At 45.4% G+C, this 72,089-nt stretch overlaps 2 protein-coding genes across 2 annotated transcripts; one reads left to right on the top strand and one right to left on the bottom strand.

Annotated features, from left to right (window-relative positions):
- Positions 1-37,038: 37,038 nt before the first annotated feature.
- On the top strand, positions 37,039-43,258 carry LOC123147838 (probable E3 ubiquitin ligase SUD1). Its single transcript, XM_044567154.1, has 9 exons — positions 37,039-37,346; positions 37,526-38,038; positions 38,863-39,459; positions 39,558-39,763; positions 39,849-40,142; positions 41,287-41,444; positions 41,551-41,714; positions 41,793-41,975; positions 42,519-43,258. Exons 1-9 carry the CDS (start codon positions 37,137-37,139, stop codon positions 42,903-42,905), a joined length of 2,712 nt encoding a protein of 903 aa, XP_044423089.1. The 5' UTR covers positions 37,039-37,136; the 3' UTR covers positions 42,906-43,258.
- A 252-nt stretch (positions 43,259-43,510) lies between these two features.
- On the bottom strand, positions 43,511-47,771 carry LOC123147839 (transcription factor BIM2). The gene is made up of 9 exons (XM_044567155.1): positions 47,385-47,771; positions 47,025-47,186; positions 46,837-46,939; positions 46,657-46,726; positions 46,456-46,554; positions 45,454-45,610; positions 45,235-45,361; positions 44,385-44,511; positions 43,511-43,829 (listed from the first exon to the last, which is right to left on the bottom strand). Exons 2-9 carry the CDS (start codon positions 47,113-47,115, stop codon positions 43,806-43,808), a joined length of 798 nt encoding a protein of 265 aa, XP_044423090.1. The 5' UTR covers positions 47,116-47,186; positions 47,385-47,771; the 3' UTR covers positions 43,511-43,805.
- Positions 47,772-72,089: the final 24,318 nt, after the last annotated feature.

The raw sequence follows: 72,089 nt of genomic DNA, 5'->3' as shown, positions 1-72,089 counted from the left end.
CACTTGAAAGGATCGAGATGGACCTAGAGGGGGGTGAATAGGTACAAATACAAATTTTAATTGACACTTGGCAATTTTAGGCAATAGTGCGGAATATGAAAGTGAGCCTAACAATTGCAAGTGTGATGCTAAGAGCTAAACAAGATAATCAAGTAATACAAGTAGATGAGTAACAAGTACCCACAAGCAAAGAGTTAAGGTTAGGGATAACCGCAACTCCGAGAGACGAGGATGTAAGCCGATGTTCACTTCCTTTGAGGGAAGCTACGTCACCATTTAGAGAGGTGGGTGTTACCACAAAGGCTCACCCTATTCTCTCTTTGAGACAACACCACGAAGGCGTTTCTCAACCACTAGTGGTAGACCTTGGGGTGGTCTCCAAACCCTCACAAACTTTTCCGGGGGTAATCACAAGGGTCGATTCCTCTCCGAAAGACTCCTACCGCCTAGGAGTCTCCAACCTCCAAGAGTAACAAGAACGATGGGAAAAAGCTCAAGACTTGCTCAAGTCACAAATTCCTTTGGTGCAAAGACAGGGAAGGGGTGGATCTATCACTTGATCGGACAACTTCTCTCAAATGCTCTCAAATCCCTTGGGGATCTAAGATTTGGTGTGGAGGAGTGAGAGAGAGAGTGTGTAATGTGTTCTAGGGTTGGTTCAAACTGAGTGGTCAACACTATCCCGAGGGGGAGAAAGGCTATATATAGTGGTAGTGAGAAACTAGCCGTTTGGCCACTTAAGGCACAGGAGCTGCCGGACGTCCGGTGGGTACCGGATGACCGGTGAAACAGATCGAATCGGACGTCCGGCCAAGAAGCCGGTCGTCCGCTCGCTGGAGTATGAATCTGACCGCGAAAACAGCACAGGTAGCGGACATCCGGAAGGCGCCGGTCGTCCGGAGCCCGGACGTCCGATGTTGTCGGAAATCCGTTAATTGTAGTTCTATTGGAGTGCACCGGATATCCGGAGATGAGCGGACGCCCGGTGACCGGACATCTGGTGTGACCGGTCTTCCGCTAATATCTGTTCTGTAAAGACTCACCGGACGACTGGAGAGAGTCAGATGTCTGGTTGGTTGAGAGAGGCCGGACGTCCGTAGACTTCGGACGTCCGGTGAAAGTTGGACCTTTTAGCTTAGAAACATACTACCATTTTTGCACAAGTTAGAGGAAGAATTTAGAGATGGTATGAGAGGGAATTTTGTGGTTTTGAGCAAGTTCTTTCACGAAATCCATCGATCCCCTCTTAATAGTGCGGGATCCTACACTCAAGAGCAAACCGAAAACAAGGAGCCGAAGCTTTTTATCTTTGTCTTGTGTCTCTGCTCTTGAGTGATATATGTTTTATGTCCGTAGTCATGATCCACACACACACACATAGCCCTTGAGACATAATCCTGAGAAATACTCGATAAACATGATTAGTCCCAATATGCATGTTGTCATCAACATCAAAATATGATTAAGGGCATGATAGCACTTTCAAAGACCCTGTTACTATTGTTGATGACATTCCGGTAGCCACCGATGGACGAGAACTTTGCCTAATGGCCCGCCTCGTTCAATGAGCAGGATAATGGTTCTCTTCGTCCCTCGCCCTTGGGACCAACGTTGTTGCCGACATAACTGACAGGCTACCCTCTGACATGCCTTGCTATCATAGCCGTGCAAGATGCCAGCACCCTTCCTACTTTTAACCCACATGGTGGGCCCATAACCCAAAGTTCCACACGATCGAAACCTGACTCTCCTGTACCCCCCTGTTTCTAAGGTTATTCCTCACGCTTGGCTTCGTATCATGTCACGAGCCACCTTCCGAGAGATGATCTATTCCTGATGCTCTGAACTCCTTTCTTACACTTGGTTTAGGTATCAATCGTTTGTCCATCCGCTTGAAACTTCCTATTGTACCTCCTTACTTTGCTCTCGATATTTTCAGAGGTTTCAATTCGAGAGTAACTTTTTCCTCCTTCCCCGATGTTATCTACCAGATAGTCAACCTTGCCGAGGTCCGTTCTCCGGGAAGGCTCCCCCTTTATTCTACGTAAGTACGATGGAGTTCCCAAAGAAAGGATGACAACTTCGTCCCAGATGCACAGAAGCAGAGGCATGGAGGGATAAACATCATGGAGCAAACTCTTTGGGAACGGCAACCAAGACCGAGAAGATCCATTAGAATTCCGTAACCAGAACTTCCCCCCTTCTTCACCTCTTAAATCTCGGGACGAGATTTCTTGTAGTAGAGGAGAATTGTGATGTCCGGTTAGTTAAGCTACAGTAACCCTCTGCAAATGATGCCACGTCACTTCGATTAATGTTGCTAATTTCGTGTTAGTTCGAAATCGATTCAAATTCAAGTTCTAAAAACAAGTCAAAATTTATTTCTTCAAACTGATAGGGAAAAATGTTCGATGGGTTGAAAATATTCCCTAACTATTTTTCATGTAGGAGCCAACCCCTTTTGAATATTTAAAACTGGCCCTAACCTATTTTAAAACTAAATCACCAGTAATTATTTAAACCATTTCAATTTAAACAAATAGTTGAACTATTCAAAATAATTTGGAACTTTCTGTGCTGCTTCAAAACTTTGCCTAGTACTTATGTGCTAAGTGGCACATTTAACTATACTCATTTATTAGACCAACAAAAATACAAAACTATAAAGAAAACAAAACAAAAATAGGAAATAAACAAAGGCTAGAAAGGCCCCCCTGCTGGGCCATGGCCCAGCTGGCCACCAGGACAGGCCCAACGGGCCACTCCCCTCCATAACCCCCTCCCCCACTAACCTAAACCCTAGCCCACGCACACCACTCCCCTCACTCGCTTTCTCACTCTCCCCCCACCACTCTTGATCCCATCTGGATCGGGGTGGGGAGCAAACCACGTCGCCGCCGCCGATTCCCGTCGCCACCACGTCGACGCCCATCGCCGGACCGCCGCCCGGAACACCCCTCCCCGCCGCACTGCTTCCTCTCCGTCCTTGTCGTCCCCGTCGTCCTCCCCACGACCCACTGCCAGTGCCCTATGCCCGCTGTGAGGACCCCGGTCCTCCTCCCTCTCCTTCTCTCTCCCCTGTTCCTGGCCGCGCCCCTGCCGCTTTCCCCCGTGCGCCGCGCCCCCACCTCAGGCCGCCCCCCGCTTGTTGCTGCCTTCTACTTCTGCTGCGGCTGCTGCCGCCGTCCACCAGTCGCCCCGCCGCTGCATCGTGCCTTGCGCGCGCCCACAACCGCATCCGCGCCAGCGCGCGAGCCACCCACCTGCGCCTCTGCTCCTGCCGCAGTTGAGGTCCTCGCCGCGCTCGCCACCGCCCCCTGCGGGCACCTCGCCGGCCCCGCCCGCGGCCACTGTTCGCCGCGGCTCCCCTTGTTGTCGTGTCTGCCGCCACCGCGCTCGCCGCCTCCACTGCGCCCGCTCAGAGCCAGGCCCGCCGTCGCCATCCTCGCCCGAAAGCACACACTCGCCGGTCCGCCACTCGCGCCACCCGCGGCTCGTCGTGCTACCCTGCTCCGGCCGCTGTCGCCGGCGCCGGGCCACGCGCCGGCCCTCCCCTTCAACCGCTGGCCGCAGTGCCCTGTCGGGCGGGCTGGTGCCCGGCTCCGCCCGCGCCCGTCGCTCGCGCCCGCAGTGGCCTATGGGCCACTGATCTGTGGGCCTTGCCTCCCTGTGGCAATGAGAAGTGGGGCCTGCCCCTGTGAAACGTTTAAAATAAAATAAGATTTAAAAAAATATAATAAAATTAATAATTAATTAATTAATTAGTAAATTAATTAACTTAATTAAAACTTGATTAGGTAGCTAATTAAAACCTAATTAATATGCTAATAAAACTAACTAATGTTGATTAGTGTTCAGTCAATGACAGTTGGGGCCCACATGTCAGGTTGACCCGGTCAACTGCTGACGTCATGATGACGTCAACAAACACTATTCTGGATAATGTTGATTTAAATAATTAAATAAATCCTAAAAATAATTTAAATCTTTTAAAAATAATATAAAACAAACCGTAGCTCGGATGAAAAAACTTTGTACCTGAAAGTTGCTCAGAACGACGAGACGAATCCGAATACGCATCCCGTTCGTCCGCCACGCATCCCTAGCATAGCGAACACGCAACTTTCACCCCCCGGTTCATCTGTTCGAAAACGCGAAACACGGGGGATACTTTCCCGGATGTTTCCCCCCTTTGCCGGTATCACCTCCTACCACGTTAGATCACAAGCGGCACATCTTATTGCCATGTTATGCTTTGTGGTGCTATGTTTGCTTAATATTTACTGTTTCTTCCCCCTCTTCTCTCCGGTAGACCCCAAGAGCGATGCTACCCTTGTGATCGACTACGTCGACGACGACCCCTCCTTGCCAGAACAACCAGGCAAGCAAACCCCCCTTTGAGCATTCCGATATCGCCCATTTCTTTCCCTCTCATGCTTGCATTCGAACTGCTACTACTTTCTATATGATCCTACTCTGATGCATAGCCTGTTGTTGTTACCTGCTTTCATACCATACCTACTTATCCTAAACTGCTTAGTATAGGTTGGTTAGAGATCCATCAGTGACCCCCACCTTGTCCCAGTTGCCACGCTTTATGTTCGATAACTCGATCAACGTGATCGACGTCCAGGCCCCGACACCGCACATCACCCCCCTAGTTGTACGACTCTGCAAAGTTACCATCGAGTGCCGAGGGTGGAACCTCTTACATCACTCCTGATGAGATCTCTGTAGTGTAGCTTTACGGTCGAGGTCATCGAGGGTGATTTCCTCCTTAACCACTTCTGTTACGGCTCTGTTGTGCAACCCATCAAAAGTGAACCTCGAGGGTGGATCCTCTTATGTTCACCTTGATGACAACATCAAGTGGAATTCACCGGGGGTGATTCCTCGGGTTTTCCCTTTGGTGTTAGACACACAGTTACTATGGTTACTATGACTTTACACTGAACCATGTTACTAAAGACGGATCGACCCTAAGGGGTACCCGCGCGAGCTTAATAGCGAGTGATGTGGAGTCGGGTTGACCTGGAAGGTGCCCGCGAGATACTTACGAGGCGTGGCCAGGCATTCTTAGCCCTTGCCGCAAGTACTCGAGATGGGGTGACGGGGTCACATCGATCATGAGTCTCTGCTCGTTACCGCGTGTTCCTAATCCACTACGATTTGGATATTTGATCCGAGGGGCCTCTGGCCTGATAGCACTAACCATCACGTGGGCATAGTATGGGCGCTCTGCGTCGTATACATCAGCCGAAGCTTAATAGACGTCAGCGACTAAGCGGCGCGCGCCGGGTTGGACTATGTAAGCTCCTGCCTTGTTGAAGGAGGTAGCTAGGTCTGCTCACCGGCCGCGTACGCAACGTGCAGGAGTTCCCGGGGAGATGGCCCATGACCCCCGGGGGCATAGGTTTAGTCTGGCGTGCTGGCCTCTCTATTAATCCTAGGTCGGGTTGCACCGTATTGTTTGGCTGAGGCCGGACATGACCCAGGAAAGTGTGTCCGGCCGGAGTAAATCGAGTGTGGTGGATAAGTTGGTGCACCCCTGCAGGGAAGAAAACATCTATCGGTAGCTTGTCTTACGGTAACGGACACTTGGAGTTGTATCCCGATTGATACAACTAGAACTGGATACTTGTGATGAGAACTAGATGGTGATGAGATTTGGAATGTGTTGACACTTGGATAGTATGGCTCTGGGATTGCTTTCTCGCAGGGAGTCGAGAAAGGATCTCTGGCCGAGGTTGATAACATTACTGCTACTTTACTTTATGCTACTCTACTCCCTCCTGTTGCTGCAAGATGGTGGTTTCCAGAAGATGCTAGTCTTCGATAGGATAGGCTTTCCCCTTCCCTTCTGGCATTCTGCAGTTTAGTCCACAGATACAACATATTCCTTTGATACATATGCATACTTAGTTAAGATCTGATGTAATTCTTGTGAGTACTTTGGATGAGTACTAACAGTTGCTTTGCTACTTCTTTTCCCCCATACCCGATTGTTGCGACCAGATGATGAACCCCCGGAGCCAGACGACGCCACTGATGACTACTACTTCCCGGAGGATGCCTACTACTACGTGACGACCGTTGGCGACTTGGAGTAGTTAGGAGGCTCCCAAGCAGGAGGCCTTACCTTTTCGATCGTTGTTGCTTTTGTGCTAGCCTTCTTAAGGCAAACTTGTCTAACTTGTGTTTGTACTTAGATATTGTTGCTTCCGCTGACTCTTGTGTATTCGAGCTTATGTATTCCAGCCCTCAAGGACCCTGGCTTGTAATATAAAGCTTGTATTATTTTAATTTGCATCTAGAGTTGTGTTGTGATATCTTCCCGTGAGTCCTTGATCTTGATCGTACATATTTGCATGTATGATTAGTGTACGATTGAATTGAGGGCATCACAACAGGTTGCTACCATCACTCTGGATTTCTGCATGCACTCCTTACATAATCTCACTATGTTTTATTCCTATGCATGACAGTTATTGTAAACAATGGAACTGAATATGTAGAGCAAAAGAGACAAGCCTTGCGTGGCAATAAAATTTCATGCAGATGTCGCTCCATGGTAGGCGCAAAGGCAGCCCCCCCTCCACGCATTTCGGATTGTAATCGAGAGGAAGATATCTGTTCTGAGGGGGATTCAGAAGGAGAAGACAACTCCTATTTACCCCCTGAGGTCTTCGCTCTAACTTGGCATGCTGATGTTGGTTATATCATGCATATGGTGTCTTGCATTGCTTACTTTATACATCAAATATGTCATGTGCTTAGTTTAGACATCCTTTGTGCGAATGCCATCTGTTTAGTTTATTCATCGTTTATGTGAACTATGCAACGCCATCTTGTTTAGCCAGGCATCATATATGTGAATTTTGCAATGCCATCCTGCTTAGTCAGTCATCTTATATGTAAATTATATCAGGCCATCCTTTTTTTCGTTACATATTACATTTGTCAACAATGTTAGTACATTCAACTGCTCTTCGTGTGCATCAGCCATTTGACACGGTGATGGCAAATTCTGGAGTGAAAACAAGGTCTTCAGAGCAGACTATGCTATCTGACGAAGCGCATATCTCGCTGGTTACGGATAGCTCCTCACAAGAGGATTCAGAGACAGATGACTAGTCCTATTCCCCCCCCCCCCCGAGGTGTATGCTCTAACTTGGCAGGGTTATGTTGCTCATATCGTGCGTATGGTGTCTCGCATTACTATGTCATTTGATTAGTTTAGACATGCTTTGTGTGAATGCCACCTGTTCAGTGTCTAATTACCATATATGTGAATTATGCATTGCCATCTTGTTGCAAGACATTATATATGTGAATTATACAATGCTATCTTGTTGCAAAGGCATTAATATGTGAATTATGGAATGCCATGTTGTTTAGCCAATCATCATGTATGTGAATTATATCATGCTATCATTTTTTTGTATTACATGTTCCATTTGTCGACAACATTTGTATATTCAACTACTCTTCCTATGCATCAGCCACTTGAAGCGGTGATGGAAGTATCTGGAGTGAAAACAAGGTATTCAGAGCAGATAATGCTACCTGCTGAAACAGACATCTTGCTGGTTACAGAGAGCTCCTCAGAGGAGGATTCGGAGACTGATGACCAGTCCTATTTCCCCCCTGAGGTCTATGCTCAAACTTGGCAGGGTTATATTACCGATGTCATGCATGTTGTCTTGCATTGCTTAGTTTTTACATCATATATGGATTGCCATCCGCTTACTTGCTCACTATATAAATCATATATTTGAATTATATCATGCCATCATGTTTACATAGTACATACACATCATCTATCTGAATTATGGCATGGCAACCCATTTAATAAAGACATCATATAGTTATATCATCTCATCCTGTTTAGTGTTTACAGTCATCATATTTTGAATTATGGCATTCTATCTGTGATGTATGTGAATTATGGCATGCCAACCTATTTAATAAACACATTATATAGTTATGTCATGTCATCCTGTTTACATAGTCTCATATTTTGAACTATGTCTTTCCATCTTTTTTAGTTAGCCATCATAATGTGAAATTGTGTCATGCTATCCTGTTTAGTTAGCTATCATATATGTGAAATTGTGTCATGCTATCCTGTTTGGTTAGACAACATAAATATGAATTATTTCATGCCCTCTTTTATTCCCCACTATCCATTGCACCTGTCTATCATACAATGTCTATACTTTCAATTACTTTTCTTATTTATCATCCATTTGAATTGCAGAGCGTGATGGCAGTACCTAAGGGAGTAACAACACGGTCTTCAGAAAAGATAGTGCTACCAGTTGATGCAGATAGAACCACGGTTGTACTTGCCCAAGGACCAGATCCACCACACATAACCCAGACTCTCGCAGATTGTACCCCTACCCAGTTGGACAGAGAACCAGCTACACCCCTTCTAACCCCAACCCCGGCAGATAGTAACCCAGTTCCAGTTGACACAGCACAGTCTCCACCACAGAGCACCCAAACACGAGCAGTTAGTAAGGGAACTGCAATGCCCAAAGCACGAGGACCACCACTCCGAATCCCAACTCAACGCTTAAAGGAGAACAAGATTTGTTCTCAGCTCAGGTTCTGTAGCTATGGTTCATACTCCTTTGCTCTTGCATTACTGTATTTACTCATACAAACTATTTTCAAATTTGAAGGATGGAATTGAAACTCCAATGGCGCAACAGGTATGTTTTAAACCTATTTCTTTAACTGGTTTGCTGTTGTAACCTGCTCTATGTTGATTTCAGTTTCAATTGAATAAATAGTTATGTTCTCATGTCATGCACATTACAAGTGTTGTTATTGCTCTACAGTTACCCACACTTATATTCTGTCTATTCCGCTTTGTCTTGGACAAATATTATTTGAACTGTGTCTCTATCTTGATTTGGCAACAAAAACTAGAATGATATAGACCATAAAGTGACCATGGTACATAGATATATGTTTGTTTCATGTTGTTATCCTGTCCACTTTACTACTGAACTCATTTACCAAAATGAGTTTCATATACAACATGGTAAACATGTGATGTGTCTGCTTGTTTCTCTTTTAGAATGCGGACAAAATATTGGAGAACAGTACCGCGTTATCCAATGGTAAAGGAAGTAATGCAGATAAGGTTCAAGATAGTGAGACATCCCTGTTGGTCTCCAAGAAAGCTGATAAAAACTATCTTGACAACAGTGAGGGAACCCAAAAGTCATGTCTTGATGTAGTGTTCGAGTTACTGGCCACAACTGCTGGCACAAGCTCTTCGAACTCGCTGCCGGAATTAGTTCGTCTTCTTGAGTCTCAACTTTAAGTTGATAGACATCAATCAGATGTGCTGCGACAGGAAACTGAAGGACTGAGTAAGTCCCTGCAGAATTTAGATGCATATTTTCTGGTGCAACGGCAAGTGCTGGAGGATTTAAGCGCCAAACAAGAGAAAGTTAATAAGCTTGCTAAGCATCTTGCCAGCATTATGGGTACCCAAGATATTGTTTCTTAAGATCTTCTGAAGTGGTTTCAGTTCTGGATTTGTTTTGTTGCGGCGTTTATTTGTGCTGGCCGCCAACTTTGACAACCAGTGTATATGATATGCTGCTTTGTTCCCTATATTTGCACTGGTGGCGAACTTTGATGCCCAGTGGATGTAATATGTGTAATAGCCGTGATAGCCTAGCGTTAGTTGCTTGCTTATTTATTTCCTTGTTGTCTTGTTTATTTGTTTGCTTGTAGTCATTGCAGTTCTTTTTCCACGGTTAGCTAGTGGCTGCAATAACTTATTTTTTAAAACTAGGCCACAATAACCATGGGCTAATATTTACTGTAGTGACACTGGGCCTCCTACTGGCCGTAGAAACAGTGGGCCTTCTATGGGCCGTAGAAACAATGGGCCTTCTGTGGGTCGTATCATCAATGGGCCTTATACGGGCCGTATGATCGATTGGCCAAACATGGGCCAAACAAACCGCATTATGGCCGTAAACGGGCTAGAGTTGGAATCGTCCGTTCATGGGCCGACCATAACGGACCATCATTAATAGGCCGCATTTGATGACGCTATGAAAATGGCCCAACGTATTAATGGACCACAAACGGGCCGATTGTAACCACGGGCTGAATTTGGCCCACAAGCAGAAAATGACAGTAACGGGCCGTAAGTAAATGAATGCTGGAAATGAGCCCAAGAATAAATGGGCTCTGAGAAGGCTGAAAGATAACATGGGCTGGAAACGGCCCAACGGAATAACAGGCCGTTAATGGGTATAAAGCGATACATTGTTCATTACAGGCCAGTTTCACCATGGGCCGTTAATGGGTGTAAAGTGATACATTGTTCATTACGGGCCAGTTTCACCACGGGCCGTTAATAGGCCAAGAGTTACATAGGGCCTCATATGGGTCGAAAGACGTCATGGGACATACATGGGCCAGAAGTGAAAACAGGCTGGAATCATATTGGGTGGCCCAGATGACGCTACTGGGCCTAATTCGGACAGGGCGTAACGGGCCTTGGGTTAGCGGGCTGTAAATGGGCTATATGCGAATAGGCCGTTAACAGGCTTTACATGGGCCGGCCCGCCACCTTTTGACCAAGTCAAACGGGCCAGCCTTTTCACAGGAATGGGCCTTTATTAGGCCGTGCCACATGTCGATGTATCATAGGCGCCTTCTGTCCAATGGGTGGATGACATCTGTCCCAACGATGAGCCGACACGTGTTTCCTCCAGCCAATGATGATTTTACACGTGGAAAATCCCCATTGGTCAGGGTTGTTAACGGGTTATCGGATCCAAAACCCGACCCGATAGCTTAACGGTGTTCCGTTACGGTGGATGCCACGTGTCGGTCACCCTTGACGAAAGCACTTCTGTGACGCGGGATTTATCGTCATGGAAGTGGACACTTTTGTGATGATAATTTTGGTAATGTCATGGAACAATTCTACGACAGCACAGGTATGACTATCTTGATTCTGTCATAAAATCATCATGGATGTACATGCATGACAAAAAATGCGACCTACTGTGACAAACACGTATCATCATGGAAGTGTTTTTTTGTAGTGATGGGAGTTCTTAAGTAATATGATTAATTGAACTTTAATTTATCAAGAACTTAGTCCTGATAGTATTTGCATAACTATGTTGTAGATCAATAGCTCGCGATGTAGCTCCCCTTTTATTTTTTATATGTTCATAGAGAAAAACTATGTTGAAAGATGATAGTAGCAATGATGCAGACTGGGTCAGTGATCTGAGGATTATCCTCATTGCTGCATAGAAGAATTATGTCCTTGATGCACCGCTAGGTGACGGACCTATTGCAGGAGCAGATGCAGATGTTATGAACGTTTGGCAAGCTCGGTATGATAACTACTTGATAGTTTAGTGCGCCATGCTTTATGGCTTAGAACCGGGACTTCAAAAATGTTTTGAACGCCACGGAGCATATAAGGTGTTCCAAGAGCTGAAATTGGTATTTTAGACTCATGCCCGAGTCAAGAGGTATGAAACCTCTGACAAGTACTTTGCCTACAAGATAGAGGAGAATAGCTCAACCAGTGAGCATGTGCTCAGAATTTTTGAGTACTACAATCTCTTGAATCAAGTGTGATTTAATCTTCCAGATAAGATAGTGACTGACAGAGTTCTCTAGTCACTATCACCAAGTTACTAGAACTTTGTGATGAACTATAATATGCAAGGGATGACGAAAATGGTTCCCTGAGCTCTTTGTGATGCTGAAATCAGCGAAGGTAGTAATCAAGAAATAGCATCAAGTGTTGATGGTTTATAAGACCACTAGTTTCAAGTAAAAGGGCAAGGAAAAGAAAGGGAACTTCAAGAAGAATCACTTGCAAGTTGCCACTCCCATGAAGAAGCTCAAAGCTAGACCCAAGAGTGAAACTGAGTGCTTCTACTGCAAAGCAAATGGTCACTGGAAGTGGAACTGCCCTAGATACTTGGCGGATAAGAAGGATGTCAAAGTGAACAAAGGTATATTTGATATACATGTTATTGATGTGTACTTTACTAGTGTTTATAGCAACCCCTCGGTATTTGATACTGGTTTAGTTGCTAAGAGTAGTAACTCTAAACGGGGGTTGCAAAATAAACAGATACTAGTTAAGGGCGAGGTGATGATGTGTGTTGGAAGTGATTCCAAGGTTGATAAGATCACCATCGCACACTCCCTTTACCTTCGGGATTAGTGTTGAACCTAAAGTAAATGTTATTTGGTGTTTGCGTTGAGCATGAATACGATTGGATCATGTTTATTGCAAAACGGTTATTCATTTAAGTCAAAGAATAATTGTTGTTCTATTTACATGAATAAAACCTTCTATGGTCATACACTCAATATAAATGGTTTATTGAATCTCAATTGTAGTGATACACATATTCATAATATTGAAGCCAAAAGATGCTAAGTTAATAATGATAGTGCAACTTATTTGTGGCACTGCCGTTTAGGTCATATTGGTGTAAAGCGCATGAAGAAACTCTGTTCTCTGGAACAATGGAGCAAGCAACAAACTTGTTGGAAATAATACATGTTGATGTATGTGGTCTGATAAGTGTTGATGCTCGCGGCGGGTATCATTACTTTCTGACCTTCACAGATGATTTGAGCAGATATGGGTATATCTACTTGACGAAACATAAGTCTGAAACATTTGAAAAGTTCAAAGAACTTCAGAGTGAAGTGGAAAATCATCGTAACAAGAAAATAAAGTTTCTACGATCTGATCGTGGATGTGAATATTTGAGTTACGAGTTTGGCCTTCATTTGAAACAATGCGGAATAGTTTCGCAACTCACGCCACCCGGAACACCACATCGTAATGGTGTGTCCGAAAGTCGTAACCGCAATTTATTAGATATGGTGCGATCCGTGATGTCTCTTACTGATTTACCGCTATCGTTTTGGGGTTATGCATTAGAGATAGCTGCATTCACGTTAAATAGGGCACCATCTAAATCCATTGAGACGACACCGTATGAACTGTGATTTAGATAGAAACCTAAGTTGTCGTTTCTTAAAGTTTGGGGTTGCGATGCTTATGTGAAAAAGTTTCAACCTGATAAGCTCGAACCCAAATCAGAGAAGTGCGTCTTCATAGGATACCCAAAAGAAAATGTTGGGTGCACCTTCTATCACAGATCCGAAGGCAAGATCATTGTTGCTAAATGGATCCTTTCTAGAGAAGGGGTTTCTCTCAAAAGAAGTGAGTGGGCGGAAGTAGAACATGATGAGTTAATTGTACCTTCTCCCGAATTGGAAAGTAGTTCATCGCAGAAATCAGTTCCAGTGATGCCTACACCAATTAGTGAGGAAGTTAATGATGATGATCATAAAACTTCAGATCAAGTTACTACCGAACCTCATAGGTCAAACAAACTACGTTCCGCACCAGAGTGGTACGGTAGTTATGTTCTGGAAATGATGTTACTAGACCATGACGATCCTACGAACTATGAGGAAGTGATGATGAGCCCAGATCCGTGAAATGGCTCAAGGCCATGAAATCTGAGATAGGATCCATGTATGAGAACAAAGTGTGGACTTTGGTTGACTTGCCTGATGATCGGCAAGCCATAGAGAATAAAATGGATCTTCAAGAGGAAGACGCACACTGGTAGTAGTGTTACTATCTACAAAGCTCGAATTGTCACAAAAAATGTTTTCGGCAAGTTCAAGGTGTTAACTACAATGAGATTTTTTCACTTGTATCGATGCTTAAAAGTCTGTCCGAATCATGTTAACAATTGCCGCATTTTATGAAATTTGGCAAATGGGTGTCAAACCTGCATTCCTTAATGGATTTCTTAAAGAAGAGTTGTATATGATGCAGCCAGAAGGTTTTGTCGATCCTAAAGGTGCTAACAAAGTGTGCAAAGCTCCGGTGATCCATCTATGGACTGGTGCAAGCATCTCAGAGTTGGAATATACGCTTTGATGAGTTGATCAAAGCATACAGTTTTATACAGACTTGAGGTGAAGCCTGTATTTACAAGAAAGTGAGTGGGACCACTACAACCCTTCTGATAAGTATATGTGAATGACATATTGTTTATCGGAAATGATGTAGAATTTTCTGGAAAGCATAAAGGAGTGTTTGAAAGGAGTTTTTTCAAAGAAAGACCTCGGTGAAGCTGCTTACATATTGAGCATCAAGATCTATAGAGATAGATCAAGACGCTTGATAAGTTTTTTCAATAAGTACATACCTTGACAAGTTTTTGAAGTAGTTCAAAATGGAATAGTCAAAGAAGGAGTTCTTGCCTGTGTTGCAAGTGTGAAGTTGAGTAAGACTCAAAGCCCGACCACGACAGAAGATAGAGAGAGAATGAAAGTCATTCCCTATGCCTCAGCCATAGGTTCTATAAAGAATGCCATGCTATGTACCAGACCTATTGTATATCCTGCCCTGAGTTTGGCAAGGGAGTACAATAGTGATCTAGGAGTAGATCACTGGACATTGGTCAAAATTATCCTTAGAGGACTAAGGAAATATTTCTCGATTATGGAGGTGATAAAGAGTTCGTCGTAAAGAGTTACGTCGATGCAAGCTTTGACACCGATCTGGATGACTCTGAGTTTTGATCTAGATACATATTGAAAGTGGGAGCAAATAGCTAGAGTAGCTCCGTGCAGAGCATTGTAGACATAGATATCTGCAAAATGCATACGGATCTGAATGTGGCACACCCGTAGACTAAAACTTATCTCACAAGCAAAACATGATCACACCTTAATGTTCTTGGGTGTTAATCACATAGCGATGTGAACTAGATTGTTGACTCTAGTAAACCCTTTGAGTGTTGGTCACATGTCGATGTAAACTATAGAGTGTTGAATCACATGACGATGTGAACTGTTGGTGTTAAATCACATGGCAATGTGAATTAGATTATTGACTCTAGTGCAAGTGGGAGACTGAAGGAAATATGCCCTAGAGGCAATAATAAAGTTGTTATTTATATTTCCTTATATCATGATAAATGTTTATTATTCATGCTAGAATTGTATTAACCGGAAACTTGATACATGTGTGAATACATAGACAAAATAGAGTGTCCCTAGTATGCCTCTACTTGACTAGCTCGTTAATCAAAGATGCTTAAGTTTCCTAGCCATAGACATGTGTTGTCATTTGATGAAAGAGATCACATCATTAGAGAATGATGTGATGGACAAGACCCATCTGTTAGCTTAGCATAAAGATTGTTAAGTTTTATTGCCATTGCTTTCTTCATGACTTATACATGTTCCTATGATTATGAGATTATGCAACTCCCAAATACTGGAGGAACACTTAGTGTGCTATCAAACATCACAACGTAACTGGGTGATTATAAAGATGCTCTACAGGTATCACCGATGGTGTTTGTTGAGTTGGCATAGATCGAGATTAGGATTTGTCACTCCGAATGTCGGAGAGGTATCTCTAAGCCCTCTCGGTAATGCTCATCACTATAAGCCTTGAAAGCAATGTGACTAATGAGTTAGTTGTGGGATGATGCATTACGGAACAAGTAAATAGACTTGCCAGTAACGAGATTGAACTAGGTATGATGATACCAACGATCGAATCTCGGGCAAGTAACATACCAATGACAAAGGGAACAATGTATGTTGTTATGCGGTTTGACCGATAAAGATCTTCGTAGAATATGTAGGAGCCAATATGAGCATCCAGGTTCCGCTATTGGTTATTGACCAGAGATGTGTCTCGGTCATGTCTACATAGTTCTCAAACCCGTAGGGTCCGCACGCTTAACGTTTAATGACGATTTGAATTATGATTTATGTGATTTGATGTACCGAAGTTTGTTTGGAATCCCGGATGAGATCACGGACATGATGAGGAGTCTCGAAATGGTTGAGAGGTAAAGATCCATATATTGGAAGGTTGCATTTGGACATCGAAATGGTTTCGAGTGATCCGGGCATTTTTTCGGAGTACCACGAGGTTACCGGAAACCCCGGGGATAGATACGGGCCTTATGGGCCATAGGAGGGAGGCTAATAAGCCCACAAGGGGCTAGTGTGCCCCCCACAAAGGAGGCGGCCGAATTGGACTTGGGAAGGGGGCGCCACCCCCCTTTCCTTCTCCTACTCCCTCTCCTTCCCCTTTTCCCCCTCCGGTAAAAGGAAAAAAAGTGGGGTAGAATCCTACTAGGACTGGAGTCCTAGTAGGACTCCCCTCTCCCTGGCGCGCCCCTTGTTGTCTGGCCGCCTCCTCCCCTCCTTTATATACGGGGGCAGGGGCACCCCAAAGACACAGAAGTTGATCTTTAGCCGTGTGCGGTGCCCCCTCCATAGTTTTACACCTCGGTCATATTGTCGTAGTGCTTAGGCGAAGCCCTGCGCCGGTAACTTCATCATCACCGTCACCACGCCATCGTGCTGACGGAACTCTCCCTCGGCCTCAACTACATCAAGAGTTCGAGGGACGTCATCGAGCTGAACGTGTGCAGATTGCGGAGGTTCCATGCTTTCGGTACTTGGATTGGTTGGATTGCGAAGACGTTCGACTACATTAACCGTGTTACTAAACGCTTCTGATTTCGGTCTACGAGGGTACGTGGACACACTCTCGCTGCTCGTTGCTATGCTTCTCCAAGATAGATCTTGCGTGATCGTAGGCAAATTTTTTGAAATACTACGTTCCCTAACATTGGCATCCGAGCCAGGTCTATGTGTAGATGTTATATGCACGAGTAGAACACAAAGAGTTGTGAGCGATAATAGTCATACTACTTACCAGCATGTCTTTGATTCGGCGGTATTGTCGGATGAAGTGGCCCAGACTGACATTACATGACTGCATTCATGAGACTGGTTCTACCGCCGTGCTTCGCACACAGGTGGCTAGTGGGTGTCTGTTTCTCTAACTTTAGTTGAATTGAGTGTGACTACACTCGGTCCTTGTAGAAGGTTAAAACAACACACTTGATGAAAAATCATTGTGGTTTTGATGTGTAGGTAAGAATGGTTCTTGCTAAGCCCGTAACGGCCACGTAAAACTTGCAACAACAAAGTAGAGGGCATCTAACTTGTTTTTGCAGGGCGTGCTATGATGTGATATGGTCAAGACGTGATGATATATAAATTGTTGTATGAGATGATCATGTTTTGTAGTAGTTATCGGCAACTAGCAGGAGCCATATGGTTGTCGCTTTATTGTATAAAATGCAATCGCCATGTAATTGCTTTACTTTATCACTAAGCAGTATCGATTGTCGTAGAAGCAATAGTTGGCGAGACGACAACGATGCTTCGATGGAGATCAAGGTGTCAAGTCGGTGACGATGGTGATCATGATGGTGCTTTGGAGATGGAGATCAAAGGCACAAGATGACAACGGCCATATCATATCACTTATATTGATTGCATGTGATGTTTATCCTTTATGCATCTTATTTTGCTTAGTATGGAGGTAGCATTATAAGATGATCTCTCACTAAAATTTCAAGGTATAAGTGTCCTCCCTGAGTATGCACCATTGCGACAGTTCTTCGTGCTGAGACACCACATGATGATCAGGTGTGATAAGCTCTACGTTCACATACAACGGGTGCAAGCCAGTTTTGCACACGCAGAATACTTGGGTTAAACTTGACGAGACTAGCATATGTAGATATGGCCTCAGAACACTGAGACCGAAAGTTCGAGCGTGAATCATATAGTAGATATGATCAACATAGTGATGTTCACCATTGAAAACTTCTCCATCTCACGTGATGATCGGACATGGTTTAGTTGATATGGATCACGTGATCATTTAGATGACTAGAGGGATGTCTATATAAGTGGGAGTTCTTGAGTAATATGATTAATTGAACTTTAATTTATCATGAACTTAGTCCTGATAGTATTTGCATAACTATGTTGTAGATCAATACCTCGCGATGTAGCTCCCCGTTTATTTTTGATATGTTCCTAGAGAAAAACTATGTTGAAAGATGATAGTAGCAATGATGCGGACTGGGTCCGTGATCTGAGGAGTATCCTCATTACTGCACAAAAGAATTATGTCCTTGATGCACCGCTAGGTGACGGACCTATTGCAGGAGCAGATGCAGACGTTATGAACTTTTGGCAAGCTCGGTGTGATGACTACTTGATAGTTCAGTGCAACATGCTTTACAGCTTAGAACCGGTACATTAAAAACATTTTGAACGCCACGGAGCATATAAGGTGTTCCAAGAGCTGAAATTGGTATTTCAGACTCATGCCCGAGTCGAGAGGTATGAGACCTCTGACAAGTACTTTGCCTACAAGATGGAGGAGAATAGCTCAACCAGTGAGCACGTGCTCAGAATGTTTGAGTACTACAATTGCTTGAATCAAATGGGAGTTAATCTTCCAGATAAGATAGTGATTGACAGAGTTATGTAGTTGTCAGTGTCAAAACCGGCGGATCTCGGGTAGGGGGTCCCGAACTGTGCGTGTAAGGTTGATGGTAACAGGAGACAGGGGACACGAAGTATTACCCAGGTCCGGGCCCTCTCGATGGAGGTAATACCCTACGTCCTGCTTGATTAACATTGATGAGTATGGGGCTTACAAGAGTTGATCTACCACAAGATCGTAATGGCTAAAACCCTAGGAGTCTGTATGATTATGATTGCCTCTACGGACTAAACCCTTCGGTTTATATAGACACTGGAGGGGCCTAGGGTTGTACAAAGTCGGTTACATAGAAAGGAAATAGTACATCCGGCCGCCTAGCTTGCCTTCCATGCAAAGGAGAGTCCTATCCGGACACGGGAGGAAGTCTTCTATCTTGTATCTTCATGGCCCAATAGTCTGGCCAACGTCACACAGGTCGGACGCCCGAAGACCCCTTAATCCAGGACTCCCTCAGTAGCCCCCGAACCAGGCTTCAATGACGAGGTGTCCGGCATGCAGATTGTCTTCGGCATTGCAAGGTGGGTTCCTCCTCCAATCACTTCAAAGTACCTGACTTAAAGAGCTGTATTCGACCCTCCATTTAATGTCACACCCATCGGCTTCTGTGCCTCCACACCTTCTGCTTCCACGTGTCGAGTGAATACGAGAGGTCAGGGTATTTTTTGCATAACCCCCCTCTGGCCACATAAGAGAGGCCTCTATTTAAAGGGATTGGATCTCAGATCCATTCCACACCCAGCGGAAAATCCTCAGAGTCTTTGCCATAGGAAACCATTCGACATGGCTAGTGTCCCTAGTTCCTCCTCCCGCCCTCACGGCTCCGAAAAAGGCGATTGGGAGAGATACTTTGTATCCCATGAGCAGTTGGTCAAGCTCCAAACACAAGGATTCCTTCCCCCCGCATTTGGTCCCTGTTCGAGCAGGATTGACCACCTTCACAAGCGAAGTTCTGGCGGAAAATTTCCCAATCCAACCAGGGGGAACGAGTGTGCTTCGTATATATCTTACTTGTTGAGAGGCGTCGGGTTTCCAATACACCCTTTCCTCCATGGACTCCTGGAGTATTACGGCCTCCAACTGCACAACCTCACGCTGGCCTCTATCCTGCACATTGCGGGTTTTGTTGCCATGTGCGAGCTTTTCCTGGGCTGTGAAGCCCACTTTGATTTGTGGAGGAAGCTATTCTGCCTCATCCCTCGCAACCGAGAAGGGTCGATATTCGAGGTGGGCGGCGTTGAAGTATGGCGCATAGCCGGGACCGGATACCTGTCCGGTACGCCGAAGAAGGCGCCCGAAGGATGGCCCTCAGAATGGTTCTATATCGAGGATGTTGCTCTCCCCGACCCAGTGCGAAGGGGTCTTCCCGAATTTTCAAGTGCTCCACTGAAGAAACGCCATAGCTGGCGCCCCCGGAGTCTCGAGGAGGAAGATAGCACGGAAGTCCATCAATTGATGGGCAAGATAAAGACACTTGCCCAGTCCAGATTATCAATAATCGAGGTGATGTCGACTTCCATAGTGCGGGGGGTCCAGCCACTTCAATACGGAGGGCTTCCCATGTGGCACTATAATCGGGAGGATGATGCCTCATGCTGCGGTCGGAAGGGTCTGAACACCCCCACCGCTTTGGTCAAAATATTGGCCGAATTGTACAAAGGGGAGAAAGAGGAGCTCATTCGTCTGAAACGTCGAGATGGATTTTCCATGTACAATCCTCCGAGCTGGGTGAGTTCTAATCCCACCACTTTACTCGATCCTCTCCCTGAATCGCTTTTAATGGATATTGACTCATCTATTTGTAACAGGAATGGCGGAAGGTCACCGAGGGGATTTATAGCCCCGCCCCACATCCAGAGGATCCCAAACGGGACCTAGACCCCAGATTCGAAGAGGATCTGGACATATTTGTGGAGCTCGAGGATGGAGTATTCTACCAGGCGAGCTATGATGGCACAGTAGTGCCAATCGTGGCTGACTATCCCGGCCTCCTTCCTGCCTCATATGTAAGTAATCAAGAGACATCTTCTTTGAAAGAGCTTCCTCATTATGCCTCACCCATTGCACTATTTCATGCTCCAAAGGGGAGGCGCTCGACGCCACAACATGCACCAGAGGCATCTCCTAGGAGAGCAGTGCCCGCACCGAGCAAAACTTCAAAGAGAAAGGCGAATGACAATACGGCAGAACCTTCATCAAAGAGGTATGATTTTTCAACCATGCCTCTTGGCAGTCATATCAAACTGTGACATTATCCGTTGTGTCTTATCAGGAAAAGCGTTCGCCGGACTATGTCTGGGGATCCTGCCGGCCATGCCTCCACTAGTCAGATTCCAGACCCTGCCCTAAGGGCGGGGGCTGACACGGGAGTGGCGCCGGACTGTCCTTCCGTAGAGGACTCAGATGATATGTCTGTTACAAACTCTGAAGTGGAGAGTGCCATGAATCATCGGCGCCGGAGGGCTGCTCTCCGCGACCCCAGCTTTTCAAAAGAGGCATTCAATGCCTTCAACTCGGTCGATGCATACATCTGAACTGCTCGGGATGGACTTGCCAGAGCCATGGACTAGCATTTAAAAAGTATGCGGGTAAGGGTAGATTTGATAATCATATACCAGTAGCCCCCGAGACTTGAAGCGGTTGATACAACTGATTTAAGGATCATTGTATAATCAGGTACTCACGGAGAAGAACAGCCTGTTGTGTCAAGAGATAGAAAAGTGTCAGACCCAGCTAGCTGTGGCTACCGCCGAATTGGAGAAATCCAAGGGGGCATCACCGGGTAATGTTTCCCCGCTATCAAGGGAAATGACACCTATGGTATCACTGCGGTCCCTTTTTGCTACGGTTGGCGGGCGCGGGGTTGTGCAAAGAGCGGGTCTAGAAGGCAGCACGAGGATCGTTTACCCAGGTTCGGGCCGCAAGGATTCGTAATACCCTAGTCCTGCTTTGGTGTATATTTGAGTGTTCTTGAGTTCTTGAAATAGCTACGACGTGTGCGTCGTCCAAAAAATACGAATCCTCTCTCAGTATGTCGCGGGCCTCCTTTTATAGTCAAAAGGGGCTGCCATAGTGGCACACAGGAGGTGGAAAGGTATACAGTAATCGAGCCTATCTCCTGGCACCGTAGGACACACGCATTTAATGTGCTGCCGACGTGCCCTTCTTGCTTTATTAGGGACAGCAAGGAAGCACGTCCCAGCTGTCGCCGCCTCGCCTGGCTTTGACGCCCGTCCGAACTGACGAGGCGTGTAGTGCCACGTTGGCTGGCTGCTGAGTTGGTGCGGTGGCTAAATCTTCATGAAGATCGGCATGCCACCACGCAGGTGCTTGTCGAGTCGGCCTAGAGGACGCACGTCTCCACGCAGGTGCCTGCCTAGCTGGTGGGCTGGTAGCTGCATGGGAACGGCGGTGGAGTCTTGGCAGATGTGGGACTGGCTGCGGCCCCACGGATGTTTTCGGCAAGAGTATTGCCGAGGACCCGACAAGGGTCTTGCCGCAGCATCTTGGTCGTCCCCGGCAAGGGTCTTGCCGGGGGTCTCGTGGGTATCCTTGGCAAGGATCTTGCCAAGGATCGTCGTCTTCTGGGCGCCATCTAGTCTTGTGTGTTTCTGGTTTCCACAAAGATTTGCATGCCACCATGGAGGTGCCTCCCGAGCCTCGGTTCCAATGATGTCGATGGCGTTGGAACTCACATGCTCAAGGGTGGATGTGACATTGGTGTTGGGAAAGTTGCCCCGGCAAGGTTCTTGTCGGGGCTGCGGAGGCCGCCCGGGCAAGGGCCTTGCCGGGGGAGTCCACTTTGCCCCTCTGCTCTTCGTGTTGCTAGCTTGGTGTTGTTCTGGCTGTCTTGTGGCTTTGCTTCCTTCCTATGCCCCGCTAGGTGCGGCCATAGGCGTGGCTCCAACTGCCCGCGCACAAGTAAAGGGGTACAAAAAAGGACCCCTCCTTTTATGCACCGACACCCGCATCAGAAAAAAGTATAATCATATACCAGTAATATTAATATTGTTGTGTTTCCACTGACGGGGTCAGTAGATCAACTGAGGGAAAAGCTGAAAATCGCCTAGGCTGGTGAATAGGAGGCCAAAAGGCAACATGCAGCAGGCGGGCGTGTGCTGACGCGGGCCAGGGATGAAAAGAAACAAGCTGCAAGATTCCAATACCCTGCTGGGTAAAGAACTAAAAGATGTGCGAGCCCAGCTGGCTGACGTCGTCAAAGAGAATATGAGGCTACAAGGCGACATATTCAGTATGTGTTTAACTTTACCTTTATGTAATTCGGCAAAGAAATGATCTGACAGATTTATGTCTGCGGGTATGTTGACTGGCCATCCCGAAGAGGAAATGTCCGGCTCTCAAGGCGACCTTCTGCAAGAGTTGTCCCAATTGCACGAGCGAGCTCGGCAAGCAATGCGAAGCATTGCCAAAGCTTTGTGGCCGTCCGCCTCTCCTCCAGGGAGTATGGAGGAGCTTGTGAAGCTATTCCAGGGAGTTCGGTGGCGCTTTCGATTATGGAAGATATCAGCCTGCCGAGAGGGTGCGCGAGAGGCCTGGGCCATGTTAAAAACACGGTACACCAAGCTCGATCCGAATCATATGGCCCGGGTCAGACCTAAGGGGTCAGATGGAAAGGAAACTCCGGTTAGTTTGGTATACGACCAAGTAAAGGTAGCCGCCACATATTCCCAACAAGATTGTAAGGTAGACAGCCTGTTAGACGGCATAGAATAAGAAGTTTTTGAGTCTAAATGACTATGTACTTCAATTGACAAATTTGTTCCTAGCCGGATTGTAAAACGATTGTCATGGCAGACCTTTTCGCTTCGAGCTCTGGACCCGAAGGCTCGGAGTGTTTTCGAATACCTACTCGGTAATATAAACCGGGGTATGCATGGAAACTAGGCGTAGGGGTCATAGTTGCTTGAACAGACAAGTTGTATCCGGCTAGCTATGTTATATTACATTGTAATTGTAAGAAACATCTTCCAGGGAGAATAGTTCCGTTAAGGGTTCCTTTCCCTGGGCGAATATGCGTTAGTATGCATGTCCGACTGTGATTGAAAAAATCGCAGTGTGAATGACATCTAGGGGTTCATAGTGTAATGAGTGTAACACGTCTTTAGTCCGCCGACCGAATATTCCCTTAATAACGCTAGCTTTTGGCTTCACCTAGTCCGAGGTATACGTCCGGATGACCCGGCAGTAACAATCGCAGAGGTGCTCCCTTTATGCCGTAGCTGAACAAACGGGAACATAGGGCATAAGCACGGGAGCCAGGCAACCCAGCTTGGCCAAAACTTAAGTCATAACGATGCATATAATGGCAAAGAAAAGGTACATATGCAGAAGAGGACACATATGTGTTGAGCTTGATGCTCGGAAAAGAATAATAAGCTTCTGTAAAAGAAGCCCCCAGGTATTATGAGTGTATACATTTAAGGATGTGCACATCATAGGTGTGCGGTGTGGTCACACAAGAGCTAAAGAGCTAAACGAAAAGTTAAAGAGAGGAAAATAAAATAATGGGAACAAAAGGAGAAGAAGACCAACAAAGAGTCCGGCTCTAGGCGTAGAATCTTCGGAGTCTGGCGGCATTCCATGGGTTCGGCTCTAAGCGGTTGTCCGATGCATCACGCGGGCGGTACACTCCTCCAATGAGAACTTCATCTATGATGAAGGGACCCTCCCACTTGGGCTTGAGTTTGTCCTTTTTCTTCTCTGGTAGGCGTAGAACAAGTTTGCCAATGTTATAAGTCTTGGCACGCACTTCTTTGCTTTGATATCTGCGAGCCTGTTGTTGATAAAATGCGAAACAGGCTTTTGCGATGTCGCGCTCCTCCTCCAGGGCATCTAAGTCATCCCGCCGATCAAGCTCGGCCTCTCTCTCTCTCCCTCTCTCTCTCTCTCTTCATACATGCGCACTCGATGTGAGTCATGAATAATGTCGCAGGGAAACACAGCCTCTACGCCATACACCATGAAGAAGGGTGTATATCCGGTAGTGCGATTGGGCGTGGTCCGCAACCCCCAGAGTACGGAGTCGAGCTCCTCAACCCAGTGCTTTTCTGATTCTTTCAAATACCACACTAGTCTAGGCTTAATGCCGCTCATAATAAGACCATTAGCTCATTCGACTTGACCGTTTGTTTGTGGATGATAGACCGAGGCATAATCGAGTTTAATGCCCAATTTAGCACACCAGGATTTCACTTCATCGGCTGTGAAATTGGAGTCGTTATCATTGATGGTTGTGTGGGACACCATAATGGTGCACGACATCGGATATAAAGTCTATCACCGGTCCAGCTTCGGCCGTTTTCACTGGTTTGGCCTCCACTTGGTGAATTTATCTACCATGACTAGCAGATATTTTTTCTTATGGCTACCTCCTTTAAGGGGCCCCACCATATCAAGCCCCCAGACCGCAAAAGGCCAAGTAATGGGGATTGTTTGTAGTGCAGTAGGCGGCATATGGCTTTGATTGGCGAAGAGCTGGCATCCGACACAACGTAGGACCAAGTCTTGTGCGTCTGCTCGAGCCGTCGTCTAGAAAAAACCTGTACGGAAGGCCTTACTTACAAGGGCCCGAGCCTCGGCGTGGTGACCGCCAAGGCCAGCATGAATTTCGGCCAGGAGTTGCCGTCCTTCTTCTTCGGAGATACATCTTTGAAGGACTCCAGTAGCACTTTTCTTATAGAGCTCTCCGTCATGGACCTTGTAGGCTTTCGAGCGCCGAACAATGCAGCGAGCCTCATTCTGGTCCTCAGGGAGCTCTCGCCTATTAAGGTAGGCCAAGGATGGTTTGGTCCATGGGGTAATTACTACCATGGTTAGATGGGCCGATGGTGTTATTTGGGTGGCCGAGCCCCTGATGATATCGGTATTGTGTTCGGAATCTGGGGGTCTAGTCGGATCCGGACTAGTGTTGCCGCTCTCATCCTGCCATACCACAGATGGCTTGAAGATCCTTTCCAAAAAGATGTTAGGCGGGACGGGGTCGTGCTTGGCGCCCATGCGAGTGAGGACGTCTGCCGCTTGATTACTTTCTCGAGCCACATGATGGAACTCGAGTCCCTCGAACCGTGCTGATATTTTGAGCACGGCATTACGATAGGCCGCCATCTTCGGATCCTTGGCATCGAAGTCTCCATTTATTTGGGATATTGTGAGGTTTGAATCCCCGCGCACCTCCAGGCGTTGTATGCCCATGGAGGTAGCCATCCGAAGACCGTGCAATAAGGCCTCATATTCGGCTGCATTGTTTGAGTCTGTGTATAGTATTTGGAGTACATACTGGACCGTGTCTCTAGTGGGGGACTTTAAAACGACTCCTGCTCCTAAACCAGCCAGCATTTTAGAACCATCGAAGTACATGACCCAGTTGGAATATGTGCCGTACTCTTTAGGGAGTTCGGCCTCTGTCCATTCGGCGACGAAGTCGGCCAATACTTGGGATTTAATAGCCCGGCGTGGTTTGTATGTTATGTCAAATGGTAGGAGCTCAATATCCCACTTGGCAATCCGACCCATAGCGTCGCAGTTATTTATTATGTCATTAAGTGGTACTTCGGAAGCCATTGTAATCGAGCACTCTTGGAAGTAGTGTTGTAGCTTCCGGGATGCCATGAATACCGCATATGCTATCTTTTGGTAATGTGGGTACCAGGATTTGCATGGTGTAAGGACAGTGGATATGTAGTATACCGGTTTCTGGAGTGGGAACTTGTGTCCATCCTCCTCTCGCTCAACGACGAGCACTACGCTCACCACCTGGTGCGTTGCAGAGATTATAATAACATCGGTTCACCGACGTTTGGCGCGGCTAGGATTGGGTTGCTTGCTAAAAGAGCCTTTATTTCCTCCAGTCCGGCCTTTGACGCTTCTGTCCACTCGAAGTGATCGGTACATTGGAGAAGTTGATAAAGTGGCAATGCTTTTTCTCCTAGTCTGGAGATAAAGCGGCTTAAAGCTGCCATGCATCCGGCTAGTTTTTGGACCTGTTTAAGGTCAGTTGGTGTAGCCAATTGTGACAAAGCTCGGATTTTGTCTGGATTTGCCTCAATTCCTATATTGGAAACGATGAAGCCGAGCAGCTTTCCGGCGGGAACGCCGAAAACACACTTTTCCGGATTGAGCTTAATGTCATATGTCCGGAGGTTGTCGAATGTGAGACGCAAGTCGTCGATTAACGACTCGACATGTTTATTCTTGATGATGACGTCATCCACATATGCTTCCACTGTCTTGCCGGTTTGCTTCTCCAGGCATATTTGAATCATGCGTTGGTAGGTGGCGCTAGCGTTTTTAAGCCCAAAGGGCATAGTGTTGAAGCAGAAAGGCCCATATGGGGTGATGAATGCCGTTGCAGCTTGATCGGATTCCTTCATTTTAATTTGATGGTATCTGGAGTATGCGTCGAGAAAACACAGTGAGTCGTGTCCTGCAGTAGCATCAATGATCTGATCGATGCAGGGGGTGTGGAAGGGATCCTTAGGGCAAGCCTTATTGACGTCTTTAAAGTTGACGCACAGGCGCCAGGATTTGTCCTTCTTTGGTACCATCACCAGGTTTGCTAGCTAGTCCGGGTGTTTTATTTCTCTGATGAATCCGGCCTCGATTAACTTCGCTAGCTCCTCCCCCATGGCTTGTCGTTTGGGTTTGGAAAAGCGCCGCAGTGTTTGCTTGACCGGCTTATATCCCTTCAATATATTGAGGCTGTGTTCAGCCAGCCTGCATGGGATTCCCCGCATATCAGAAGGGTGCCAGGCGAATATATCCCAGTTCTCGCGCAGGAACGTTCGTAGTGCGGCGTCAACCGTTGGGTCCAGCTGTGCCCCGATGGAAGCTGTCTTCTTGGGGTTCGTCGAGTGGACTTGGAATTTGACTATTTCGTCTACTGGTTTGAAGGAGGTGGATTTGGGACGCTTATCAAGGATTACGTTGTCCCTATCCACCATAGAGCGTAGTGCGGTTAACTCTTCGGCCGCGGGGGCCTCAGACAGTGCCTCGAGGGCTAGGGATGTTGTTTTGTTTTCGGCGCGGAGGGCTATGTCTGGATCACTAGCAAGAGTGATAATACCGTTGGGCCCGGGCATCTTGAGCTTCATATACCCGTAATGAGGTGTAGCTTGAAAGCGTGTGAATGCATCTCGCCCCAACAGGGCATGATATCCACTGTTGAAAGGGGCCACTTGGAAGGTTATCTCCTCGGACCAATAGTTCTCCGGCGTGCCGAATACCACATCGAGTGTAATTATCCCCGCGCATCGTGCCTCCCGACTAGGAATGATCCCTCAGAAGGTTGTATTACTATGCTCGATGCGGCTCCTGTCTATTTCCATTTTATTCAGTGTGTCCTCGTAGATGAGGTTTAGTCCGCTGCCACCGTCCATGAGCACTTTAGTGAGCCGAAAGCCATCCACAATTGGGTTGAGGACCAAGGCGGCTGGTGCCCGGACTGACCGAATTTTTGGTTCGTCACTAGCATTGAAAGTTATGGCTGTGTCGTTCCAAGTATTTATTGTTGTTACTTGGCAGACTTCGGCGAGGTCGCGGAGTGCCCTCTTGCGCCGATTGTTTGAAGTGAAAGTCTCAAAGACTGTCAATACTCTATGGTCATCATGTTCTGGGGGGAGTTGCTCCGTGGTGTTTTTGGTGAGGATATCCTCGCCGCTCTTGGCCACTTGCCGGAGTATCCAACATGCTCTAAGGCTGTGGGTTGGTATGATATCTGGTGTTGTGTGTATTTTGCATGGCCTATCGAGCCATACCTCCAGAACGGTTCTGCGGCCCGTGATGGGCTTAGATTTCTTTACTATTGGGTCGAGCGCCCCATGAGGGTGCATCCTTTTTGCCCGGACGAGGGGTTGAGTGGAAACCGGTGGTTCCCAGTGAGCTGCCTGAGTTTTCCAGGCACTTTCCATTGCGCAGTACTTCTGTACTATGGTTGCCAAGTCAGCAAAGTGTTATATGTGACGGCGGTTGATGGCATTGAGGATTCCTTCGTCCGTGCAATTATTGCAGAATACTAAGATCGCGTCTTCGTCGCGGCAATCTTTAATTTTGTCTTTGACAAGGAGGAATCTGGCCCAAAAGTGATGGACTGTTTCCTGAGACTGATGTCGTATGCACGTGAGATCGCGCATATCTGGGTGGGTGGGTGGATTTAGATCCGAACCCTAACCCAACTTGGGATCCGGAGTCTGAGGAACTTCCAAGCTTAATAGTTCGGGCTCCGGGATATCAACAGATTTTTCAGGTCAGTCGTCCGATTCTAGGTTCGGAGGACGGGGCGTGTTGTTCCGCGGATGGGTATCTGGCTCTTCGAGCTCAGAAATTCGAACATAGTTCGTCCTCAATATAGAGGAAGAGTTGTTGATTTGCTCCTCTACTACCGCTATCTGATGGGTGATCGACAAAGATTTGATATCTCTCTGATCGGGTTTAAGCCCAATCCGATCGTAGTCTGTAGCGACCCCCAAGGCAGCGATGCGACCCAGGAGCTCGTTTAAAGATGACAACTCTGTCGGATCCAACCATTTGGAGTATTCTGGGTCAACACGAAGGCGATTTTCGATGACCCAAGAAGTCATCATCTGCTTAACAGCTGGACGGGCGGTCATGGAAAGCGGCCCGGCCGGAGGATTTGGCCTGAGGCCAGGGCTCCTCCGGAGGTGATACTGTCCTTGATAACAAGGCGAGCCATCAATCCTGTCTTCGACATCGGAGAGGAACTCTCAATGAAAGCACCAATATCGGTGAACTAGCGGATCTCGGGTAGAGGGTACCGAACTGTGCGTCCAAGGTTGATGGTAACAGGAGACAGGGGACACAAAGTTTTACCCAGGTTCGGGCCCTCTCGATGGAGGTAATACCCTACTTACTGCTTGATTTATATTGATGAATATGGGGGTTACAAGAGTTGATCTACCAAGAGATCGTAATGGCTAAAACCCTAGGAGTCTGGCCTGTATGATTATGTTTGCCTCTACGGACTAAACCCTCCGGTTTATATAGACACCGGAGGGGCCTAGGGTTGTACAAAGTCGGTTACAAAGAAAGGAAATAGTACATCTGGCCACCTAGCTTTCCTTCCATGCAAAGGAGAGTCCTATCCGGACACGGGAGGAAGTCTTCTATCATGTATCTTCATGGCCCAATAGTCCGGCCCACGTCACACAGGCCGGACGCCCGAGGACCCCTTAATCCAGGACTCCCTCACTAGTCACTATCACCAAGTTACTGGAACTTCGTGATGAACTATAATATGCAAGGGATGCCGAAAATGATTCCATGAGCTCTTCGCAATGCTGAAATCAGCGAAGGTAGAAATCAAGAAATAGCATCAAGTGTTGATGGTTGACAAGACCACTAGTTTCAAGTAAAAGGGCAAGGGAAAGAAATGGAACTTCAAGAAGAATGACTTGCAAGTTGCCACTCCCATGAAGAAGCCCAAAGCTAGACCCAAGCGTGAAACTGAGTGCTACTACTGCAAAGGAAATGGTCACTGGAAGTGGAACTGCCCTTGATACTTGGCGGACAAGAAGGATGGCAAAGTGAACAAAGGTATATTCGATATACATGTTATTGATGTGTACTTTACTAGTGTTTATAGCAACCCCTCGGTATTTGATATTGGTTCAGTTGCTAAGAGTAGTAACTCGAAACGGGAGTTGCAAAATAAACAAAGACTAGTTAAGGGTGAGGTGATGATGTGTGTTGGAAGTGATTCCAAGGTTGATAAGATCACCATCGCACACTCCCTTTGCCTTCGGGATTAGTGTTGAACCTAAAATAAATGTTACTTGGTGTTTCCGTTGAGCATGAATATGATTGGATCATGTTTATTGCAAAACGGTTATTCATTTAAGTCAAAGAATAATTGTTATTCTATTTACATGAATAAAACCTTCTATGGTCATACACTCAATATAAATGGTTTATTGAATCTCAATTTTAGTAATACACATATTCATAATATTGAAGCCAAAAGATGCTAAGTTAATAATGATAGTGCAACTTATTTGTGGCACTTCTGTTTAGATCATATTGGTGTAAAGCGCATGAAGAAACTCCATACCGATGGGCTTTTGGAATCACTTGATTATGAATCACTTGATACTTGCGAACCATGCCTCATGGGCAAGATGACTAAGACTCCGTTCTCCGGAACAATGGAGCGAGCAACAGACTTGTTGGAAATAATACATACTGATGTATGCGGTCCGATAAGTGTTGATGCTCGCGGCGGGTATCATTATTTTATGACTTTCACAGATGATTTGAGCAAATATGGGTATATCTACTTGATGAAAGATAAGTCTGAAACATTTGAAAAGTTCAAAGAATTTCAGAGTGAGGTGGAAAATCATCGTAACAAGAAAATAAAGTTTCTATGATCTGATCGTGGAGGTGAACATTTGAGTTACGAGTTTGGTCTTCATTTGAAACAATGCGGAATAGTTTCACAACTCCCGCCACCCTGAACACCACAGCATAATGGTGTGTCCGAACGTCGTAACCGCACTTTATTAGATATTGTGCGATCTGTGATATCTCTTACTGATTTACCGTTATCGTTTTGGGGTTATGCATTAAGACAACTACATTCACGTTAAATAGTGCACCATATAAAATCCATTGAGATGACACCGTATGAACTGTGGTTTAGCAAGAAACCTAAGCTGTCGTTTCTTAAAGTTTGGGGTTGCGATGCTTATGTGAAAAAGTTTCAACCTAATAAGCTCGAACCCAAATCAGAGAAGTGCGTCTTCATAGGATACCCAAGAGAAAATGTTGGGTACACCTTCTATCACAGATCCGAAGGCAAGATCATTGTTGCTAAATGGATCCTTTCTAGAGAAGGGGTTTCTCTCGAAAGAAGTGAGTGGGAGGAAGTAGAACTTGATGAGGTAATTGTACCTTCTCTCGAATTGGAAAGTAGTTCATCGCAGGAATTAGTTCTAGTGATGCCTACACTAATTAGCGAGGAAGTTAATGATGATGATCATAAAACTCAAGTTACTATTGAACCTCGTAGGTCAATCAGACTATGTTCCGCACCAGAGTGGTACGGTAATCCTGTTTTGGAAATCATGTTACTAGACCATGACGAACCTACGAACTATGAGGAAGCGATGATGAGCCCAAATTCCGCGAAATGGCTTAAGGCCATGAAATCTAAGATAGGATCCATGTATAAGAACAAAGTATGGACTTTGGTTGACTTGCCCGATGATCGGCAAGCCATAGAGAATAAAATGGATCTTCAAGAGGAAGACGGACGCTGATAGTAGTGTTACTATATACAAAGCTCGAATTGTCACAAAAAATGTTTTTGACAAGTTCAAGGTGTTGACTACAATGAGATTTTTTCACTTGTATCGATGCTTAAAAGTCTGTCCGAATCATGTTAACAATTGCCGCATTTTATGAAATTTGGCAAATGGATGTCAAACCCGCATTCCTTAATGGATTTCTTAAAGAAGAGTTGTATATGATGCAGCCAGAAGGTTTTGTCGATCCTAAAGGTGCTAACAAAGTGTGCAAAGCTCCAGCGATCCATCTATGGACTGGTGCAAGCATCTCAGAGTTGGAATATACGCTTTGATGAGTTGATCAAAGCATACAGTTTTATACAGACTTGCGGTGAAGCCTGTATTTACAAGAAAGTGAGTGGGAGCACTACAACCTTTCTGATAAGTATCTGTGAATGACATATTGTTGATCAGAAATGATGTAGAATTTTCTGGAAAGCATAAAGGAGTGTTTGAAAGGAGTTTTTTCAAAGAAAGACCTCGGTGAAGCTGCTTACATATTGAGCATCAAGATCTATAGAGATAGATCAAGACACTTGATAAGTTTTTTCAATAAGTACATACCTTGACAAGTTTCTGAAGTAGTTCAAAATGGAATAGTCAAAGAAGGAGTTCTTGCCTGTGTTGCAAGGTGTGAAGTTGAGTAAGACTCAAAGCCCGACCACGACAGAAGATAGAGAGAGAATGCAAGTCATTGCCTATGCCTCAAGCATAGGTTCTATAAAGTATGTCATGCTATGTACCAGACCTATTGTATACCCTACACTGAGTTTGGCAAGGGAGTACAATAGTGATCTAGGAGTAGACCATTGGACATTGGTCAAAATTATCCTTAGAGGACTAAGGAAATATTTCTCGATTATGGAGGTCATAAAGAGTTCGTCGTAAAGAGTTACGTCGATGCAAGCTTTGACATCGATCTGGATGACTCTGAGTTTGATTGAGATACATATTGAAAGCGGGAGAAAATAGCTAGAGTAGCTCCGTGCAGAGCATTGTAGACATAGATATTTGCAAAATGCATAAGGATCTGAATGTGGCAGACCCGTAGACTAAAACTTATCTCACAAGCAAAACATGATCACACCTTAATGTTCTTGGGTGTTGATCATATAGCGGTGTGAACTAGATTATTGAGTCTAGTAAACCCTTTGAGTGTTGGTCACATGGCGATGTAAACTATAGAGTGTTGAATCACATGACGATGTGAACTATTGGTGTTAAATCACATGGCGATGTGAACTAGATTATTGACTCTAGTGCAAGTGGGAGACTGAAGGAAATATGCCCTAGAGGCAATAATAAAGTTGTTATTTTTATTTCCTTATATCATGATAAATGTTTATTATTCATGCTAGAATTGTATTAACCAGAAACTTGATACATTTGTGAATACATAGACAAAACAAAGTGTCCCTAGTATACCGGAGGAACACTTTGTGTGCTACGAAACGTCACAACATAACTAGGTGATTATAAAGGTGCTCTACAGGTGTCTCCGATGGTGTTTGTTGAGTTGGCATAGATCGAGATTAGGATTTGTCACTCCGAATGTCGGAGAGGTATCTCTGGGCCCTCTCGGTAATGCTCATCACTATAAGCGTTGCAGGCAATGTGACTAATGAGTTAGTTGCGGGATGATGCATTATGGAACGAGTAAAGAGACTTGCCGGTAACGAGATTGAACTAGGTATGATGATATCGACGATCGAATCTCGGGCAAGTAACATACCGATGACAAAGGGAACAATGTATGTTGTTATGCGGTTTGACTGATAAAGATCTTCGTAGAATATGTAGGAGCCAATATGAGCATCCAGGTTCTGTTATTGGTTATTGATCGGAGATGTGTCTCGGTCATGTCTACATAGTTCTTGAACCCATAGGGTCCGCACACTTAACGTTCGATGATGATTTGTATTATGAGTTATGTGATTTGATGTACCAAAGTTTGTTCGGAGTCCTGGATGAGATCACGGACATGACGAGGAGTCTCGAAATGGTCGAGAGGTAAAGATTCATATATTGGAACGTTGCATTTGGACATCGGAATGGTTCCGGGTGATTCAGGCATTTTTTCGGAGTACTAGGAGGTTACCGGAACCCCCGGAGAAAGATATGGGCCTTATGGGCCATAGAAGGGAGGCTAACCAGCCCACAAGGGTTGGTGCGCCCCCCACAATGGAGGAGGCCGAATTGGACTTGGGAAGGGGGCGCCACCCCCCTTTCCTTCTCCTACTCCCTCTCCTTCCCCTTTTCCCCCTCCGGTAGAAGGAAAAAAGTGTGGGGTCGAATCCTACTAGGACTGGAGTCCTAGTAGGACTCCCCTTTCCCTGGCGTGCCCCTTGTTGGTCGGCCTCCTCCTCCCCTCCTTTATATACGGGGGAAGGGAGGCACCCCAAAGACACACAAGTTGATCTTTACCCGTGTGCGGTGCCCCCCTCTACAATTTTACACCTCGGTCATATTGTCGTGGTGCTTAGGCGAAGCCCTGCATCGGTAACTTCATCATCACCATCACCATGCCATCGTGCTGATGGAACTCTCCCTCGGCCTCAACTAGATCAAGAGTTCGAGGCACGTCACCGAGTTGAACGTGTGCATATCGCGGAGGTGTCGTGCGTTCGGTACTTGGATCGGTTGGATCGCTAATACGTTCGACTACATCAACCGCGTTACTAAACGCTTCCGCTTTCGGTCTACGAGGGTACGTGTACACACTCTCCCCGCTCATTGCTATGCTTCTCCTAGATAGATCTTGCATGATCGTAGGCAAAATTTTTGAAATACTACGTTCCCCAACACCTGGTGACTGCCACGTTGCAGATGGTGGGGGTGCAGAGCATCGGGAGCGTGTCAGCGCCAGCCGTGGTTGCGGGGTGGTCCCTTGAGTCGAAGGTGAGGTCGGCCATACGCGCTTGGTGGCGCTCCTCGCTGTATGTGGGCGGCGCCCACTTGGCAAAAGAACTGCTTGACGTGGCGGTCCAAGGCCGACGCTTGTGAGCCGCCGAGGATGGCCGCAACGGCATGAGGCGCTGGCGCCGTGAAACATGTGATAAAAAGGCCGTGCAGCTCCTCCCAGGAGGCCATTGAAGACTCCGGCAAGCCCATGAGCCAGGCGCGCGACACGCCCGTGAGGGCCATGGGTAGCCAGTTTGCCATGGCCTTGTCATTGCCGCCAGCCACCAAAACAGCCTCCGCGTATGCCTGGAGAAACCCCGTCGGGTCCGCCGCGCCGTCGTAATGAGGCGGCAGCTCCGGCCTGAACTTGGGCGGCCACTGCACCAAGCTCTGAGACCCACGACTCCCCCGAACACACCCATTAGTCCGGTCGGTGGAGCGACGCCCGCCATGAGAGCCAAACGGCGTGGTGGAGTGTGGCAAGCGGAGAGGCGAATCTTCAACGCACCCCTACCTAGCGCCAAATGTCATATTCCCGGCTCCGCAGACCTTGGATAGATTCGAACTCTGGGGTGCGTGCGAAGAACTCGACCTCCCTAGCCTGCCTACTCGCCGATCTCACAGCCTGGCTCAATGAACAGGAAGGAAACAAGACAAGGCAGTTTATCCAGGTTGGGGCCATCTTGCAGTGTAAAACCCTACTCCTACTTTGTGGTGGATTAGCCTCGAGGTGGGCTGAGGATGAACTAGTACAGTGGGAGAACAACCTCACGAGGTGTGTTCTTGTGTGGGTGTGAGCTGGTGAGGGAGGAGTGGATTCGATCCCCCTCTATGGTAGTAGCTAGACTATATTTATAGTGGCCTTGGTCCTCTTCCCCCAAAACGAAGGCGGGAAGGGATCCCCACAACGGCCAAATTCGAAGGGGGACAACTAGTACATCTTATCCTGACGAAAGGTGGTCTTCGCCTGCAAAGCTTCTGGTCGTGACGCCGTGGTGGGCTCGGTGATGACCTTCATCCTGCCGTCCTGAGGGTCTTGGCCTTGTTGCATGAGAATGGAAACCTTTGGCTGATTCATCGGGACTCCGTGCCTGCGCTTGCCTCCTTAGCACCAAAGAGAAAACTGTTGTACTGCACCCTCTGGCGCCCGCCTGGCCTTGGTCGTCATGGCTTGCGTCATCTGAACCTCACGAGGTGGAAAGCTTGCATAGAGATCTCCGCTCCTCAGGAGCCAGCCTGAGGAGGCCGCTCCTCCTGGAGGTCTTGGTGTCGTCTGCCTTGCGAAGCTTGGCCCCTCGCGAGGGTCTTGTGTTGGTGACGCTAAAGGTGGGCCATACCAGGCCGTCGGTGGAGCCACGTTGTGGGCCGCGGACAGGCAAGTCTGGGTACCCCCGTTCCCAGAACACCGACAGTTACAATCCCCCCAACATCAATCATATGACCATTCATTAAAAAAATGAATCTCCAACTAATTTTGTGATGAACTAGGGTTCATATGGAAACTACATAGAATCTCTCCAACTAGTTACTAGAGTTCATATTCAACTCCATACATCATATGGAATCAAGCTAAACAAACCTAGCATCGATCAAAATTAAAATCTAGTAGGAAAATAGGGTTTATTTGGACCAAATAATGCATCGAATCGAATGCTTTTTGACTAAAACAAATTGGAGGGATTGAGAGAGCTTACTTTTCTCGTTTTGGAGCCATATCGATCCGCAAAAATGGTGAAGAGACGAAGAAGATCAGAGGAGGGGAGTGGGGGGGGGGGCTCTCTATTGCTAGGCGACGCGGCGCAGTCGCGGGAGAGAAGATGGGGGCTGGAGTTCGTGGGTGGGCCCCGCGCCCCGGTCTTTAGCGGTAGGGTTGCATAGCCTACCACTTAGGACTCTGGCGGTAGGGTGGGCCGCAGGAGACGTCTATCGTTTACTCGGATTGACGTGGAAGAGTGAGCTATCGCCTAGGCTTCTGGTGCTAGCCTTTACAACCCTACTTTCGAGGACCCTGGCGATAGGAAAAAGGCTCAAATCTCGAAAAACTTTTAAACCGGGGTCAGATCCGGCTAAACTTTTCGAAAAAGGTCAAAACACAAAAATTAGCCATGTGTGAAGAACTTTGTGTGATGTGATGAAGAACTGCCGCTTGATCGTCAACAATTTCTGGCGCGGATGTTTTTATTATTAAATTTGCAGTATCGTTTTAGAGGATCTGTTCAGTCATTGTTTGCGCGATACCGTAAATCAGTATATCCCTCAAACGTTTTTTGCGGTACCGATTTATAGCTGATCTGGAGATGCTAAGTGTGATTCAGAAAAAGTACGAGAGAGTTAGCAGCAGCAAGTCAATAAAGACAAACTAGGGTGGGTGTCGGCCGAGGAAGCGAGAGAAAGAGGAGCGCACGGAGGGTGTCTTCTTTCGAGAGGGGGAGGGGAGAGGGGAGAGACCAAGGGAAGCTTCGCCGAGGATGGCCGCCGTCCCTCCGCCGGAGACCGCGCTCTCCTCCGCGGCGGACGGCTCGGATGACGAGGATGGGGACCAGTGCCGCATCTGCCGCTTCCCAGCCGAGGCGGATCGCCCTCTGCGCCGCCCCTGCGCCTGCAGCGGCAGCATCAGGTTCGTCCACGACGACTGCCTCCTCCGATGGCTCGCCACCAGCCGCCAATCCCGGTGCGAGGTATCCCTCTAGTCTTCGCCTCCGCCTGCCCTCTCTCGGCATCGATCATATCCGCCATGAATGGTCCATGCCCTTGTTTGCTAATTTCGATTCATGCTGTTGCTGTGTGGTTCGCGCTTAGCTTAATCTTCGAGTTCCAATTCGACGCGATGCTCATGTTCCTCTGCTCCTTCGATCAGGTGTGCAGCCGCGAGATCACCATCAGCCCTCTCTACGCTCCAAACGCCCCTGCGAGGCTGCCCCTTTCCGAATTCATGCTCGGCTTGGCCAACAAGGTCATGGGTTGGGTTATCGTGCTGCTCTCCCTCGTCGTCGCGGTCCTCGTCTGGGAATTCATCATGCCCGTCACCACTCTCTGGACATGGCGCCTCGCTCTCTCCAGGAGCTTTGCTCAAGTGAGACACCTGCTCTCCCTCCGGCTCTCCGCCACCTCCTTCTTTGCAGATGGGTTCTACAGGTTCAGGTTCATGCCTTCCGTGGATACCATATTCGCCTGTGTTTCTATCAGAAGAGCCTTCGTCAGGGACCTTGGCCATTTTAGACAGCTTAACGGGCTCGCCAGAATTGGTGCTGATGCTGTTGCTCCATTTGCTCTCTGGGTTGCTCGCCTGGAAACTCACCTTCAAAACAGATTTGGGGGATTGGATAGCCTGCAAGTCCTTGCGCTGCATACTGTGGAAGCTTCCTTGATGGTACGCTTCTTGCTTTGATCTCCCCACTGTCCTCTGACTGTACATTTATCGTTTTCCTTTTCTGAGGGAACGTCCACAAGCTTTGCACATCTTATGACTAAGTAGAGAAGCAAATTCTAATTCACAAGAGCCTGGCATTAAGGGTTTTTTCATCCAACACCAACTACTGTTTCTTGTTTACTGTGATGGGAGGATTCTACATTCTACCTGCAGGAGTAGAGCACTGATTAATGAAGTTATATTCTAGAGATTAAGCACATCTTGTCATGGTTTTGCTTAACACTGGTCATAGTAGAGTATAACTTCAGTTCAAAGGGAAGATGCCGCTTACGGTCCTGGCTATTGCGAGTAATAGCAAAACTTAAATGATTTGGTCATCACATGGACCAAAATAGTACGAGTTCTTTTGTAAAACTGGATGGCGTTCAGTTCTTTACCTTTTTCCTACCCTGCAATTGGGAGAGACATCATCAATATGGTTTGCTGTCCATCAGTCTGGACCCTGGAGGCGTAGAAAGTGCAATGTTGGATGACTATTCCTAATATGTAGGTTTAGGATTTCTTAGGCCATTATTTTGAGTGCACCTCCATGAGTGGCTAACCTTGTCCTCCTTGGTGCTTTAATCATTGTGTTGTTGCTGTAGCTTTTGTTACCTTGTTGGGCTAGTTCCACCATGGTTTTAATTAACATTTTTGGACAATGCTTCAACACCACATGTGGATGCTTTATTGCTTTTGTAGGATGGAGGCTTCAGATATCTTCTGCTTATCTTTTTTAATATACTTAATTTCGGAAAATTCTAACTAAATCATTTTCTATTCAGGTGGTAATAGTTGACATAGGCATTGCTTTCATGTTTGGTTTTGTTCCCTTCACGTTGGGAAGGATAATCCTATGGTGCGTTTCGTGTTTCAATTTTGGAAATGTGGATGATGTCAACTCATACGCTTCAACAGCTTATATCCTTTTAATTGGATATGGATTTATCTTTTCACTGGGTGTAACTTTTGGTGGGATGCATACTTTCCATCAATACTCGAGGGGAGAACGACTTCTGATTGCCATTTTCTTCAAGATCTTGGCTGATGGGACATGCTGGTTGTTGAGCCCCTTTAGATGGCTGCATCGTATACATGTAATGATCCGCAAGACATTCTCTCTCTGCCAGATGTTCTTCAGAGGGATCGCAAATTTGATCACTTTTGCCAACTTTTCTCTTAATGTCATAAACATGATTATAGTATTCCCCTTGCTCTTTGGCTGGTCTCTTGATATCTGTACTTCGAAAATGTTTGGTGCAACAATACATCAAAGGTTCAAACTTCTGTGGGCTTCATCCTTTTCTTCTATTACTCTACATTGGCTTACTGGATGCATCTTTTTGATACTACGCTCCAAATTGTCCAGTCTTCTTCGCCCGGTATTTATCGTACTGTATTTGTGGTCTCATCATTTCGTAGTGCATGCAGTATATGTTTCAGGGGTGTAACAGTAATTTTTTTGTTTGCTTGTGAATAGATACTGAGGCCAGGAGTTAGTATTCCATTTTTCCATCTTGCTGAAGAGCATAATGTGAAACCATGCATGCGCGAACCATTCTATATTATCTCTTTCAAGAAGCTTCCTCGTCTTTTTGTTGGCATTATCAATGTTGGTATGGTCTTTCTTGTTCCTGTTCAAATCGCTGGTGGATTGGCACCTAAGTTGTTCCCATTAGATATCATGTAAGTATTCTTTTTTCTTCTTCATCTTATGCATCTGCCAGTCTTTGGTGATTCAACGCATTTATTTTAATATTATGAACTGTAGCTACTTCGATCCACCTACTAAGGGCACATCATTTTGGCAAGCGCCACGGACCTACGCAGAGTTACTTTCTGGCATTGTCCTTCTGAGGTTTCTCATTTGCAATACACTCAAATACCTTCAACCTCGCAAACTGGTGGAGAAGATACTGCGAAATTGGTTTGCCACTACTGGACAAGCTCTTGGTCTATTAGATTTGTTGATTGTCCAGCCTGACGGAGCATCTGGACATGAGGTTAGTAATAGTGTCGCACCAAATGACCAGTATGGCAGCACTTACGAAGCTATGGCTAATAGGTAAACTCCCATATTTTTGTTCACTCAAGGGACTGTACATTCTGCACTATTTGTAACCTGATGCTCCCACACCCATTCTCTAATATGATCTAATTTTATTTCTTTATATGATTTCATTGTTGACTATTCATTTAAGATACATGCATTCTGGTGGTTAGGCAGTAGTGTTGGTGTTTGTTCTTTTTGCACACTTTTATCTTTAGAATGAAGAGGGTACCCAATCTCGGTATATATCTTCCCAAATGTGTCTCGTCACAGGAATTTCCATCTTTTGGGGGTTAAACATTGCATAGGTGGTTCTAGTATGCCACAGAACTGGTAATCGAATATTTGGATCCTCAAACTTGTACAAACTGGATCAAATATTGAAGTGAGATCCATATATGGTTGTACTGTCTGACATTACTTCCATATGGGCACTATGGATCATGTAAAAACAATACTTCAAACACTGTTCCAAATATAGGTCAGTTAACTGCTATTCAGACCCCTCCCGATATGAGAACGCGCTATTCGAGCCATTAACTGGTAGGTTCAGTTAATTTGTCTGACAAGCCGATTTATCAGTTGTCAAGCTGAATTATCGGCTGGGTCAATTAACTGCTAGGCCTTTTTTAGCCCAAAACTGGCCCGTTCCCTCCCTATGTTTCAATGTTCAGGTTTATGGCCTTCCAGATCGGCTGCAACATCAGAACATCAAGGCAACAATTTCCTTGTTGCTATGTAGCCTAGGATTGCATATTTAGATACTTAGTACATTGCATGTTGCTATATAGCCTAGGATGTATTGATATGGCCCTAGTTGACCTCCTGATAAATGGGTTACCGATAAATTTAGTTAAATGGCTGATTCACCGTTTAATCCCTACCCAGCACCCAACTGATATGGTACCAGTTACCGATATCCTGAACATTGACTTCAAGAAACAAATATGCGTACCATTGTTGCATCTTCAGTACGGCAATTTTAGTCTTCAGTCAAAATAAATTATATTTTCTTTGAATTCTTTTTCTAATCTCGTTTTTATTTCCTATACTTGCCTGCTCATTTTTTACCATTCAACTAATTAATGTTTTGCAAACTCAAGATGTTGGCTGCACAATTTTTCTAGAAGATATTTACCCTTCTTACACATTGTAACAGGAGATCTGTTGCAGTTCGAATGACACTACTTGTAGTGCTAGCATGGTTGACTGTTGTGATACTCAACACTGTTGTGCTTATCTTTCCAATCTCAGTTGGGCGTGCATTATTGTTGGCCATCCCTCAGCTGCCAGTAGCAGGTGGATTGAAGTCCAATGGTAATAATTGCTCAGAGATGATCACTGAAATTCCTCTGTAAATGAAGTGAATGTTTGTTTATGTTATTCATCTTATTTGGGCTTACTTGGGTAATCTTTCTTTTAGATCTGTTTGCGTTTGCTGTTGGATTTTGCACCATATCAACTATTATTGCCGCCTCTAGAGATTCATTTGTCTACATGACATCTGGGAGAACATGCATTCTAGCTTCTGTTATCTGCAAGTGGGGTATAACTGCTCTGAAGAGCTCTCCTCTTTTGTTCATATGGGTGAGCATTTTAATTGAGGTGGTTTCATTTTTATTTTATTTTGATAAAACAGTTCAGTAACTTGTTGTTTGTTGCCAGATTGTTATCATTCCCATTCTAATAGGATTGCTGGTTGATTTTCTCCTGATATCACCCTTCAAGTTCCTGGTTGATTTTCTGGTGATGTCACCCTTCATTGTGCCCTCTGATGACATTCCAGTTCTAGACTTCTTCAGCATTTGGTTCCTGGGGATGCTATTGCTGAAATTCTGGACTAATTTGGTGAGATGCAACTTGTCTTGTCACTTTTCTGATGTCTTAACTTGTATTTATCATGTATGCACCATACTTGGCATAATCAGGCGATCGCAATTATTTGGGAAAATTTGCTACTCCCTCCGTTCTAAAATGCTTGTCGTAGTTTTAATTCGAACTAAAACCATGACAAGTATTTTGGAAAGGAGGGAGTACATGACACCAAAAGTGTACCAGTTGCAAAATGCATAGTTTCCTTGCTAAAGCGAATTATCAAAATGAACAGTGCATATTTTATTTTAGTCCATCTCATTTGCAAAGCTGTTTTGTTGTTATTAGTCACAATATTTTTGTAATTGACTCTTCCCATTGAGAAAGCCTGCAATATTTAATTCGTCTCCCGTGCCGCCTCAGGCATGCTATCAAGTATCAATTGCCAATATCTGCCCAATGATGGCTGAGTTTCTATTCTGACTGATCTTGCAATGGGCACATGGTTACTTAATGTAGTAGTTTGCTGGTAATTTGCCAGGTTATTCTAATTAGATATTTTTGTTACCATTGTTGAAGGCTCATTGGACAAGGGACGCGCCTTTCCTGGCTCATTTCATTGATGGAAGATGGGACTGGAAGCTTACTCGGGCAAAGGATGATGGCTTTGCAGGGTTGAGGGCAAAGTGGGTCTTGCAAGATATATTGATGCCTATCACCATGAAGCTAGTGATTGTTCTGTGTGTTCCTTATGTGCTTGCGAAGGGCCTTTTCCCAAGGTTTGGCTACTCTGCTGCGGTGAACTCGACGGTGTACCATTTCGCATGGCTGGGCAGCCTCGCCTTATATGCGCTCTGCTACCTTGCCAAGGTATTCTGGGGTGTCCTGGTGAAACTCCACGATTCTATCAGGGATGAGCGCTATATTATCGGGCAGAGGCTGCAAGACTACACTGACAACAGCTGAAGGCCCTTCTCCTTGCAACTCAGTTTTCTATAGTAGTTAGGTTTAAACATAACAACAGTCGGCATCAGGAAGCGAAGAGGCCGTGTTACAGATGGAGATGATACAGTGAGATGTCGGAGAGGTAGTTTGCTTGTAAATATGGATGTAGTTTTAGTTGCCATCACCTGTTGGTCACGATCTTTTGTGCCGGTTCGGTAGGTTGCTGAGTCTTGAGAATTTGATCGTAATCGTGGTTGTAATAGCCTATGGTTTTTAGGAATCTCAGACACCTTTTGCAATCGTCATTACATGAGGGCCTTGGTCTGGTGCTGATTCGGGCAATGTTATCAAATTCTGAGGTTTTCACTTGTTTCTGGGGCTGTAGCCATATGGGTGTGGTGTTTCTCGGCATTTTGGTAGCCCTCAGGACCCATGGGTCGTGCACTCATGTTCTGCTGCCGATTCAGGCATGTTGCAAAATCTATCATTTGGACAAATTTCACATAACTTTGTTGCTAGCCAGAAAACATTTTTTGTTGGTATGTTGTAACCGTGGGTGTCATGTAGGGAGGCAGGGGAAAGAGCTCTCATAATATGTTGTACTCCTAGTTTATTGACACTCAACAAAAAGATATATTGCAGTTTTTCCTTCTTCTGAGACGGGGTAGGCTGTAGTTTCCACAGACCGACAATCAGCTAATTACATCATATATAACAAATGTACACATAAGATAGTGTGCTTTCAAAAATAATAATTTAATTTACACTCAGCGAGGATAAGGGAGGGCCACGGGAAGATATAGCAGAAAGGGTTTATCCATAAAAGCAAGTTGAGATCCAGGAATGACTCCTACTAGACTGCCTCTTCGACGCTTCCTCAGATTCCTAACAGCTTTTGGCCTGCCCAGCACCTTGTATGATTTAGTTTGCGGCTGGCATGTCTTTCTGCTCCCATTTAAAGAAATAAGATCAGGAGAGTACTTGAATGAATAATGGGCATCATTGAACAAAAAAAAAATATGATTAACTGTAGTTACAATTCCGTTTATGGAAAGCACATGATCAATTTTATTATTAGTATGCACCTACCACAAAATTTGACATACAGAAGGGCATTAGCAAACAGCCAGTAGTAAAGTAAAAATGGACAGCGTTTGCATAACGCAAATCCGTCTTCAATAAAAAATTACAAGTTAATTGATTTTTGTAATAGCAAGAACCTACTATTTGCCACCTCTATTATACTGCCGTTTTACAAAAACATAAATACTCTGTAATACAGAGTACAGTTTGTGTTTCTAAGGTCCAGATTCTAAGTGTGTCACATGTGCCACTGTATTAATCATGGACCATATTGTGGTTGAGAACAAAGTTAGGCTGGTAATCACGACTCCTTTCTTATTAGTATTTTTTTGCAAGATGCTAAATAAATATATTCCATGATAGACACATTTCAAATTATTTCAGTTAAATATTCATGAGTAGATTGAGAGCTTCCACCTTTGCACTGGATATATTATTAGACCTGGAAATTGCTCTCCTGCCCAGATTGACGTGCACGGTGACACTGGCTTGTGACAAATCGATGCCCAAATTTTCCATTGCATTAGTCAAAGCCGTAAATAGGCTGTTTAAGAAGAATTACAAATAATAGTTGAGTGAGTCAAAGCTGTTCAAGATGAATGTCAAAAGAACATGTAGGAATACCAAATGCAGAGCAATTGATCAGAAAAGAAAATGTATCTAAATGGATGACAAAGATAATTCCATCCTCAAGGTTAACAAAAAGATGCAAACATACGGAATCACTTCTTATGAACTGCAGTGAATAACATGTGTGTATTTTGCCCAACCCAATACTGGGTGGACATGTATCCAAGTGTATCCATGGCATAACATGTACTCCCTTCGTTCTTAAATATAAGTCTTTTTAGAGATTTCAACATGAACTACATACGGATGTATATAGACGTATTTTAGAGTGTAGATTCACTCATTTTGCTCCGTATGTAGTCCATATTGGAATCTCTAAAAAGAATTATATTTAGGAACGGAGGGAGTATTCGATATAGGTATCAGATACGGATATGAAACCTTGTATTGGGGCATCAGAGGCGACTAGGGTAAATATTTATACATTTACATACACTTTTTCCATCATACACACACTGGAGTATGAAGAAATGCATAAAATATCAGGCAAGAACAAGTTGAGAAATCTTTTGCAGTTAACATTATATGTACCATAAACGTTAGCAATCCCTTTCTTCGTTCCAGAAACTCTAAAACTACTAGTAGCAATTATCAGTAAGGAAAACTTCACAGAATTTTGCGAAGGCTAGAAACATACTTTTGGGAGTACACGCTGGAAACAGTTATGGTACCCTCATCTATAGTCAATTCTTCTTTTTCATTGCTCATTTCACTGTCCACAAGGCAATCTTGCCATTGGGACTGGTACTGTGATTCTATAATATCTGAGAGAAAAAGGAGAGCAATTAGCACTCATTGTTGAATAGTACAATCTAAAAGGCTAACAACTCACACAGACTATATTATCTACGTATACCTGCATTTAACTTGGCTGGTTCTACTACCGTTTCAGCATTTTGCAGCATTTCTGGCATGGTGGGGATACTGTTGTCCAGAAAGTTCCCAGCAGAGCAATTTTTTGTTGTGGGTGCTGCTACACCTGGCATGAGGTCAACTGGTACTCGGTTGCTACTCTGTTATAATATAACATGTTATTTCAATAATTTTAAGGTTTCAACACCAGGCATTGCTGAACGCTACTAATCCATCTGTTCAGAAACTTACCTAGAAAGAGTGCAGTGAAACATCCCTAACTTTAACAACTAATATAAAATTTCCAATTATTGACTGCATGGAAATGATAACATCAGATTTGGCCAGATTTTCTTTCTTAACACGACAATATTTGATTTCAACTAACATATCAGAAGTTAAATATGAGATACTGCGCCGCTGTTCAGCAGTGTATATTCTTGAGCACAAGGAGTAAAATATGACAGCCATAAATCATAACATAATGTGTGAGTTACTATTATTGGTTTACTGTTTTTTTCCAAACAGAAGAATTCGGTTAATTACCTATGACTGAATCATTGTGCATATACCTACGGTGAACGTTAGTCGCGACTTACTGACAAAATTCAAAAGATTTGCGGTGCTAAATTATAGTGAACTTCACCTTTGCACACTTTCCATCATGGAAATTCTATGGTAGAACTTTCTACTCGGCTGCATAGGATTTCAGAGATAGAGATTTCCAGTGAACAGCAATGAAATAAGTTGCTAGTTGCAGATCTAATAAACGAACCGGACAAATTTCTCCTGAATGTGTACTGGAAAGTAAATTCGAAATAATCTATAATTTCTGTTAATGCTTTAGTGGTGCAAATTGTAATGGCTGTCATGTTAATCTTTATTTAGGCTGCCACATATGATATTTTCATATAATTCTTTCACATACAAATTTGACTGTCATGACAAAGCAAATAGCAGGCACGCTTATGTAATGAATACGGGAGGACAGTGAAATGTGGATTACCCAAGGCGCCAATTTTGTATTTTCTTGGTTCCAGTCTCCACCAGCACATGCTTCATGGTTTTGTACCTTTTCTTGTAAGAATTTGACATATTCAATCACCTGCAGAGGATAACAACTGCTTATGTGCACTGGAGTATAGACACAGGTATCCTTATCGAAATAGGGGAAAGGGAGTGATGAGAAAGGGAAGAAAACAAGGACCTCCAAAAGGAATGTGGCCTTATCTCTCTTCTGGTCACTTTGTGGTACAAGATCACGGAGTATCTGAAATCTGCATTGCAGTTAGTAATGCTAACAGTTATTGGTAGATAGGGGGTAATATCGCAGAAAGAATAATATAGTTCATAATGGATTGGCTAGGGTGGGCAGTTGGGGGCTTGCCTCTCATTGATTTTGCAGCGACGTCTCTGCTCGGTAGCGGAATGCTTGGACCTCGGGGAGCCCGGTGCTTTGTGGTCTCCCCCGCTGCCAGCTTCGATTTCCACTGCAATATGGCATTGTACGGTTGTACCAGATTCATTGACACGAGTTCATAGATGATGTGAAGGGGTTGACAGAAGAAAACTGACTTATATCACTGAGGCAGAAGCCTGAACCAGAGCCGTCTCCGCCGCTGGAGGCAGAGGACGAGGCTCCGGCAGGATGTACTCGATTCTGCATGAGAGAGGAGTCCGGTCCCGCCGCCTGCCCTAGCCAGCCGACCACCGCACGGCAACCAAATCCTGCACAAACTGAAAAGGAGAAGAGGAATTTGGATCAAATTTGCTGCAGTAAAGGAGAATCAACCCAGGACAATCAATGCTAGGGTTTCATTACGCAAAATCCAAGCTAGGTTTCGTCAGCGACAATTCCAAGGAATTAACCCATGTTGGGATAGATCTTCACTCCACGCCACTGCAGTAACGGAGGAGTATTTGAAAGAAGAATACCTTGGGGTGGAGATCCTCAGACCAAGGAGGAGCGAAGCAAAACAGCCACCGCCGCCTCCACCGCCGCCGTCGCCGGAAAAGAAGATCGGAGCGGCGCGGGGGTTTAATGAGTTTTTTTCTCAGTCAAAATTGTAAGGTGCGCGGGGAAAAACTTGTACGGACATTTTTGCAATTAGCCAATTAGGGTAACTCAAAAATCTGATCTCTCTAAATCCAAATCGACCGTAAATGTCTAAAGCGGATGGTCAGGACACTTTGGGTTGGATATTGTGGTTATCAAATTTGTTCACATCACCCGTAAACTGGCATCAAACAGGGAGGTTTGGGGGAGTCAGGACGTTGTCATGTCGAACTTCGAAGCGTCATGCCCATTCATAACCTTTTTCGGCCGCGTCTGCTTCGGCCTCGCATTCACTCCGGCAAATCGGCCTATTCACATTCATGATGGCGCAACGATCGAGAAGCCTAACCCGACTTTAAAGCCGATCAGACTTCTTCTCCGTAAACCCTACCCTGCACAGTCCTCATCCTTTCTCACACATCCACCGGCCGCCGCACACCATCACACCTCCGACCACCACGAATGGCCAAGAGGTGCAACACCGAAGTGGTCGTCGGTGCTGTTATATTCTGTCGAATATTATGTACGCAAGGGGTTACGTGGTCTTGGAGTTGTAATTGGTGTGGTTAGGTAAGAGTTGTGTAGGAGTCGGACACGTTGTATCCGAGGCCTTTTATATATGGAGGGGCACCACACGTTATAACCCATGACGACTTGATAGTAACGGGTATGCGGGGAGCCGATGGCTTATGCCGGCGCCCGGTCGGTCGGTGTTGTGATATCTTGGGGAGGAGCGCCCGTAGTCATGCCCCAGGGATGTAGCCATATTGGTGAACCTCGTTAACAAATATCGTGCATCATGCGTCGTCTATGATTTTGCATTAGCGTTTTATTCTAGCAAGTGGTATCATGAGCAAGGTTGCGAGAAGGCTATGCGAAAGATTATCCGGAGGTATGAGGATCATGCTCGACGGGTGCCATGGAACGTTCGTTTGGTGCAAGGTGGAGCATGGCGGCATCGCGGATGCGGTCGGTGGTGTCGGACACTTCGGGCGGGAGGCTTGGACCGTTCGATGCATTGTGGTGGTAATGATCGGTTAGACGTGGCGATCGGACCAGCGTAGTGGTTGTTGAAGACGTTGTAGAGGCGATGGATCCAGCTCGCGATCAGACCCACGACTAGACGTTGGGGGCGGTCGGATACATCGAAGTGTGAGAGCATCGAGATGGTGCGCTCGGTGTTGTACAAGGGGCGCGGCACTACGGACGGATTGTGTCGGCGACGTGGATAGCCAAGATACAGCACGGCTTGTGCACGAATGATGCGCGAGGTGGCGACGGTTACGGTAGGGTTAATACGCGCGACGGGGCAGTACAGATCACTGGCGAGAACCAAGGTCAGAGGTGACGGGGTGAGCTGTTCGTCGGATACGGCGACGAGTTTTTTCCAAGATGCATGGACCGAGAGAAGGAAGGTTACGATACAAGGCTGTGCGTACACGAAGAGGCAGTTTGCGACGTGCGGCAGCAGATCTCGTCACGCAAAGTACAACGCAAGGAAATAGGCGTGTTTGTTCAGGAGTCCAACGGATGCCATGGAGAAACCACCGGTTGTGATACGTGTACAAATTGAATTTTGTGAGTTTCCTTTTGTATGCATGTAGGGCCGATTCGGACTAGTGCACAGGCACGGTGGTCCATGGCTTGCATGCACGTACAGTTTTGGATTGAACAAAAGATAATCTGCGTGGATGCATGTTCGGCCGACATGATTGTTGGAGTTGGGTTCGACTACGGCTGCTGCTTGGAATATGTGATGCCGTGACGGTTTAGACTCGTTTTTTTATAAATAAAAGGTAGATCTCGTTCTACCTTATGCATTTTAAAACAGCCACAACATGATAACCAAAGGTCAATTACATGAAACTTATGTTACACACCGTGGTGCAGAGGCCATAAGTTGCCTCGGAAAAGAAAAATAGGAGGGTCGGAAGAAAGTACATGGCATTGGCGGACCTAGAGGGTGTGCCGGGTGTGCCGTGGCACACCCAGCATTTTGCAGATTTTTTTCACTATATGTCATCTTTTGCTGATTTTGTTGGTTTTATTTGTAGTCCTGAACTAATTCACCTCAAGCTGTACACGTACATGCAAACCTAACAAACCATCTTGACTGATTTTTCTACTAGCAGTACTACATGAGCTCGGTAGTAGCTAGCTAGATCAATTCCATCGGTCAACTCGACGGAAACTCTAGCGGCGACTCGCGTAGATTGCAAACGGGAAAAAATAGGACTCTTCAATCTACCACGTTATTTTTGTGAGACAACTTCAATCTACCACCTGGCCCTACCTTTTTTTTATAAAAGGAAGATGACCCCCGACCTTGCATCTGGGTGATACAGGCAACCACTTTATTAATTATTCACAAGGACCTTATAAAATAATACATACACTAGTAGAAAAGGGAGCATCTGTCCCGGTTCGTAAGGGCCTTTAGTCCCGGTTCCTGAACCGGGACTAATGGATCGTTACTAATACCCCCCCCCTAGTCCCGGTTCAAACACGAACCAGGACAGATGTGCCTCCACGTGGCCGGTGCACCGAGCCCAGGCAGGGGGGGGGGGGGCTTTGGTCCCGGTTGGTGGCACCAATCGGGACCAAAAGGAGATGTTTTTTTTAAAAAAAGTGGCTGCTTTAGGGGTTTGGGGGGTTATTTTTAGGTTGTTATTAGTTAGCTAATAGAGAGAAGTGTCCTCTCTTATATCTTCGTCCTTGGTTTACCACTGCTGCTATGTTCATTTCACCCGCTGCATGTTCGCATCATACATCATCATATATAATAACAAGTCCTACTAATCATGCATCATATGCATCATACAACTTTTACTCGTTATTAATAATAAGTCATACGACCATCATCCTCATAGTCATCGAACCCAACCCTACATATAATTGTTCTTAGCACATGATCATCACTATCAGGTAGGACCTAAACACCCTTAAGGTAAAATAGCATAAAATAATATAGACCCTGACTCTCCATTATGAAGAATGGAGATCATCCTGTCTCCAATTTTTGCGCTTCGCCGTCTCTATTTTCATTTTGAGAGGAGCTCAACAAGGCAGAGAGGGAGGGGCTTATAAACCGGTGTGAGTGCCCTTCGGTTGGCGAGATGGGACTAAACTCTGACCGCAACGAGGACAAACCCTTTAGTCCTGGTTCGTGGCTCGAACCGGGACTAAAAGGTAGCCTTTGGTCCCGGTTCAGGCCACCAACCGGGACCAATGGTGGTGGGCTAGGAGCGAGGCCTTTTAGTCCCGGTTCGTCCCACCAACCGGGACCAAAAGGCCCAGACGAACCGGGACCAATGGCCCACGTGGCCCGGCCGGCCCCCGAGGCTCACGAACCGGGTCAAATGCTCCCATTGGTCCCGGTTCTGGACTAATGGGCCGGCCCTGCCTGGACCATTGCCCCCTTTTCTACTAGTGATAGTAAGTCTAAGGCCACCATCTCGGCAACATCTATCGCTACTTCTATCCACTTGATAAAGAAGTGCCGAAAATTTGAGCCGAATGCCAAATGAATTTCGCACCAAAGCCTAACATTTAAAGCCGGAGGCCCCAACCAAGCCACAATGACAGGTCCGGGGCACACATCAATCCAACGCACTCTTAGAGGCTACCGCTGCCGTCTTCCACCTATCCATCTCAGAGGCCACCACCACCCCAAGGACAGTACCAGCCGCCGGTCTGTGTCATATGTAGCCTGCGCCAGGCAGGCTTCGTCCGCCGACGCGCCTGTGCAATGATGAGGGGGGAGGAGGGCCGGGGGACAATGGCGGCGGGAGGCCTCCCATGTCACCCGCGGGTGCGTCAGAGGAGAGCGATTCATTTTTTGGGGGAGATTTGTGCATGTGTGTGTTCTGCTATCTTAAAATGGAAGAGATTTTCACTTCTCGGCTTCTACACCAACTAGGTATGCATACAACCAATTTAGTATGACTACCAAAATAAACATGGTCCTCAGTATTTTGCAAAATTGAAATGACTTTCGGAAATGTAATATTGTGAGACTTGATTGAGCTATTTGTGTTATTCTTTCGCCATATATGATACGACACTTCGATTAGGCAGATTTTTTCTGAAGTGTGCACACCCTCCAATTTTTTCCTGGGTCCGCCACTGGTACATGGCATCAGTTTAAATATCTATGCTAGGAACTAAGTTGATGTACTCAGGAAACTAAATACTCTATATCCTTCATGCGTGTAGCCCTGTTCATCCAAAGGGATAAGAGTTGGACTGCATATTGTCTGGTATAAGAGGGCGACCAGCGCTTGAAATGGAATACCCTGTCGTTTCTGGCGTGCCATAATGTGACGGCACAAGCAACAAAAAGAACATGCACTTCCCTAGTAGAAGGCCAATAGAAATGGAGTTGTTGCACAAACACCAGAATGTCCGGGGAGCAGGAGGCATGGCTGGCCACACTCAACTTGTCTCAAATTGCATCAGCCGGTACGCAACGCAGAACTATGTGATTGATGGACTCAGTAGCTGGGCAGATATTGCAGTCAGGGTGAGTAGCAACTGGGTACCACTTCTTCTTTGTCATATTGTCCCGTGTGTTGAGCCGCCCCAAAAAGCGAGCCAAAGAAAAATCCGATATTTGAGAGGGATGATAGGATCCCAGATCCAATGCGCGAATGTGTCTTGGTACTGACCTCTTTGTTGCAGATGGCGGTTCAACGAAGGTCTGGGTGAGCCAAATTGGGTAGCACGTCCAACAGGAAAGAATTGAGGCGATGTAGCTCCTGAACCGCTGAGCTTGATAGGTTAGGATGCAACTGGACAACCCAGCGGCCATTGTCAAACTGAGAGGCGACGGAGCAACGACTATCCCTTGCATATGAGTACAAGACTGGTAGGACGAAGCGAAGGCGGCCGACCCCTAGCCACTTATGATGCCAGAAAGAGATCATCTTGCCACCATCGAGAGAGCAATACGTCGAGGCCATAACCAGGGAAATGCATTCCTTGAAGCCCTTCCAAATAGCAGTGTCTCTGCTGGCTGAGCCATGTGGTATGCGAGTATAGCAGTACCGATGGGCGAACCACTGATAGCAGGGGACATCGGAGTTTTGTAGAACCCTGGCAGTGAACGTGCATAACAGTGCATTATTGTGCGCCACGAGGTTCCGAACTCCCAGCCCATCGGCGTATCTAGGCAAAGAAACATATTCCCATGCGACCAAACATTGACCACCCTTGACAGAATTCTTTGAAAGAAATATGCCCTAGAGGCAATAATAAAGTTATTATTTATTTCCTTATATCATGATAAATGTTTATTATTCATGCTAGAATTGTATTAACCGAAAACATAATACATGTGTGAATACATAGACAAACAGAGTGTCACTAGTATGCCTCTACTTGACTAGCTCGTTGATCAAAGATGGTTAAGTTTCCTAACCATAGACATGAGTTGTCATTTGATTAACGGGATCACATCATTAGGAGAATGATGTGATTGACATGACCCATTCCATTAGCTTAGTGTAGCGACCCGACCTCACATGGTCAAGTCTCTGTGCTTCAGTGTCATCCCTGGATCGGTAATGCTGACACACACAGTACTCGAAGGATTTATAACAGAGTAGCAATCACACACTTATTACATCGAATGTCTCAAGAGAGAACTTATTACAATAATATGGCTTAAGGCCATATAATACGATAACAGCGGAAGGCTTGGAAGATAAGGTGAGTCCATCAACTCCAACGACATAGCTGAGCTGCACGGCAACGACCTAACATACCTTACTCCCTGTCTGAAAAGTCTGCAACATAATACGTTGCAGCCCGAAATGGGTCAGCACATGGAATATGCTGGCAAAGTAACACAGTAGAGCAAGAACAAAATAATGCTATCACTACATGCATATTTGGCTAGTGGAAAGCTCTATGGTTACAGTTTTGCGAAAAGCCAATTTTTCCCTACAACAAATGAATAGATTTTAATTTTTACTATCATGGTAGTTGAAACATCATTGAGAAGGTTCCTCCAACTCAATCCCAATTAAAGTGATTAACAACCCAACAATATTAATTAAACATGATGAGATACATGTGATAACCCAAGTACTAGATACTCAAGAATTGTCCATAACCGGGGACACAGCTAACCATGATTAGATTGTACACTCTGCAAAGGTTTGCGCATTTTTTCCCACAAGACTCGATCTCCTCCGTTGGATTTCTCGCACTACGGGGTGTTTGAGAAATGGATGACCGAGACACAGTGTTTCAGAAACATTAACTCTCTACTCCGGACAGACCATACCAAACCTACATCCTACTACCTGCTGATCTGCCTCTTCAAGAGCTTCACGTAACTTACTCAACTATGCTAGAGCCCATAATAGCTTGTGGCTGCACACGGAAGTTTCTAGCATGAATCATCTCAGTTCCCTTTGAGCCTGGGTGACGGTCCATAGGAAGATCACACGGGTACTCCGGGATTTCCAAAAAAATACAGGCAACACTGGGTACTCCAGGTGCCTCAATCCACCCAGTTGTTTTATTAAGTTGCCACCTTAAGTTGAACCATTAATTTAATAATCTCACATCTGTCATGGATTTCATTCAAACCCAACCACGTCTACGAGCATAGCATAACATAGTAATATAAGCAACACGTAGAGTAACTCCCAAGGGTTTGAATGTAATAGGACAATAGGTTCTACCTCATCAACTACTTTCCAACCCACAAGTTAATGACATCCTAATCATGCAATGTTTGAGGATTGGAACTAATGCATAAAAACTGGGTGATAAAGGGGTATGATCAAAGTGTTACTTGCCTTGCTGACGATCTGCGAAACCCAGGGACTCGTAGTAGCACGCTTCGCACTCCGGGTGTTCTATCGCAAGCAAACAATAGCATACATAAGTAACAAGCAACGATGCACAAGCAAAACTCAAATAAAAGAGGTTGACGAGAAAGTTCAAATTAAGAACTCTGGTTCGCAAAAAGAATCAAATCAAACGAAGCAACAAAACTCAAACGTCGAAAGAAAGAAGCTTCATTTACTAATCTGAAACTAGGTCAAATTTAAAGTAGAGAAAACTTGTTTGAGTTGGTTAAACGGAAAGAGGGTTTCGAGATGAAACTCTAGGCGCTTGAATCGCCTGATTCCGACTAACGAGCGAAAAGATAAACAGAAACTAAGATCGAATCAGAAATAGCGATCAGAGAAAATCGCGGATTAAATCCGATAAAAGAAAACCGACGAACAGACTAACGAACGAGCATTCGTTAGCTGTATCTAACGGGCGAAGAACCGTTCATTAACACGAATGTTCGGACGAACGTACGCTAACTAGAAGAACCGAGAAAAACCGGCGAATCCGAAAAAAAACGGATCTAGGGTTTTAAAAAAAACCGAATGGTTTTATAAAAAAATCGGCGACGGAGTCCGGCGACTACCTCTGGCGAGGGGTCCGGCGAGGCGAGGTGTGGCGGCGGAGCGGCGGCTCGCGGGGGCGGCGGCGGCGTTCGGCGGCGGCGGCGGCTAGGCGCGGCGCGGGCGGCGGGGCTAGGCGGCACGACGGTGGCTGCGGCAGCGGTGGCGGTGGCGTTTGGGGAGGGGTGGTGGCGTATATAAAGGGGCGGGGCGGGGCGGCTTGGAGGAGGGGTTAAGGCGGCGGTGGAGTGGAGTCCGGCTTGGACTCCTTGTCTGAGTCGGCGGCGGCGGCGCGCACGCAGGGAAGGCGGTGGCGGCCTGGCTCGGCTGGGCCTTAGGCGCAGTCGGGCGCGGGAACTTTTGTTTTTTTTTAAAATAATAATTTCGCCGACCGAAATAAAATCCTAGAAAAATAAATAAAAAAACTAAAAATGCCAAAATAAATTTTCACCGTCTAAATAAAATATTTAGAACGAGATGAACATTTTCTTGGCCCTAAAATGCAATTTTGAAAACGCGCAATTTTTCTAATGCAAACAAAATTGCAATAAAATCCAAATGGAACAAATATTTGATTTTAGTATTTTTCCTCCAATATTTCATTTATTTTGGAGAAGTCATATTATCTCCTCTCTTGTATTTTAATATGAAATATTTTCGGAGAGAAAAATAATTAAAACCAAAATTCTCGTTTCAAAATTTTATAAAAGAATCAAATATGAAAATCGGGAAATCCCCAACTCTCTCCGAGGGTCCTTGAGTTGCTTAGGATTTCGAGGATTACAGAACGGAAAAGCAATAAAACATGATATGCAATGATGATCTAATGTATAACATTCCAAATTGAAAATTTGGGATGTTACAAACCTACCCCCCTTAAGATGAATCTCGCCCTCGAGATTCGGGCTGGCTAGAAAATATGTGCGGGTGGTCTTTGCGGAGATCATCCTCTCGTTCCCAGGTGGCTTTGTCCTCGGTATGGTGGCTCCACTGAACTTTACATAACTTGATAACCTTACTTCGGGTGATTCTGCTGGCAAACTCAAGAATCTTAACTGGTTTCTCCTCATAAGTCAAATCACTGTCCAACTGAATCGCCTCTAGGGGTACTGTATCTCTTAGCGGTATATCTGCCATCTCAGCATGACACTTCTTCAGCTGTGAAACGTGAAACACGTCATGAACTCCTCACAGTCCTTTGGGTAACTCCAACTTGTAGGCAACTTCTCCCATCCGTTCCAAAATACGATACGGTCCTACAAATCTCGGGGCTAACTTTCCCTTAACTCCAAAACGTTTCACTCCTCGCAAGGGTGACACTCGCAGATATGCTCGCTCTCCAATTTCATAGGTTACCTCCTTGCGTTTTGAGTCAACATAACTCTTCTGCCTGGACTGAGCAATCTTCAGTCTGTCACGAATCAATTTAACCTTCTCCTCAGACTCCTTGATCAAGTCTGGTCCAAACAACTGTCGGTCTCCTACCTCGTCCCACATCAATGGTGTTCTGCACCTTCGTCCATACAGGGCTTCAAATGGTGCCATCTTCAAACTGGCTTGATAGCTATTGTTGTAGGAAAACTCTGCGTATGGAAAATTGTCATCCCAACTAGATCCATAATCTAACGCACAGGCTCTCAACATGTCCTCCAAAATTTGGTTGACTCTCTCTGTTTGTCCATCCGTCTGCGGGTGAAATGTTGTACTAAACTCCAATCTCGTTCCCAAGGTCTGGTGCAACTGGTGCCAAAACTTTGAGGTAAATTGTGTTCCTCGATCTGATGCGATGGTCCTCGGAACTCCATGCAGACATACTATCCTGGACATATATATCTTGGCCAGCTTTGCACTCGTATAGGTGGTTTTCACTGGGATGAAGTGAGCTACTTTGGTCAAGCGATCAACTACTACCCATATGGAATCGTATCCTGCTTTGGTCCTGGGCAATCCGGTGATAAAGTCCATGCCCAGTTTATCCCACTTCCATTCGAGTATCGGCATAGGCTGTAACAGTCCTGCTGGCTTCTGATGCTCTGCCTTCACGCACTAACATACATCACATACGACTACATACTCGGCAATATCCTTCTTCATATCGGTCCACCAGAAACGTTCCTTCAAATCCAAATACATCTTGGTGTTTCCGGGGTGTATCGAGTATGGTGAGTCATGGGCCTCTTGAAGTATTAACTTCCTGATCTCCTGGTTATTGGGCACATAAACTCGGTCCTCAAACCATAGGGTATCGTGCTCATCTTCATGAAAACCTTTGGCCTTTCCTTTGCTCATCTTCTCCTTTATCTCAGCAATCTCCTTGTCCTCTTTCTGGGCTTCCCGAATCTTGTCCAGCAATGTCGACTGGACCTCCATTGTTGCAATAAATCCTGTAGGAACAATCTCCAATCGAAGTTCCATGATGTCCTGTGCTAATTCCTTCGGCAGTCCCTTACTTTCAAGGATATTAGCATAACTCTTCCAGCTCAAAGCGTCTTCTACGACATTGGCCTTTCCTGGATGATAGTGTAGTTTCATGTCATAATCCTTTATAAGTTCCAACCATCTCCTCTGTCTAAGGTTCAGTTCCTTCTGGGTGAAAATGTACTTCAAACTCTTATGGTCCGTGTACACATCACAACGGTTTTCAATAAGGTAATGTCTCCAGGTCTTCAATGCATGTACTACGGCTGCTAACTCCAAATCATGCGTGGCATAGTTCAACTCATGAGGTTTTAGTTGTCGTGAGGCATACGAAACAACTCTCCCGTCCTGCATAAGCACACATCCAAGTCCTAAGCGTGAGGCATCGCAGTAACTTGGAACTCCTTATGTATATCTGGCAGTGTTAGTACTGGTGCTGTAGTCAAACGTTTCTTCAATTCCTGGAAACTTGCCTCGCAATCTTCTGTCCATTTAAACTTAGTATCCTTCTTCAACAGTTCAATCATTAGCTTTGCAATCTTGGAAAAAATTTCGATGAATCTCCGGTAGTATCCTGCGAGTCCAAGAAAACTACGGATCTCGCTAACTGAAGCGGGTGCCAACCATTTAGTGACTGACTGAATTTTGCTGGGGTCTACTGCTATACCTTCTCCCGATATAACATGTCCAAGGAACCCGACTTCCTTCAACCAAAATTCGCATTTTCTAAACTTAGCATACAACTGGTGTTCCCTGAGTTTCTCGAGAACTAAGTGCAAATGCTCCTTGTGCTCCTCCTCGTTCTTTGAGTATACCATAATATCATCAATAAATACCACAACAAACTTGTCCAAATACTCCATGAACACCTTGTTCATTATGCTCATGAAATAGGCAGGGGCGTTAGTCAGTCCAAATGACATGACCGTGTACTCGTATAATCCATATCGTGTTGTGAATGCTGTCTTCGGTATGTCCTTCTCTCGTATCTTCAACTGATGATACCCCGATCGCAAATCGATCTTCGAAAACACTTTAGCTCCTTGCAACTGATCAAACAGATCATTGATCATCGGCAGTGGGTACTTGTTCTTAATCGTCACTTCATTTAATGCTCGATAATCAACAACCATCCTCAGGGATTTATCCTTCTTCTCAACCAAAAGTACTGGGGCTCCCCAAGGTGATGAACTTCTTCGGATGTATCCTTTCTCCAATAATTCCTTGATCTGTTTCTTAATTTCTTCCAGATCATTTGCGGGCATCCGATAGGGTCTCTTGGATATTGGTCCTGTACCTGGCAACAACTCTATCAAAAACTCAATGTCTCTATCCGGTGGCATGCCTAGTAACTCCTCTGGAAAAACATCCGGGTAATCCTTCACTACATGCACTTCCTCCTGAACAACTCCCGTAAGGGCATTCACTTGACTCCTCCTAGGCACATGCCTAGATACATACTTAATCCTTTTTCCTTCCGGGGTGGTGAGATAAATCGACTTACTAGCACAGTCAATGCTTCCTCCAAATTTTGACATCTAGTCCATACCCAATATCACATCCAATCCTTGTGACTCCAAGATAATTAGGTCAGATGGAAAAACATGTGTACCAATGGTTAAGGGTATCTGGTCACACCATCGGCTGGCCATATACTCTGCTCCGGGTGAACTTACTAAAAGAGGGGTCCTAAAGGTTTGGATTGGTAGTTTAAACTTATCCACGAATCCCCTTGATATGTATGAATGCGATGCACCATTATCGAAAAGAACAAGAGCAGTAAATGACTTAACCAAAAACTTACCTATTACCGCGTCCGGCTGCTCTTCAACCTCCTCCACGTTAACGTGGTTCACTTGTCCTTTGTTGAATGGATTTGGCTTCTTCCCAGTGCTCCCATTTCCATTTCCATTCTTTTCTTCAGGGCACTCCGTGGCGTAGTGTCCAGTCTCCCCGCACTTGAAACAAGTAACATGACTTAAGTCCCTTTTGGCGGGTGTGGCTGGGTTGAGGCGGTTATGATTATTGTTGGTTCTGTTCCCATTCCCATTCTTAGAACCATTGTGGTTATGCGATCCTCCTCCAGTGTGGTTGTGACCTCCATGGTTATGAACAAGTCCTCCCGAGTTCGGGGCTAGGCGAGGTTTCTGCTGAGCTCCTGAGTTATACTTCCCTTGTCCATACTGTTGGGTAATGTAGTAATTTCAAAAAAATTCCTACGCACATGCAAGATCATGGTGATGCATAGCAACGAGAGGGGAGAGTGTAATCTACGTACCCTTGTAGATCGACAACGGAAGCGTTAGCACAACGTGGTTGATGTAGTCGTACGTCTTCACGGCCCGACCGATCAAGCACCAAAACTACGACACCTCCGAGTTCTAGCACACGTTCAGCTCGATGATGATCCCCGGACTCCGATCCAGCAAAGTGTCGGGGAAGAGTTCCGTCAGCACAATGGCGTGGTGACGATCTTGATGTACTACCGTCACAGAGCTTCGCCTAAGCACCGCTACAATATTATCGAGGACTATGGTGGAAGGGGGCACCGCACACGGCTAAGAATATGATCACGTGGATCAACTTGTGTCTCTAGGGGTGCTCCCTGCCTCCGTATATAAAGGATCAAAGGGGAGGGGGGGTGCAGCCGGCCAGGAGAGGGCACGCCAGGAGGAGTCCTACTCCCTCCGGGAGTAGGATTCCCCCCTTTCCTAGTTGGAATAGGATTCGGGAGGAGGGGAAGGAGGAGAGAGAGAAGGAAGGGCGGCGCCGACCCCTCTCCTTGTCCTATTCGGACTAGGGGGGGGGGAGGGGCGCGCGGCCCAGCCTTGGCCACCTCTCCTCTCTTCCACTAAGGCCCACTAAGGCCCATATACCTCCCGGGGGGTTCCGGTAACCTCCCGGTACTCCGGTAAAATCCCGATTTCACCCGGAACACTTCCGATATCCAAATATAGGCTTCCAATATATCAATCTTTATGTCTCGACCATTTCGAGACTCCTCGTCATGTCCATGATCACATCCGGGACTCCGAACAACCTTTCGTACATCAAAATGCATAAACTCATAATATAATTGTCATCGAAACCTTAAGCGTGTGAACCCTACAGGTTCGAGAACAATGTAGACATGACCGAGACATGTCTCCGGCCAATAACCAATAGCGGAACCTGGATGTTCATATTGGCTCCTACATATTCTACGAAGATCTTTTATCGATCAGACCGCATAACAACATACGTTGTTCCCTTTGTCATCGGTATGTTACTTGCCCGAGATTCGATCGTCGGTATCTCAATACCTAGTTCAATCTTGTTACCGGCAAGTCTCTTTACTCGTTCTGTAATACATCATCTCACAAATAACTCATTAGTTGCAATGCTTGCAAGGCTTATGTGATGTGCATTACCGAGAGGGCCCAGAGATACCTCTCCGACAATCGGAGTGACAAATCCTAATCTCGAAATACGCCAACCCAACATGTACCTTCGGAGACATCTGTAGAGCACCTTTATAATCACCCAGTTATGTTGTGACATTTGGTAGCACACAAAGTGTTCCTCCGGTAAACGGGAGTTGCATAATCTCATAGTCATAGGAACATGTATAAGTCATGAAGAAAGCAATAGCAACATACTAAACGATCGGGTGCTAAGATAATGGAATGGGTCATGTCAATCAGATCATTCACCTAATGATGTGATCCCGTTAATCAAATAACAACTCTTTGTCCATGGTTAGGAAACATAACCATCTTTGATTAACGAGCTAGTCTAGTAGAGGCATACTAGTGACACTAAGTTTGTCTATGTATTCACACATGTATTATGTTTCTGATTAATACAATTCTAGCATGAATAATAAACATTTATCATGATATAAGGAAATAAATAATAACTTTATTATTGCCTCTAGGGCATATTTCCTTCAGTCTCCCACTTGCACTAGAGTCAATAATCTAGATTATATAGTAATGATTCTAACACCCATGGAGCCTTGGTGCTGATCATGTTTTGCTCGTGGAAGAGGCTTAGTCAACGGATCTGCTACATTCAGATCCGTATGTATCTTGCAAATCTCTATGTCTCCCACCTGGACTAGATCCCGGATGGAATTGAAGTGTCTCTTGATGTGCTTGGTTCTCTTGTGAAATCTGGATTCCTTTGCCAAGGCAATTGCACCAGTATTGTCACAAAAGATTTTCATTGGATCCGATGCACTAGGTATTGTTGGGGAACACAGTAATTTCAAAAATTTCCCTACGCACACGCAAGATCATGGTGATGCACAGAAATGAGAGGGGAGAGTGTTGTCTACGTACCCACGCAGACCGACTGCGGAAGCGTTGACGCAACGTAGAGGAAGTAGTCGTATGTCTTCCCGATCCGACCGATCCAAGCACCGTTACTCCGGCACCTCCGAGTTCTTAGCACACGTACAGCTCGATGACGATCCCCGGGCTCCGATCCAGCAAAGCGTCGGGGAGGAGTTCTGTCAGCACGACGGCATGGTGACGATATTGATGTTCTACTGTCGCAGGGCTTCGCCTAAGCACCGCTACAATATGATCGAGGTGGAATATGGTGGCAGGGGGCACCGCACATGGCTAAGGAACGATCTCAAGGATCAACTTCTGTGTCTAGAGGTGCCCCCTGCCCCCGTATATAAAGGATCCAAGGGGGAGGGGGTGGCCGGCCAGGAGGAGGGCGCAGGAGGAGTCCTACTCCTATCGGGAGTAGGACTCCCCCCCCCAATCCTAGTTGGAATAGGATTCCCCGAGGGGGAAAGAGAGAGAGGGTGGCCGGCCACCTCTCCTTGTCCTAATAGGACTAGGGGAGGGGGGAGGCGCGCGGCCCACCTTGGGCTGCCCCTTTCTCCTTTCCACTAAAGCCCACTAAGGCCCATATAGCTCCCGGGGGGTTCCGGTAACCTCCCGGTACTCCGGTAAAATCTCGATTTCACCCGGAACACTTTCGATATCCAAACATAGGCTTCCAATATATCAATCTTTATGTCTCGACCATTTCGAGACTCCTCGTCATGTTCGTGATCACATCCGGGACTCCGAACTAACTTCGGTACATCAAAATGCATAAACTCATAATAACTGTCGTCGTAACGTTAAGCGTGCGGACCCTACGGTTCGAGAATAATGTAGACATGACCGAGACACGTCTCCGGTCAATAACCAATAGCGGGACCTGGATGCCCATATTGGCTCCTACATATTCTACGAAGATCTTTATCGGTCAGACCGCATAACAACATACGTTGTTCCCTTTGTCATCGGTATGTTACTTGCCTGAGATTCGATCGTCGGTATCCAATACCTAGTTCAATCTCATTACCGGCAAGTCTCTTTACTCGTTCCGTAATACATCATCTCACAACTAACTCATTAGTTGCAATGCTTGCAAGGCTTATGTGATGTGCATTACCGAGAGGGCCCAGAGATACCTCTGTGACAATCGGAGTGACAAATCCTAATCTCGAAATACGCCAACCCAACATCTACCTTTGGAGACACCTGTGGAGCTCCTTTATAATCACCCAGTTACGTTGTGACGTTTGGTAGCACACAAAGTGTTCCTCCGATAAACGGGAGTTGCATAATCTCATAGTCATAGGAACATGTATAAGTCATGAAGAAAGCAATAGCAACATACTAAACGATTGGGTGCTAAGCTAATGAAATGGGTCATGTCAATCAGATCATTCAACTAATGATGTGACCTTGTTAATCAAATAACAACACCTTGTTCATGGTTAGGAAACATAACCATCTTTGATTAACGAGCTAGTCAAGTAGAGGCATACTAGTGACACTAAGTTTGTCTATGTATTCACACATGTATTATGTTTCCGGTTAATACAATTCTAGCATGAATAATAAACATTTATCATGATATAAGGAAATAAATAATAACTTTATTATTGCCTCTAGGGCATATTTCCTTCAGGTATGACACCTAGATCGGATATGAACTCCTTCATCCAGACTCCTTCATTTGCTGCTTCCGAAGCAGCTATGTATTCCGCTTCACACGTAGATCCCGCCATGACGCTTTGTTTAGAACTGCACCAACTGACAGCTCCACCGTTTAATGTAAATACGTATCTGGTTTGCGATTTAGAATCGTCCGGATCCGTGTCAAAGCTCGCATCAGTGTAACCACTTACGATTAGCTCTTTGTCACCTCCATAAACGAGAAACATATCCTTAGTCCTTTTCAGGTATTTCAGGATGTTCTTGACCGCTGTCCAGTGATCCACTCCTGGATTACTTTGGTACCTCCCTGCTAGACTTATAGCAAGGCACACATCAGGTCTGGTACACAGCATTGCATACATGATAGAGCCTATGGCTGAAGCATAGGGAACATCTTTCATTTTCTCTCTATCTTCTGCAGTGGTCGGGCATTGAGTCTGACTCAACTTCACACCTTATAACACAGGCAAGAACCCTTTCTTTGCTTGATCCATTTTGAACTTCTTCAAAACTTTGTCAAGGTATGTGCTTTGTGAAAGTCCAATTAAGCGTCTTGATCTATCTCTATAGATCTTAATGCCTAATATGTAAGCAGCTTCACCGAGGTCTTTCATTGAAAAACTCTTATTCAAGTATCCCTTTATGCTATCCAAAAATTCTATATCATTTCCAATTAGTAATATGTAATCCACATATAATATCAGAAATGCTACAGAGCTCCCACTCACTTTCTTGTAAATACAGGCTTCTCCAAAAGTCTGTATAAAACCAAATGCTTTGATCACACTATCAAAGCGTTTATTCCAACTCCGAGAGGCTTGCACCAGTCCATAAATGGATCGCTGGAGCTTGCACACTTTGTTAGCTCCCTTTGGATTGACAAAACCTTCTGGTTGCATCATATACAACTCTTCTTCCAGAAATCCATTCAGGAATGTAGTTTTGACATCCATCTGCCAAATTTCATAATCATAAAATGCGGCAATTGCTAACATGATTCGGACAGACTTAAGCATCGCTACGGGTAAGAAGGTCTCATCATAGTCAATCCCTTGAACTTGCCGAAAACCTTTTGCGACAAGTCGAGCTTTGTAGACAGTAATATTACCGTCAGTGTCCGTCTTCTTCTTGAAGATCCATTTATTCTCAATTGCTTGCCGATCATTGGGCAAGTCAACCAAAGTCCATACTTTGTTCTCATACATGGATCCCATCTCAGATTTCATGGCTTCAAGCCATTTTGCGGAATCTGGACTCACCATCGCTTCTTCATAGTTCGTAGGTTCATCATGATCTAGTAGCATGACTTCCAGAACAGGGTTATCGTACCACTCTGGTGAGGATCTTACTCTGGTTGATCTACGAGGTTCAGTAGTATCTTGTTCTGAAGTTTCATGATCATCATCATTAGCTTCCTCACTAATTAGTGTAGGTGTCACAGAAACAGGTTTCTGTGATGTGCTACTTTCCAATAAGGGAGTAGGTACAGTTACCTCGTCAAGTTCTACTTTCCTCCCACTCACTTCTTTCGAGAGAAACTCCTTCTCCAGAAATTTTCCGAATTTAGCAACAAAAGTCTTGCCTTCGGATATGTGATAGAAGGTGTATCCAATAGTTTCCTTTGGATACCCTATGAAGACACATTTTTCCGATTTGGGTTCGAGCTTATCAGGTTGAAGCTTTTTCACATAAGCATCACAGCCCCAAACTTTCAGAAACGACAACTTTGGTTTCTTGCCAAACCATAGTTCATAAGGCGTCGTCTCAACGGATTTTGATGGTGCCCTATTTAACATGAATGCGGCCATCTCTAGAGCATATCCCCAAAACGATAGCGGTAAATCAGTAAGAGACATCATAGATCGTACCATATCTAGTAAAGTACGATTACGACGTTCGAACACACCATTACGCTGTGGTGTTCCGGGTGGCGTGAGTTGCGAAACTATTCCACATTGTTTCAAATGTACACCAAACTCGTAACTCAAATATTCTCCTCCACGATCAGATCGTAGGAATTTTATTTTCTTGTTACGATGATTTTCAACTTCACTCTGAAATTCTTTGAACTTTTCAAACATTTCAGACTTGTGTTTCATTAAGTAGATATACCCATATCTTCTTAAGTCATCTGTGAAGGTGAGAAAATAACGATATCCGCCACGAGCCTCAATATTCATCGGACCACATACATCTGTATGTATGATTTCTAACAAATCTGTTGCTCTCTCCATAGTACCGGAGAACGGTGTTTTTGTCATCTTACGCATAAGGCACGGTTCGCAAGTACCAAGTGATTCATAATCAAGTGGTTCCAAAAAGCCCATCAGTATGGAGTTTCTTCATGCGCTTTATACCGATATGACCTAAACGGCAGTGCCACAAATAAGTTGCACTATCATTCTCAACTCTGCATCTTTTGGTTTCAACACTATGAATATGTGTGTCACTACTATCGAGATTTAATAAGAATAGACCACTCTTTAAGGGTGCATGACCATAAAAGATATTACTCATGTAAATAGAACAACCATTATTCTCTGATTTAAATGAATAACCGTATCGCATCAAACAAGATCCAGATATAATGTTCATGCTTAACGCTGGCACCAAATAACAATTATTTAGGTCTAATATTAATCCCGAAGGTAGATGTAGAGGTAGCGTGCCGACTGCGATCACATCGACTTTGGAACCATTTCCCACGCGCATCGTCACCTCGTCCTTGGCCAATCTTCGCTTCATTCGTAGTCCCTATTTCGAGTTGCAAATATTAGCAACAGAACCAGTATCAAATACCTAGGTGCTACTGCGAGCATTAGTAAGGTACACATCAATAACATGTATATCACATATACCTTTGTTCACCTTGCCATCCTTCTTATCCGCCAAATACTTGAGGCAGTTCCGCTTCTAGTGACCAGTCTGCTTGCAGTAGAAGCACTCAGTTTCAGGCTTAGGTCCAGGTTTGGATTTCTTCTCTTGAGCAGCAACTTGCTTGCTGTTCTTTTTGAAGTTCCCCTTCTTCTTCCCTTTGCCCTTTTTCTTGAAACTAGTGGTCTTGTTGACCATCAACACTTGATGGTCCTTCTTGATTTCTACCTCCGCAGCTTTCAGCATTGCGAAGAGCTCGGGAATAGTCTTATTCATCCCTTGCATATTATAGTTCATCACGAAGCTCTTGTAGGTTGGTGGCAGTGATTGGAGAATTCTGTCAATGACGCAATCATCTGGAAGATTAACTCCCAATTGAATCAAGTGATTATTATACCCAGACATTTTGAGTATATGCTCACTAACAGAATTGTTCTCCTCCATCTTGCAGCTATAGAATTTATTGGAGACTTCATATCTCTCAATCCGGGCATTTGCTTGAAATATTAACTTCAACTCCTGGAACATCTCATATGCTCCATGACGTTCAAAACGTCGTTGAAATCCCGATTCTAAGCCGTAAAGCATGGCACACTGAACTATTGAGTAGTCATCAGCTTTGCTCTGCCAGACATTCATAACATCTGGTGTTGCTCCAGCAGCAGGCCTGGCACCCAGCGGTGCTTCCAGGACGTAATTCTTCTGTGCAGCAATGAGGATAATCCTCAAGTTATGGACCCAGTCCGTGTAATTGCTACCATCATCTTTCAACTTTGCTTTCTCAAGGAACGCATTAAAATTCAACGGAACAACAGCACGGGCCATCTATCTACAATCAAACATGAATAAGCAAGATACTATCAGGTACTAAGTTCATGATAAATTTAGGTTCAATTAATCATATTACTTAAAGAACTCCCACTTAGATAGACATCCCTCTAATCCTCTAAGTGATTACGTGATCCAAATCATCTAAACCATGTCCGATCATCACGTGAGATGGAGTAGCTTCATTGGTGAACATCACTATGTTGATCATATCTACTATATGATTCACGCTCGACCTTTCGGTCTCCGTGTTCCGAGGCCATATCTTTATATGCTTGGCTCGTCAAGTATAACCTGAGTATTCCGCGTGTGCAACTGTTTTGCACTCGTTGTATTTGAACGTAGAGCCTATCACACCCGATCATCACGTGGTGTCTCAGCACGAAGAACTTTTGCAACGGTGCATACTCAGGGAGAACACTTCTTGATAATTAGTGAGAGATCATCTTATAATGCTACCGTCAATCAAAGCAAGATAAGATGCATAAAAGATAAACATCACATGCAATCAATGTAAGTGATATGATATGGCCATCATCATCTTGTGCTTGTGATCTCCATCTTCGAAGCACCGTCATGATCACCATCGTCATCGGCGCGACACCTTGATCTCCATCGTAGCATCGTTGTCGTCTCGCCAATCTTATGCTTCCATGGCTATCGCTACCGCTTAGTGATAAAGTAAAGCATTACAGCGCGATTGCATTGCATACAATAAAGCGACAACCATATGGCTCCTGCCAGTTGCCGATAACTCGGTTACAAAACATGATCATCTCATACAATAAAATTTAGCATCATGTCTTGACCATATCACATCACAACATGCCCTGCAAAAACAAGTTAGACGTCCTCTACTTTGTTGTTGCAAGTTTTACGTGGCTGCTACAGGCTTAAGCAAGAACCAATCTTACCTACGCATCAAAACCACAATGATAGTTTGTCAAGTTGGTACTGTTTTAACCTTTGCAAGGACCGGGCGTAGCCACACTCGGTTCAACTAAAGTTGGAGAAACTGTCACCCGCTAGCCACCTTTGTGCAAAGCACGTCGGGAGAACCGGTCTCGCGTAAGCGTACGCGTAATGTCGGTCTGGGCCGCTTCGTCCAACAATACCGCCGAACCAAAGTATGACATGCTGGTAAGCAGTATGACTTATATCGCCCACAACTCACTTGTGTTCTACTCGTGCAAATAACATCAACACATAAAACCTAGGCTCGGATGCCACTGTTGGGTAACGTAGTAATTTCAAAAAAATTCCTACGCACACGCAAGATCTTGGTGATGCATAGCAATGAGAAGGGAGAGTGTAATCTACGTACCCTTGTAGATCGACAACAGAAGCGTTAGCACAACGTGGTTGATGTAGTCGTACGTCTTCACGACCCGACCGATCAAGCACCGAAACTACGACACCTCCGAGTTCTAGCACACGTTCTGCTCGATGACGATCCCCGGACTCCGATCCAGCAAAGTGTCGGGGAAGAGTTCCGTCAGCACGACGGCGTGGTGACGATCTTGATGCACTACCGTCACAGGGCTTCGCCTAAGCACCGCTACAATATTATCCAGGACTATGGTGGAAGGGGGCACTGCACACGGCTAAGAATATGATCACGTGGATCAACTTGTGTCTCTAGGGGTGCTCCCTGCCTCCGTATATAAAGGATCAAAAGAGGGGGGGGGGGTGCGGCCGGCCAGGAGAGGGCGCGCCAGGAGGAGTCCTACTCCCTCCAGGAGTAGGATTCCCCTCTTTCCTAGTTGGAATAGGATTCGGGAGGAGGGGAAAGAGGAGAGAGAGAAGGAAGGGGGCGCCGGCCCCCTCTCCTTGTCCTATTCGGACTAGGGGGGGGGGGAGGGGCGCGCGGCCCAGCCCTGGCCACCTCTCCTCTCTTCCACTAAGGCCCACTAAGGCCCATATACCTCCCCGGGGGGGGGGGGTTCCGGTAACCTCCCGGTACTCCGATAAAATCCCGATTTCACCCGGAACACTTCCGATATCCAAATATAGGCTTCCAATATATCAATCTTTATGTCTCGACCATTTTGAGACTCCTCGTCATGTCCGTGATCACATCCGGGATTCCGAACAAACTTCGGTACATCAAAATGCATAAACTCATAATATAACTGTCATCGAAACCTTAAGCGTGCGGGCCCTACGGGTTCGAGAACAATGTAGACATGACCGAGACATGTCTCTGGTCAATAACCAATAGCGGAACCTGGATGTTCATATTAGCTCCTACATATTCTACGAAGATCTTTTATCGGTCAGATCGTATAACAACATACGTTGTTCCCTTTGTCATCGGTATGTTACTTGCCCGAGATTCGATCGTCGGTATCTCAATACCTAGTTCAATCTCGTTACCGGCAAGTCTCTTTACTCGTTTCGTAATACATCATCTCACAACTAACTCATTAGTTGCAATGCTTGCAAGGCTTATGTGATGTGCATTACCGAGAGGGCCCAGAGATACCTCTCCGACAATCGGAGTGACAAATCCTAATCTCAAAATATGCCAACCCAACATGTACCTTTGGAGACACCTGCAGAGCACCTTTATAATCACCCAGTTACGTTGTGACGTTTGGTAGCACACAAAGTGTTCCTCCGGTAAATGGGAGTTGCATAATCTCATAGTCATAGGAACATGTATAAGTCATGAAGAAAGCAATAGCAACATACTAAACGATCGGGTGCTAAGCTAATGGAATGGGTCATGTCAATCAGATCATTCACCTAATGATGTGATCCTGTTAATCAAATAACAACTCTTTGTCCATGGTTAGGAAACATAACCATCTTTGATTAACGAGCTAGTCTAGTAGAGGCATACTAGTGACACTCTGTTTGTCTTTGTATTCACACATGTATTATGTTTCCGATTAATACAATTCTAGCATGAATAATAAACATTTATCATGATATAAGGAAATAAATAATAACTTTATTATTGCCTCTAGGGCATATTTCCTTCACATACTTCCTCTTGTGGCTCTCAATCTGCTGTTGCTTCCCTTCAATCATAAGAGCCTTATCTACCAACTCCTGGTAGTTGTTGAAGGTTGCTGCCATCAACTGCATACTCATCTCATCATTCAGCCCTTCCATAAACTTCTCCTGCTTCGCGGCATCTGTGGCCACATCATCAGGGGCGTAGCGAGATAACTTGCTAAACTCATTCACGTACTGAGCCACAGTACGGTTCCCCTGGCGTAGGTTGTGGAACTCCTGCTTCTTCATTTGCATAGCTCCAGTGGAGACATGGGCTGTGCGGAAAGCTAGCTGAAACTGGTCCCAAGTGACATTGGCTATAGGAAAAGTGGCTGTGTAATTCTCCCACCATGAGTCTGCTGGTCCATCCAATTGATGTGCGGCAAAGCGCACTCTCTCAGCATCTGTGCAACATGCGGTGGTCAACTCCCTTCCAATACGACATAGCCAATCGTCCGCAACTATGGGCTCGGTGCTACTGGAAAACACCGGCGGCTGTAACCTTAGAAAATGGTCTAGGTTGTCCACGGGCGGCGGGTTGTTGTTGTTGTTGTTGCCCTGATTCTGAACTAGCAATTGCATCAATGTATTCTGCTGTTGGATCAACTGGGTGAGCTCCGGTGGGAAGGCAAAACCGGTGTCACGTCTCGGAGGCATCTAAGGGGTTTAGATGGAAGAGATTTAGAATAGAAAAGAGGTCTAATGAGAAAACACTACCCATATGCACATGAGACAAACACAATCATTTCACTCAATCAATCAAGCAAGGGCATACAAACGATCTAGAACTATCGCACAAGTGTTCAATTACTACTAAATACATGGGGGAATACTAGTGATATATGGCAGTCATCTAGAAATTTTGATCGGTGGAAGACTCCATGATGTCTGCTCCAGCTTCGTCTTCATAGTCATCATCACTAGGATCAGAATCAGTGTCGTCGATGATGATGTAGTTGTCCGGGCAAGTGGGATCTTCGTCTTCGTCTCCCGGTGCTGGTCCTCCCATGATTACTCCGATCTTCTTGACTAGGTCGTCATTCTTCTCCAGTAGTGTCTTGATTTCCTCCTCATACCCATCGCGTGTAAACTTGAGTTCTTCCTCCAGCTCGATGATCCTAGTCTTCGCCTTCTTTAAGTCCATCATGTCCACGCACATCTGGTTCTCCTGGCGTCGAATGTGCTGGTTTAACTCCTGAATGAAGGCTGCAATGGATCTTCCTTCCTGGTGCTGATTACTTCCCATTGCTCGTCTCGGCACCCACATATTTGGTAAATAGTGTCCTTAAGCTCCCTGTTGTAAACTTCTCCAATGCATCCAATGGTAATGTGGGCTGCCATGCTCTTGCCTAGACTCCAGGTGGGTGCTTCGAAAGAAAACTCTATGGGTTTAGAAGTTGGCGAGAACGTCCTTCCTAGAACTTGTACTTGAATCATCCAACGCTCCTCTTCAGGTAAAGTGGCGTTGTACGTCCCGGTGAAGCTTGGTACTCCAATGTTCAAGTACCTAGTGACTTCCTTCAAGTGACGTCCAAAAGGTGTGTCTTCATCCGGTTGTGCAAACTTGTTCTTCATCTCCGTCATCCTAAAGAGTAGAAAATGGAGAGGAGTCAGAAATGAGAAGAGAGGTGTGACCTAGGGTTTATCTTAGTGGTCGTGTCCTACACTCAGCGTGTGCTCTGATACCATCTTGTAGCGACCCGACCTCAAATGGTCAAGTCTCTGTGCTTCAGTGTCATCCCTGGATCGGTAATGCTGACACACACAGTACTCGAAGGATTTATAATAGAGTAACAATCACACACTTATTACATCGAATGTCTCAAGAGAGAACTTATTACAATAATATGGCTTAAGGCCATCTATTACGATAATAGCAGAAGGCTTGGAAGATAAGGTGAGTCCATCAACTCCAACGACACAGCTGAGCTGCACGGCAACGACCTAACGTACCTTACTCCCCGTCTGAAAAGTCTGCAACATACTACGTTGCAGCCCGAAACGGGTTAGCACATGGAATATGCTGGCAAAGTAACACATTAGAGCAAGAACAAAATAA

Source organism: Triticum aestivum, chromosome 7A (genome assembly GCF_018294505.1).
Source record: "Triticum aestivum cultivar Chinese Spring chromosome 7A, IWGSC CS RefSeq v2.1, whole genome shotgun sequence".
NCBI lineage: Eukaryota > Viridiplantae > Streptophyta > Magnoliopsida > Poales > Poaceae > Triticum > Triticum aestivum.
The sequence above is the reverse complement of the archived record's forward strand: the minus strand, read 5'-3'. Positions and strand labels throughout refer to the sequence as shown.

Bases quoted from the DNA above. Each gene is read 5' to 3' on its own strand.
- LOC123147838 (XM_044567154.1), top strand. From the start codon at position 37,137: ATGGCCGCCGTCCCTCCGCCGGAGACCGCGCTCTCCTCCGCGGCGGAC. The intron at 38,039-38,862 runs GTACGCTTCTTG...TTTTCTATTCAG, and splicing joins CTGTGGAAGCTTCCTTGATG to GTGGTAATAGTTGACATAGG. The intron at 39,460-39,557 runs GTATTTATCGTA...GCTTGTGAATAG, and splicing joins TGTCCAGTCTTCTTCGCCCG to ATACTGAGGCCAGGAGTTAG.
- LOC123147839 (XM_044567155.1), bottom strand. From the start codon at position 47,115: ATGCAGAATCGAGTACATCCTGCCGGAGCCTCGTCCTCTGCCTCCAGC. The intron at 46,555-46,656 runs GTCCTTGTTTTC...TATCCTCTGCAG, and splicing joins AGGCCACATTCCTTTTGGAG to GTGATTGAATATGTCAAATT. The intron at 43,830-44,384 runs GTGGAAGCTCTC...AAATGGGAGCAG, and splicing joins ATAATATATCCAGTGCAAAG to AAAGACATGCCAGCCGCAAA.